Consider the following 66,449-nt stretch of genomic DNA (forward strand, 5'->3'; position numbering starts at 1 on the left):
TCAAGCAAGGGGAAGGAGCAAGTTGCTGAGAATGAAGACAACTCCAGCCAAGATGACTCTGATGGTATTGATGAGCATCTTGCATTTCTGTCCAGAAGATTTGCAAAGATGAAATTTAAGAAAAACACTAGAGCCACTAAACCTCATAAGAACATGGTGGACAAATCCAAGTTCAAGTGTTTCAATTGTGGTATAAGTGGACACTTTGCAAGTGAGTGCAGAAAGCCAACTACTGAAAAGAAGAAATTTGACCAAGTAGATTACAAAAAGAAATATTTTGATCTGCTCAAGCAAAAGGAGAAGGCTTTCATTACTCAAGAAAAAGACTGGGCAGCTGATGGAGAAGAAGAGGATGAAGATGTGGAATATGTCAACTTGGCTCTCATGGCTGATTCTGAGGAAAATGAAGTTAGTTCATCAAGCAACCTGGTAATCACTACTGATTTAACACAGCTAACTAAAGAAGAGTGCAATGATGCTTTTAATGACATGTCTACTGAATTGTATCACTTGCGTGTGTCTCTTAAATCTCTTGCTAAAGAAAATAGTAGGATTAAAGAGAACAATCTGTTTTTAAGTAATAGAAATGTTGTGTTAGAAGATAAGTTGATTGACCTAGAGAAAACTAAGCTACATTGTATATCTGTTGAAAATGAACTAGCTGAATCTGTTAAGAAAGTAGAAATACTTTCTAATCAATTAGAGAGAGAGCAAGAGGTGATTAAAGCCTGGAAGACATCTAGGGATGTTAGTGCTCAAATTGTCAAGGTCCAAGGAATTGAATCATTTTGTGAGACTGCCTGGGATAAAAACAAAAAGAAAATGGAATTAATTGATGGGCTGTCAACGGATGTGGAATCAACGGATGATGAAAGTTATCCGTTGAAGGAAGAAAAGGAGCATCCGTTGAAGGTTCCTCAATTAAAATAGGCAGATGTTTCTAACAGTGAAAATCTAAAGAAACTCAACAAAAAGTTTGGTTTAACTTCCAAGAACTTTGTCAAAGAAGAAGCAAGCACATCCAAAGATTTCAGTAAGGTGAATATAGGACACATGACCTTAGAACAGTTAAAGAATAGGCTCAAAGTGGTTGAGGATAAAAAGGAAACTAAAAGGAAATCTAATAGAAATGGGATGGTAGGGGTTAACAAATATAACAATTACACACCTGATAAGTATGCTCCTAGAAAAAGCTGTGTGCATTGTAATAGTGTTAATCATCTATCTGCTAATTGCAAATCTATTAAGAAATCTCCCATATATGTACCCTCTTCCATGCCTAATATGTCTGCATCACCTCTGCATGCTATGCCTGTTATGTCTCAACAGAATCCTTATGCACATTTTGCAAACATGCCATATTTTAACAATCCTTATCTTGCTGCATTTAGTATGCCTCAAATGCCATACAATATGCCTATGTGGAATAACATGTTTGCACAATCCATGCCTTATCAAATTCCAAATGTGCTAAATGATTCTGTGACTAACCCTACACCTCAACCAACTACATCTAAGATCAAGGTTGACTCAAAGTTACCTAAGTCTAAAGATGCAGAAGGAATGAAGTCTAGGAGAAAGGCTAACATGAATGGACCCAAGGAAACTTGGGTACCAAAATCAACTTGATTGATTTTATGGTGTGCAGGGAAACAAAAGAAATCTATGGTACTTGGACAGTGGCTGTTCAAGACACATGACAGGAGATTTCTCCCTGCTCACAGAGTTTAAGGAGAGAGCTGGCCCTAGCATAACCTTTGGAGATGACAGCAAAGGGTTTACTATGGGATATGGCTTGATTTCAACAAGGAATGTCATCATTGATGAAGTTGCATTAGTTGATGGTCTCAAGCACAACTTACTGAGCATCAGTCAACTATGTGATAGAGGGAATACAATTTCCTTCAATTCTGAAGCCTGTGTTGTCACCAGTAAGAAAGACAACAAAGTGGTTCTAACTGGAGTTAGAAAAGGAAATGTGTACTTAGCTGACTTCAACTCTACTGATGCAGAATCTATTACTTGTCTCTTCAGCAAAGCAAGTCCAGTTGAAAGTTGGCTATGGCACAAGAAGCTATCCCATTTGAATTTCAAGACAATGAATGATCTAGTCAAAAAGGACTTAGTTAGAGGAATTCCTCTTGTTGAATTCTCAAGGGATGGTTTGTGTGATGCTTGTCAGAAAGGCAAACAAAGGAAAGCATCATTCAAAAAGAAGCTTGAAACAACAATTGATGAACCATTACAGCTGCTACATATGGATTTGTTTGGACCAGTCAATGTATTGTCAATTGCAAGAAAAAGATATTGCTTAGTGATTGTAGATGATTTCTCAAAGTTTTCATGGGTCTATTTTCTTGGATCAAAGGATGAAGCAAGTGAAATCATTATCAATCACATCAGGCAAGTCAATAATCATCCTGACTTGAAGGTTAGGAATATCAGGAGTGACAATGGAACTGAGTTCAAGAATTTGACAATGAGGCTGTTCTGTGAAGAAAATGGAATCATGCATGAGTTCTCAGCTCCAAGAACACCTCAGCAAAATGGGGTAGTTGAAAGAAAGAACAGATCTTTAATTGAGGCTGCTAGAACAATGCTTGAAGAATCAAAGTTACCAACATATTTCTGGGCTGAAGCTGTTAATTGTGCCTGCTACACTCAGAATATTTCTTTGATCAATCAAGCTAAAGGCATGACTCCTTATCAGTTGTTCAAGAGAAGAAAACCAACTCTAAACTTTCTTCATGTCTTTGGATGTAAATGCTTTATACTGAGAAATCAATCTGATCATAAAGGGAAGTTTGATGCAAAGGCTGATGAAGGGATATTTGTTGGTTACTCAGCTGGAAAATCTTATAGGGTCTACAATCTAAGAACCAACATTGTTATGGAATCTGTGCATGTTGTGTTTGATGATAAAAAGATTGATGGACTAACAGATGAGCGACACCATGAGAGACTCAAATTTGACAACATTGAGATATATTATGATGATAGTGAAGAGGAGACTGATGGAGATGACACTTCAAAAGGGATTCAAAACATGCCCTTGGATAATGCACAAAATTCTGCATCCGTTGATAGAGGCAATGCAGTATCCGTTGAAAGACATAGTGCATCATCCGTTGAAGTACAAAATGAAGCATCCGTTGATCATAGTTCATCAACGGATAATCGATTTATATCATCAGTTGATAGAACTCCAAGTTCCCTGCAAAGGACCAACAACTCAGGGGGAGTTTCAACTAATCAACACTCTGTCTCACATCATGACAATACTGAGGTCACCTCATCTAGAGTATATCTTCCACCTCAAAGGAAATGGACCAAGAATCATCCCTTTGAACTGATCATTGGTGATGCATCATCTAAAGTACAAACAAGAAAAGCTACTCAAGATGAATGTCTGTATAGTAGTTTTCTATCTCAGGAGGAACCTAAGAAAGTGGAAGAAACTTTATTGGATCCAGATTGGATATTAGCTATGCAGGAAGAGCTGAACCAATTTGAGAGAAACAAAGTTTGGAAGCTGGTACCCAAACCAAAGAACAAGGTCCTATTGACACAAAATGGGTATTCAGAAACAAGATGGATGAAAATGGCATTGTCATAAGGAATAAAGCCAGATTGGTTGCTAAAGGCTATTCTCAACAAGAGGGAATAGATTTTGATGAGACATATGCTCCTGTTGCAAGACTTGAAGCCATCAGATTTTTTCTAGCCTATGCAGCTCATGCCAATTTCAAAGTCTATCAAATGGATGTCAAGAGTGCATTTCTAAATGGGAAATTGGAGGAAGAAGTTTATGTAAGTCAACCCCCAGGGTTTGAAGATCCAAATTTTCCAGACTATGTGTATTATCTGTTGAAAGCACTCTATGGACTGAAGCAAGCACCTAGAGCCTGGTATGAAACCTTATCAAAATTCCTTTTGGAGAATCACTTCACTAGAGGTACTGTTGATAAAACTCTCTTCTTTAGGAATGTTAATGGCTCTAGTATACTTGTTCAAATTTATGTAGATGACATAATATTTGGATCTACAGATGATAAGCTTTGTAAAAAGTTTGCTAAGCTAATGCAAAGTAATTATGAAATGAGCCTAATGGGAGAACTAACCTATTTTCTTGGTTTACAAGTTAAACAAGTTAGTGATGGAATTTTCATTAGTCAAACTAAATATATTTATGATCTTTTAAAGAAGTTTGACTTAATAGAATGTTCATCTGCAAAAACTCCCATGGCCACTGCCACCAAACTTGAATTAAATAAGACTGAAAGGTCTGTGGACATTACAAGTTATAGAGGCATGGTTGGTTCACTTTTATATTTAACTGCCAGTAGACCAGATATAATGTTTTCTACATGTCTCTGTGCTAGATTTCAAGCTGACCCTAAAGAATCTCACTTAGTAGCTATTAAAAGAATTTTCAGATATCTCAAGGGGACTCCAAATCTAGGAATTTGGTACCCTAGAGAGTCTGGTTTTGATCTAATTGGCTACTCAGATGCAAACTATGCAGGTTGCAAAATAGACAGGAAAAGTACAACAGGCTCCTGCCAATTCCTGGGAAACAAGCTTGTATCGTGGTTTAGCAAAAAGCAAAATTCAGTCTCTACTTCTACAGCTGAGGCTGAATACATTGCTGCTGGAAGTTGCTGCTCTCAAGTGTTATGGATGAGGAATCAACTCCTTGATTATGGACTACATGTTGATAGAATTCCTATTTTTTGTGACAACACAAGTGCCATAGCCATAACAGAGAATCCTGTGCAGCACTCAAGGACCAAGCACATTGATATCAAGTACCACTTCATTAGGGAACATGTGATGAAAGGTACAGTGGAACTTCATTTTGTTCCAAGTGAACAACAAATTGCAGACATATTTACCAAGCCACTTGATGAATCAACATTCACAAGATTGGTAAGTGAGCTAGGTATGCTTAATTACTCTTAAAATTCATGTCCTTATTGCAATTTGAATTGAAGCCTGAAATGTATTAGCTGCAAGAACAAGTTTGATTTTTAACATAGATTATTCCATCAACGGATATTCCCTATCCGTTGAAAGTCAAAATTGTTCTATCAACGGATTTTCATTATCCGTTGAAAGTCATATACATTTCTGGAATTTTTATCCGTCAACGGATAAAACTGAAGTGCTCTTCAACGGATGACAGTTTACCTTATCCGTTGAAATATCACATCAGTCGATTCAAGTATTTCACAGCCGTTGATTCTATTGTCTTAACCGTTGATACTCATACATACAGCTGTATGTATTTGTTTTAAAGGTAGTTTTTAGAATACTTACAGTTTATTCTTAAACGGCTGAAATTCACTTACACATATTTATTGTTTAATCTCTTATTTATGTTTTTTTTTTAATTTGAGAAAGTATATAAGCCCTTCTGATTTTTCATTTTTACTTTACGCTTTCTTGAAATTTCAAAGCTTTTACCATTTTCTCTCTGCAAAACCTTCAAGTTATTCTCTGCAATTTCTACTCACAACAATGGCACCAGTAGTAAAGATTATGTCTCAATCTGGGTTCATCTATGAGAAGAACAATTTCATAGCTTTGGTAGAAAAGAATGAAGCCCACTCAGATTATCACAAAATGATGGACTTCATCAAAAACTATAAACTTAGCTATGCAATGCTGGAAGCCCCAACGATTTACTGTGAAGTAGTTGAGGAGATTTGGACAACTGCTGAGTTCAACTCCATAGATATGACTATCTCCTTCACTCTCAAAGGTAAAAATCACTGTGTTAACTGTGATGACTTACTAGCATGTTTTAAATTACCTGAGAACAATGCCATGACACCACACACTGATAATGATGTATCCAGCATGTTAGATTCCATAGGTTATTCTCTTAACTCTGCTAGTTTAGGGAGTATTAAAAGAAAAGGCCTTAGGAAAGAATGGAGTTTTCTTGGGGATGCCTTTATCAAGGTTTTCTCTGGGAAAATTAGCAATTTTGATGCCATAACTTCATCTCTTGTTAATATGCTCTATATGCTTGTTTCTGATAGGTATTTTAATTTTAGCAACTATGTTATGCTAGAATTGGGTACTAGATTAGGTAACAAAGCTAATAGACCTAATAACATCTATTATGCTAGATTCTTTATGTTATTGGCTAACCATGTTGCTGAAGGTTTGGTCATTACGAATGAGAATAATAAACTCAAGTGTTGGGCACAAGAGAAAAGAGTTCTTGCAGATTTATTGAGAATGGATCTCAACAGCAGTGTACCATTGGTATATTTACCAATCATGAATGCACCTCAGGTAGGTGAGGTAATTGCTTCTACAACTCCTACTTCTTCCAACCCCTCTATTTCTTTATCTTCTAGTGTGGCCATGGAATCTGTGACAATGCCCCAACAGATTCCTACCAAGGTCACCAAAACTAAACTTTCAAAATCAAAGACAAAGAAAACTACCTCTGTTGTCTCTCAAAAGACAACAGTTGTAACACCTACCATTAACCCTGAGGGGAGTGAACAAGGTGTGAGTGGTGAGGGGAGGGGTGAACATCAAAGAAACCCCCAGGATAAGGAAGGAGAGAAAAGTGCTTCCCAAGCTAGCCAAGCCACAGTTTCTCAAAAAGCTGTGGTGGTTGAAAAGGTTACTAGCATATCCCTAGCTGCATCCTCCCAAAAGGATGTAACTATTGAAAATAGTTCCCAACCAGGAACACACAAACGAGGGAGGGACACTAAAGCCAAACACTCACCAACAAAAGCCTTTATTAGAAGAAAGAGAGCTAGAACCCAATCTTCTACACAGGGTGCACACACTGCACAGATACATCCATCTGTATCTATGCCTTCTCAAACTCAGTTTGATGTGGCTCCAACAAATGTGGAGTCACAGCCCCATTCTCTCACAATTAACACACATCAATCACCACACACTTCTTCACCATCTCTAGATGTGGATATGTTATTCCCATCAATTCCTGATTCTCCCTCTTTACAACTCAGGGAGGAGCCCCACTCAAATACAGGTGATCATCATCTTTTAGATGATTTGTTGGATCACCCGCAAATTCTTTCAGATATAATTGAAGGATCTGTGTCACCAAAACTCATATCAATCTACACAGATTCAACAGTTATATCACTTTCAATTTCTACTTCTTTTTCTTCTTCAACGGATATCACTCATCCGTTGACAAGTGGTTGTTCTTCAACGGATAAGCTTAACAGCAGTTATCCGTTGATACCATCAGTTTCACCTTCAACGGCTATTCCTCATCCGTTGATAGTCTCTACACACACAACTGAAACAATTCCAAGTGTAGAAGACTTGATTACTGTACAATCACTTCTAGGACTGAGGGAAGGGAGTGACAATTTGAGTGAGAGGCTGGGTTGCTCCCAGGCAAAAGGAGAGATTGAGAGCTCAAATATGCATGCTATTTCTTCCAGCATGGCAAAAGTAAGTGAGAGGAGTACCACCTTAGTAGGTGAAGGTGAGGGAGTGAGTTGTGTGAGCCAGGGGGAGCCCCTGATGCAAGAACATAGAGAAAATGAGAGAAAGGCAGGTACAGCAGATATAAGGATGGATCCAGCCATTGCTAGTGAGTCAATGATTGTGAATGATGCTGAAAAGGAAAGACAATTTCAGCAACATTACAAAGCTGTAATTGATAACATTTCCTTGGATGCTGACACTTTTACTCATCCTGTTTCAGCCTATCAAGTATTGGCTGCACAGGGCAATGTGGAGGCAGAAAAGACACTACATCTAGTACATACAACAGCATCTCTTCAAAGGGACAAAACTGCTATTAACAAGATGCCTTCAACAGCTGGTGAGTCATTTGAAGAATTTGGAGTAAATTCTGATGATGATGACTTTGTTTCTTCTGATGGAAGCATGAACTTAGAGGGAGATGAAGGCCCTAGTTCTATTCCAAATCTACCTGAATGGGCCTTCACAAAGGAGTCTACAACAGGGCAATTCAATGTCTCCTTAGTCAAACAAATCAGTACTATCAAACAGGCCATTCAGAAAACTTCTCATGCTGGTACAAAGGCTATCCTTACAGCTCACTTGGACTCACTGCATCTCATGAAGTTGCAGCAAGTAAGACAGAATCTGAGTGTGGATGAACTCAGAAAGGATATTGCTGACTTGAAATCATACAATTCTGAAAAATTGGATTCAGTCATGCCCTTTGGTACAATGCAGGACATTTTGTTGAGATTGAAAAAGGAATCACATACTGAAAAGAGGCTGGCCAAATTGGAAGACAGAGTTCAAGTTATTGAAGATTCTGTGGCCACCATTCTTCACAACCAACAATCTCAAACAAATCTACTTTTGCAGCTGGCAAAAGCACAGGGCTTGACCCCTCTCCTTGATGATAACAAAAAGGGGGAGAGTAAAAGGGAAGGGGAAGGAGAGCCATCTACAAAAATCCAAATATCTAAAGTGCTAGTTCCTGCCATCACTACTTCTCCAATCATTCAAATCAAAGGAAAGCCTGATGGAATTGATTTAATCCAGCTAGCAGCAGCTGAAATTCAAGTGAAAGATCAAAGGAGGAGAATTGATGAAAGAATGCAACAGTTGTTTGGCTCAACACAAGATAAATCAATATTTGTGAAACATAGCACAAAGGTTGAACCAATCAATATGGAGCACAAGCCAAAAAGGAGAAATAAGGTTGGAGAGACTTCTTTCAAGAATCTAAAACCTATGGTTCTCAAGCCCAACACCAGATCCAGCAAGGACTCCACAAAGAACCCTCTAGACTTTGCTCAGATGAAAGAAGTGGATTTTCCTCTTCCAAAGCCTGATGAAGACAAAGTTTTGGGTACAAGCATCATAAAACACAAGGAGACCATGGATGAGGTAGTAAGGAGAAACATGGCTATTATCTTTAGAGAGGGAAAGAGCATATGTATGATGCAAGGACATCCCAAATTCTCAATAGCCAAGAGGGAAGAAACCAAAAGGTTAAAGAAAGAAGCTGAAAAACTCAAGGCTGACAAAAGAGCACAAGCAAAGCTTGAACAAAAGCTAAAGTCAAGTCTAGTTGAAAATGAGAAAGGAATTGAAGTCAGGGGTGAAGACAAGATTGCAAACTTAGATGAGGTTTTTGGGAGTATATTTGGTGAAAGCATGGAGGAAAAAGAGGAATGGCAGAAGGGAAACAGAAGAAAGGCCAAGGCACATAGAAGGAGTGAAGGCAACACTGAAGAAACTAAATCTCTACCTTCCATACCTGAACCCTTTGTTGCTGATCCCACTATAAACATCCATGGTGAACCAATCATCCCAAAAGAGGAACCTATTGATTGGGACACCATCAATTTGCCTACCTTTTTAACCACTCTTCCACTACCAAAGAAACAGAAAAGAAAATCCAAATCTACACCTCCCCTAAACTCTAAGAAATTCACTCAAAAACATAAACCTAACCCTAAGCCACCCATTTCTAAAGATGATTATGTTCACATATGTGACATAAAAGAAATTTCAGACATTGAACTCTATCTGGATGAGCTGGAGGATGTAAGGGGAATTGCTGCTTACAGACAGCTACCAGAGAGATTGGTGTTCAGATACAAAGGAGCTGGGGAAAGAACATGGCCTCTCTACAGGATTCTGAATGAAGGCTACTCTACCTTGATCAGAGTCTTTTCAGCCATACAAAAGGATTCTGGCTTTACCAGGACTGCCAAGACTGAAATTCTCAACAAGATTGTCAACATAAGGAAAACTTGGAGGGAGCCCAATGCTTTGCCCAGAACCTTACTCATTCAAGAAAGGGGAACTCTCAAAGAAATGCAATCTAAGTTGGATATCAGTGATGAAGATGAAGCTGAATTCTTCAGACAACTCCAACTCCAAATTGAGGAAAATGACAAAGGGCTAGGAAAGAAAACCAGGGATCAAAGAAGAAAAAGATGATTTGCTCAGGCTAGAGGGGCACCCTTGGAAACACTGTAAATCTTCAATTACCTTCTAGTACATACACTTTTGCAGCACTTTTAAATTTCTACTTAGTTTTAGTTCATATATTTGTTAAGTGTTTTGTTATCATCAAGTTAACCTTGAATTTATGTCTACAATTCTTATAGACATAAATAGGGGGAGATTGTTAGGAATATATGTGCATTTGTTTGATGATATGTTTAACAAAACACTTAAGTAGAAATCGTGTTTGTAGCCTCAACGGATAAGACCACTTTGGCTATCCGTTGATGGTGTAGCTTTACTTAGAAATAAGTCTAGTGTTATAGCACATTTCAGTCTCTGAATTTGAGATATAATTCTTAAATGTTGAGGGAAATTATAAGTCATGTTGACTACTAAAGGATATGCAGATAGGAAGGCCAATTGTAAATATTTCATGCCTTGTAATTTTGTATAAATGAAATGGTGTCAACGGATAACTTAAAGACCTTCAACGGATGAGAAACAAAGCTTCAACGGATGTCTCTAAAGCTTCAACGAATAACATCCTTCAACGGATGAGTGCATCAACGGATAGAGCTTTAACTGCTAACACATCAACGGATAAAGCCATCAACGGATGAAGGCTTCAACGGATGTTCTGTTAAATAGCAGTTGACAAGTGGTAGTTGTACCTACAAACAGAGGCACATGGGTTGACAGAGACAACTGAGATGTGGTAGCCTATTTCAGGAACATCTATAAAAGCAGCCGTTCTACTCTAGTATAAAGAGGCAATAGTCAACAATGCACTGGAGTAAAATGGAGAAGAAACAAGTGGAGAACTTATTTTATTATTGTACTTTTTATCTTTGTCTTCACTTGTAAACTTGGTGTTATATAAACCAAGTAGCAGCTAGTAATTAGAATAGAATTTTTCCAGAGCTGTTTAGAAAAATCTTGAGAAAAATTATCTAGTTTGTACTAGGATGCAGCTGTGATCAACTTTTTGAATCACAGATTTTCTGAAATACCATCTCTGGTGGAACAACAAATCCACCAGAAAAGTTTTTAAGGTCTGTTGTGTTCTGTACTTTTGTGCTTGAATATATATCTGTCTGTATTAGCTTAAAGCAATTCACACACTTGTTTATCTTAAACACACAGCCTTTGAAACTGCTCAAAACTTGAAAAAGTTTTGAGATTTACATTCAACCCCCATTCTGTAAATCTCATTGTTAGTTCACTAGGAATAACAACACTTATATCTATATTCGAGTTGAACATTTTTATTTCGAGAAAAAGGTTCAAGAATTCCATTCAACCCCCCTTCTGTAATTCTTGCTATATTTTTAAGGGACTAACAATTGGTATCAGAGCAAGCTCTTAATCTACAAAGAGTTTAAAGATCAAAACAATTCAGCAAGATGAACAAGAAAGACGTTGGAGTCAAAATTCATTTTCTAGATAAAGATAATTACCATAATTGGAAGGTAAAGATGCATCTTCATATGCTTTCTCAAGATGAGGCCTATGTGGACTGCATAGAAAGAGGCCCTCATGTTCCAATGAGAGCTGCAACAGGAAACGAGCCATCAGTTCCCAAGCCAAGGCACGAATGGTCTGATCCTGACATTGAACAAGTCAGGAAGGATAAAAAGGCCATGAACATTATGTTCAATGGAGTTGATGTAGACATGTTTGACAACATTATCAACTACAAAACTGCCAAGGAAGTCTGGGATACTATACAAATAATCCGTGATGGCACTGAGCAAGTTAGAGAAAATAAGATGCAGCTCTTGATTCAACAATATGAGCATTTTCACAATGAGGAAAGTGAGTCACTCACTGACATTTTTAGTAGATTTCAAAAACTACTAAATGCTCTTAAGTTGCATGGAAGAGTCTATCAGACCAAATACTCTAATCTGAAATTCCTTAGATCTCTTTCAAAGGAATGGAAATCAATGACAGTCTCATTAAGAAACTCACAAGATTATAAAGAGTTTACTTTGGAGAGACTGTATGGCATCCTGAAGACCTATGAGCTTGAGATAGAGCAGGATGAAATGATGGAGAGAGGAAAGAAGAAAGGAGGATCCATTGCACTAGTTGCTGATTTGGAAAAGGAGAAGGAAGTGAAGATGGAAGCTGTTGAGTCAACTTCTAAGGTCTGTGAGAACAAGGGCAAGGGGCTTGCAGTAGAAAGTGAAGATTCATTGAGCCAAGATGACATGGAGGACATTGATGAGCACCTAGCATTTCTATCCAGGAGATTTGCCAAGCTCAAGTTTAAGAAGAACTTTGGAGCAGTCAAGCCAAATAGAAACATGGTGGATAAGTCAAAATTCAAATGTTTCAAATGTGGCTTGGAGGGCATTTTGCAAATGAGTGTAGAAAGTCAGATTCTAGTAAGAAAAGGTTTGAGTCTGTGGATTATAAGCAAAAATAATTTGATCTAACCAAACAAAAGGAAAGGGCTTTTATTATACAAGAGAATGACTGGGCAGCAGATGGTTTGGATGAAGATGAAGATGTCAGCTATGTCAATCTAGCCCTAATGGCCAAGTTTGATGAAAGAGAGACAAGTTCCTCAAGCAATCAGGTAATTACTACAAACCTTGCACATTTATCTAAAGCTGAGTGTAATGATGTCATAAATGACATGTCTACAGAATTATATCATTTGCGTGTTACACTTAAGTCTCTTACTAAAGAAAATGCTAAAATAAAAGAAAACAACTTATTTTTAAGTGAGAGGAATAATGTGCTTGAGTCTCAGTTTGTTGATTTTGAGAAACTAAGATTTGAGTGTAAGATTGCCAAGGAGGAATTAACTGAGTCCTTGAAAAAGGAAGAGATTTTAAAGAAGCAGCTCGAGCGTGAACAAGAGGTGATTAAAGCATGGAAAACATCCAGGGATATTCATGCTCAAATTACCAAAGTTAAAGGAATTGAGTCTTTTTGTGATGAAGCCTGGAAGAAGAGTAAAGAGAAACTAGAACCTAATTTGGTAGATGGTTTGCTGACAGATGTAGACTCGACGGATGATGAGAACTATTTGTCGGATAACAAGAAGTGTTATCCGTCGAAAGATGAAAATCCTCATCCGTCGGCTGTGAGCAAGCCCGTTAGCAAAGCCAAACTAATCGAGCTGAATGAGAAGTATGGGTCTATTTCCAAGAACTTTGTTTCAGGAGAGTCAAGTCAAGTTAAGAAAGGAAAAATGGCTAATGTTGGTCACATGACTGTCAAACAGTTAAGTGACAGACTTGAATAAATTGAGATAAAAACAGAGACTAAAAGGAAAAACAACAGGAATGGTAAAGTAGGGATTAACAAACACAATAACTACACACCTGATAAATATGCTCCTAGAAAAATCTGTGTCAAGTATGGTAGTATAAATTATTTGTCTGTTAATTGCAAATTTGCCATGCCTACTCCCATGTCTGTTCAGTCTCAATTTCCTAACATGAATGCCATGCCTCCCATGCCTGTTAATGCTATGCCTACACAGAACATGAATGCACAATTTGCTAATATGCCATTTGCACCTAATCCATATTATGTTGCATACAGTATGCCTCAAATGCCATTTAGCATGCCTTACTGGAATAACATGTTTACACCAAGCATGCCATTTCCTGTTAGCCATAATATGCATGATAATTCTGTTGCGTTAAATGGTTTCAAAGGTCCAACCCAAATGACTAAGGAAGAATCTGAAATTCCTAAGTTAGATGAATTAAGACCTAAGAAACAGAAGAAGAAAGCTAACAAGGCAGGACCCAAGGAAACTTGGGTACCAAAATCAACTTGATTTGATTTTGATGTGTGCAGGGAAACAGAAGGAATCTTTGGTACTTGGACAGTGGTTGTTCAAGACACATGACTGGTGATTCTACCCTGCTCACAGAGTTTAAGGAGAGAGCTGGCCCAAGTATTACTTTTGGAGATGACAACAAGGGTTATACTGTGGGATATGCCTTGATTTCAAAGGACAATGTCATCATCGAGGAGGTTGCCTTAGTGGATGGTCTCAAACACAATCTGTTGAGTATCAGCCAGCTTTGTGACAAAGGCAATTCAGTTACCTTCAACAAAGAAGCCTGTGTTGTGACTAATAATCAAAGCAACAAAGTGGTTCTCACTGGTGTGAGAAGAGGAAATGTGTTAGGTCCCAATGCGTTTGTAGAAGGGGGGTTGAATACAAACGGTACCGAATAATCGAATTAAATACGGAATAAAAATATGAAACAAAATTCAAGTTAAATAAGAATATTATTAAACTTGAAATGTGTTACAACAACTGTATCAATTACAAGGAATTAATCTTAAATTAATTATCACAAATTTAGAATAAATTCGACATGAACTTTTTCTATTTTTGCAATAATTAGAATCAAATGCTAAACGCGATTTGAGATTAAGTTCTAGGGATTTTGATCCGCTAGATTGTTACACAAGAACAAGATAAATATTTCTAGTTTATTGGATTTAACTTTACAATCTAGAAATTGATCTTGAAGTTTTGCAGAGAAGATGAAATATTGTTCTGCTTCTTTTTCTTTTGTTCTCGGGTTCTGTATTGTTGATTGAATAATAATTGAATGAACTGCTTCTGCTTCTTTTAATCAATCAACCGAATAGAATTGAACTGACAAGACAATCCTGAGCTCAGCAAGACAATCGGTAGGACTATCCTTAGAACTAGCAAGACAATCAGAATGAACTAGCAAGACTTTCGGTATGACAATCAATTGTCATACCGATTGTCATAGTAGTTCAAACAGATTGTTTTTGCTGAAAATAAATAGATTTAAATCCTATAAAAATTCTGGTAAGACAATCCTTTTGAATTAGCATGACTTTCGGTATGACTATTGATTGTCATACCGATTGTCATACTAATACAATCAGTTGTCTTGTTGAATTAAAACAGATTTTTAAACCAATTTAAATTCTGAAAATTCTTAATATTAATTCAGAATTAATTAATCAATTAATTTAATTAATCAAATAAATTAATCTTTTGCAGATATAATTTAATTTCTTAATTAAATTATATGACTTAATTAATTAATAGATAATTAATACTAATCTTGAGCAGCATCTATTCTTCTATATATCTTCTGAAAATCACTGAAATATATGAATCAATTCCACCACTTCAATGTTGACACTCGATGTACTGTCTGGTTCATGAGTGACTAACTTCCGTGACGTTTCTTCATGTCTTGACTTTGACACTTTGATTTTCTTCAGATTAAATCCTTGTAATTAATCATACTCTGACGAGATCTCTGTCACTTGATTAAATCCACGATCTTGATTTATATCACTGAGGCTTGATCAATTTCTTGAACTTCTTCCAGTGAATTAACTCCTCAAGTCTGTAGATGAACCTTGTTTCTGAATCCTCCGACAGATGTTACTTTGCGAGATCTCTCTAACGGTAGATCCACTATTTACTTATTACATTCTTATTTGAGTTGAGTTGAATCCTCGAATATACAAATAGGCTATGACATATGACTTACAATCTCCCCCTATTTATTTGTTAGACAATAACACACAAATACCTAGAGGATAACTCAACTAACAAATAAGAAAAAGATATAAAAAGAAATGCAAAGTAAATAGTAGAAAAGTTCTGGATGACATTTAACATTTTCCAGATTCCAAGTAGATGTTCCTCTAGACTGAACATATCTTCAAGTAGTTTCATCTTCATTTGTACAACCATATTTCCTGTTGAGAAGCACATATCTCTCTTGCTTCTCCCCCTATGAGAATCAACTAATTAAAGAAGATCACCTTCGTTTACCACCTCTCCCGTATAATAGGATCCGCAGATAAAAACCAATGGTACTCCCCTAACAGCTTCTTCCCTTACTAGAAAATCACCTTGTGTTTACCACCTCTCCCGTACAATAGGATCCGTAGTTACAAACAACAATGGTGTGGTGTAGTGTACATATGCTTCATCTTTTTCTTCCTCCCTGCTATTTCTCCCCCTTAGTTGAGGAATCCTCCAAACTATTACTTAAGCTTTTATCTCCCCCTTAAAGAAGGAATGTATGCCGTCGTCTGAAGGAGTTCTCATATTTCACTTGGTTGGAAAAGAAATAACAAGTAGTTTCTCTTTCTTTCTCACTGTGAGTGTGTGATTCTGTTTTAGTGTACCTCACATGTGTTTCACTCTTCTCTCCACTCGTGTTTACACTCATTCTCACAAATGTATCACTCCTCTCATAGCTCCAACATTCAGCTGTACCTACAAGGCAAATCACCTTAGCCATCCTTAAGGAGGTCACAGGTGGTGCAATGGGAGTTCGCAAATCCCCATCCTTGTTAAACTCGTCAGATGAATTTGAGTCATAATTTACAAGTTGCTAGTTTCCCTTTTAGGGTTCCAGATTTGAATTCTGGGAAGGTAAACAATGATCCAAAGAATTTAGCATAAAGATCAAGGTTCCCTTCTAATGTCTATGAAGACATTTCCTTGTGACTCATCAGGTAATATCTGAATCATTGTCAACAAGTTGTTGATCTGCACCTATGTCAGATCCACTATCCGCAGATGCATCCAGGGGATTTAAGCCTGGGGAGGTAGACACTGACCACTGACATATGGCTTTTGGATCAGTATCATCTCCTAACACCTGTAAAGGCAATTGGTCCATTAACGAACCTTGAACAATCGAATCTGACCTTAAAATGGTCGAAACTCTTGTTTCCGTCAACTCATCCTTTGTGTGTGTAACCTCTCCTTGTGCATCAAATTTTTTTATGTTTGAAGTGGTGACATTACATCGGATACCTTGGCCGACAGGCAAATTTCAATAGACGCACCCTGTTAAGAGAATGAATCTAGTAACTGTTTTTGTGCCTTTTCAGCCATTACATCTTTTTGAGAAGATGTATGGGGGCTAGCAGTTGTCTCGGTTTAAATACTACTCATCTATGTAGGAGACAGAGCTACTGGGTTGACTACAGAACCTTCCTTATGTGGTGCACTAAGGCACTATCTCCCTCACGCTCATTTATACTATATTTAGTGGTAAGAGAGTGTTGGTTAGTTTTGTTTCTGTGTTTGTCTTTACAGTCTGGGATAAATGTTTTGGGTTTTCAACCTCATGACTCTCAATGAAAGAAAGTCATTGGAGACTGACCTTGTATCACAGAACATAGGGCAATATAGAGAGATAAAATATACTTAAGATCTATAATGAATGAAAATTATACATTTAATCTTTTGAGAGTAATGATGTACAATAGTGATTTCAAAAGATTTTACATGAAATAAGAAATAACTAATGTAGAAAGAAGTTTGATTTACTCCTAAAACTTACTGCACATATAAAACAATATGATTGTGCCTAGTGATTAGAGAGTTATAAATATGACGACTCTACTAGTTCATATAAAATTATAACTTCAGTTAGAGTGCCATACCATGTCCTTGACGATTGCTTGAGTAGTACACTAGTTCATACCAACCTGAAGTGAGATTGTGAAGAAGAGATTGCATAGTCCAATAGATCTGCAGCTGCAAAGTTCATGAACTGTGGTGCATTGACTTCCTCTTTTGACTCACCAACCAGGAGTACACTTGTACACATCTTACTAGAGTCCAATTCCAAGTGTAATGTGCAGCAGGTGCCTGATATGTCGTAATATTCTCAAGTCTCGTCACTGGTGCTATATGTTAGATACTGCTTCCTGATAATAACCTAGCACAATATACAAATTTACAATGATAACATTCCCAGCTTGCAAACAGCCATATCCCTCAGATAAACCTTTGCTGTTATCTCCAAAGGTAACCAAGGGGCCAGCTTTCTCAACCACATTTGTTAGCAGGGCTCTATCTCCGGTCATATGTCTTGATGATCCACTGTCAAGAATCCACACTACCGGTTACACCTGTTTAATGCCCTGCAACACAAATGGATTAACCCTTCTTCGGAACCCAAACTTGGTTGGGCCCGGCATTCTTGTAGAACTGTCCTTTGTCAGGCAAAACAATATTTTTAATTTTAATTGTCTCAACTTTCTCAATGACTGAACATTTGACCTTGTAAACAGCCTTAACAAATTTCTGTTTAAGCTTAGGCACAAATGTCTCCTTTCTAGCCTTAGAAGGACTAGCAGTCTTAGACCTATCATACTTCTTGTTATTCACATGCTGACGAGGAGTAGTCTTATCATTAGAAACATGCTTACCATTAAAATAAGCATACATTATATTAAAAGTACAAGACATACAATTAGAAACACCACATGCTTTATGAGAGTGATTAATAGCAGGCAATTTATGCATGGCAGATATGGTATTTTTGTTATCCAACTCATGTGTGTCTGAGTTAGTCTCAGTCGCTTTCACAACTTTGACTGGAACTTTCGACACACTTGACTTGGAAACAACCTTCTCATTAGCATGATCTTCAGCACGTATTTCTTCCTGAATAACAGAAGAGGTCGCATCAAATGGTTCAGCAATTAATGGTTTATAGAGGGGTTCATCAACACCCTTAAGCACATGTGGTACTTCCCTCCCTTTAGCACAGACATGAGGAGGGGAGTTTATGCCTAATTCTCCAATAGCAGCATTGTAATCATAACCTATTCCAGATGTTCGATTAACAGCTTGCTTACTGTAGAACTCTTTAGCCTTCGAACAAGAATTGAAGTAGGCTCTAACCTTAGTCTCAAGACCGGTGATCTTGTCTTTGAGAATAGTTTCGAGTTTTCTGTAACAGTCAACTCTATTCTCTAGAAAAGATACTTGTTCTTTTAATTTGTCTTGATTAATATGCACAAGTCTTAAATCATTGACCTCTTTCTCAAGGTCTTTGATCAGTAAACTTAACAGTTCATTATCACGACGTGCATTATTTAAGTTGCCTCTTAGATGATAAACCATTTCAGCATCAGAAAGTTTTACCTCTATTCTTGACGATGAAGCTTTTCCATCAATAGCCATAAGAGCAAGATTTCCTTCTTCTTCATCTTCACTGTCAGTATCATCCCAGCTTCTTCCCTTTGCCAGATAAGCCCTTTCAGAGTTCTTTCTTACTTGCTTTGGCTTCCTACATTCTGTGGCAAAGTGTCCCAACTCATTGCAGTTATAGCATCTGATGGTGCTCCGATCAACCATCCATGTTTTGTATCCACCACTGCTGGTGTTAGAGGATGAAGATCCACCTTTCTGGAATTTGTTGTAGTTGGACTTGTACTTAAGCTTGGGATTCCTCTTGAATCTGACATGGGAGAATCTCCTGACAATTTGGGCCATTGACTCGTCTTCCAATTGCTCCAGCTCTTCCAAGGAATAAAAATCTTCACTTGATTGATTTGTAGTAGGAGGATCATATTCTGCTACTAACATATTTTCCTCAGCCTTGGAACACTGTACCATTCTCTCCAATTATTGAGATTGTTGTTGTTGACCTTCAGCTACAAGTGCAGTAGATGTGCTGACCATTCTATCCTTCCCGTAGACTTCCTTCTGTTGAATCTGCTCCAACTCATAGGTTTTTGACACTCCATAGAGCCTGTCCAAAGAAATCTCACTCAGATCTCTAGCTTCTCTAATGGCAGTGATTCTATGTTCAAGATGAGTTGGCAGTGTTAAAAGGAGCTTTTTGTTGACCTCCCTGATTGAATAAAATTTTCCATTGATGTTCAAGTTGTTGATCAACGCATTGTACCTCTCAAACACTTTAGTAATTCCTTCTCCTGGATTTGATTTAAAATGTTCATATTCAGAGGTTAGGATCTCCAACTTGTTCTCCCTAACTTCCTCTGTGTCTTCATTGATCACCTCAATAGTTTCCCACATGTGTTTGGAATTTTTACAGTTCATCACATGTCTGTTCATCAAGGGATCAAGGGAATCAATTAAAATTAATTGAAAGCTGGCATCCAAGGAGGCTTCTTCCTTTTCATCAGGAGTAAAATCTTCAGGATCTTTAGGATAGGTTCTGGCTTTGGTGATCACAACATCATCTACTATCACCTCCGGTTCAATAACCATCGGAGTTTTTATCCCCTTCTTTAACAAGTTTGAATATTTGGGATTTGCCACTTGTAAAAACAAGAGCATCTTCTTCTTCCACATAATATAATTCTCTTTATCAAATTGTGGAATTTTAACGGTTCCAACTTTTTGTGAAGTCATTATGAATTTTTGAATGAATAAAAATTCAAGGAGTTGAAAAATCACAAAAGTCTAGGATCTTGATTTGTTCGTTAATTAGAAGGCTCTGATACCAATTGTTAGGTCCCAATGCGTTTGTAGAAGGGGGGGTTGAATACAAACGGTACCGAATAATCGAATTAAATGCGGAATAAAAATATGAAACAAAATTCAAGTTAAATAAGAATATTATTAAACTTGAAAGGTGTTACAACAACTGTATCGATTACAAGGAATTAATCTCAAATTAATTATCACAAATTTAGAATAAATTCGACATGAACTTTTTCTATTTTTGCAATAATTAGAATCAAATGCTAAACGCGATTTGAGATTAAGTTCTAGGGATTTTGATCCGCTAGATTGTTATACAAGAACAAGATAAAGATTTCTAGTTTATTAGATTTAACTTTACAATCTAGAAATTGATCTTGAAGTTTTGCAGAGAAGATGAAATATTGTTCTGCTTCTTTTTCTTTTGTTCTCGGGTTCTGTATTGTTGATTGAATAATAATTGAATGAACTGCTTCTGCTTCTTTTAATCAATCAACCGAATAGAATTGAACTGACAAGACAATCCTGAGCTCAGCAAGACAATCGGTAGGACTATCCTTAGAACTAGCAAGACAATCAGAATGAACTAGCAAGACTTTCGGTATGACAATAAATTGTCATACCGATTGTCATAGTAGTTCAAACAGATTGTTTTTGCTGAAAATAAATAGATTTAAATTCTATAAAAATTCTGGTAAGACAATCCTTTTGAATTAGCATGACTTTCGGTATGACTAATGATTGTCATACCGATTGTCATACTAATACAATCAGTTGTCTTGTTGAATTAAAACAGATTTTTAAACCAATTTAAATTCTGAAAATTCTTAATATTAATTCAGAATTAATTAATCAATTAATTTAATTAATCAAATAAATTAATCTTTTGCAGATATAATTTATTTTCTTAATTAAATTATATGACTTAATTAATTAATAGAGAATTAATACTAATCTTGAGCAGCATCTATTCTTCTGTATATCTTCTGAAAATCACTGAAATATATGAATCAATTCCACCACTTCAATGTTGACATTCGATGTACTGTCTAGTTCATGAGTGACTAACTTCCGTGACGTTTCTTCATGTCTTGACTTTGACACTTTGATTTTCTTCAGATTAAATCCTTGTAATTAATGATACTCTGACGAGATCTCTGTCACTTGATTAAATCCACGATCTTGATTTATATCACTGAGGCTTGATCAATTTCTTGAACTTCTTCTAGTGAATTAACTCCTCAAGTCTGTAGATGAACCTTGTTTCTGAATCCTCTGACAGATGTTACTTTGCGAGATCTCTCTGACGGTAGATCCACTATTTACTTATTACATTCTTATTTGAGTTGAGTTGAATCCTCGAATATACAAATAGGCTATGACATATGACTTACAAAATGTGTACCTAGCTGATTTCAACTCAACTAAAGCAGAATCTATAACTTGTCTTCTCAATAAAGCAAGTCAGGATGAAAGTTGGCTATGGCACAAGAAGCTATCTCATTTAAACTTCAAGACCATGAATGAGCTGATAAAGAAAGAATTGGTAAGAGGTATTACTCTAGTGGAGTTTTCAAAGGATGGACTCTGTGATGCCTGCCAAAAAGCGAAGCAGATCAAAGCATCATTCAGGAAGAAACTTGATTCAACAATTGAAGAGCCTTTACAACTGCTTCACATGGATTTGTTTGGACCAGTCAATGTATTGTCCATCTCAAGGAAAATATTTTGCCTAGTAATTGTAGATGATTTCTCAAAGTTCTCTTGGACATATTTTCTAAAGTCTAAAGATGAGGCTAGTAAAATCATCATCAATCATATAAGGCAAGTCAACAATCATCCTGATTTCAAAGTTAGAAGAATCAGGAGTGACAATGGAACTGAATTCAAGAATTCTGTCATGAGAGCATTTTGTGAAGAAAATGGGATACTGCGTGAGTTTTCAGCAGCAAGGACTCCACAACAGAATGGAATAGTAGAAAAGAAGAACAGATCACTTATTGAAGCTGCAAGGACAATGCTTGAAGAATCTAAACTACCAACATATTTCTGGGCCGCAGCTGTAAATATTGCATGCTACACTCAGAACATTTCTCTGATTAATCAAGCAAGATGCATGACTCCCTATCAATTGTTCAAAAACAAGAAACCAACTCTAAACTTTCTTCATGTCTTTGGCTGCAAATGCTATATCCTGAGAAATCAAACTGATCAAAATGGGAAGTTTGATGCTAAAGCAGATGAAGGAATTTTTGTTGGATATGCTATTGGTAAAGCATATAGAGTCTACAATCTAAGAACCAACATTGTTGTGGAATCTATACATGTTGTGTTTGATGATAAAAAGATTGAAGGACTAAAAGATGGAGATTACCATGAGAGCCTCAAATTCGACAATGTGGAGATGGTTAGTGATGACAGTGATGATGAGAGTGATCAAGAAATAGTGTCTAAAGATAATGCACACAAATCTACCACCAATGAAGCACAAAACTCAACATTCGTCGAGCTGCATAATGCTTCATCCGTCGGAAGGCAATCTGTGTTATCCGTCGAAAGACAACCTGCCTCATCCATCGGTACTCAAAATTTACCATCCATTGGGTTATCAAAAGAAGCAGGAGGTCAAGACAGATCACCTATAGAAAATTCTCCTTTCTCAAATCAAAGATCCACAAACTCAGGGGAAGTTTCTAGCAATCAAAACTCAATTACACTTCAAGACAATCATGAGGTATCTTCATCTAGAGCTAATCTACCTCAACAAAGGAAATGGACAAAAGATTACCCCTTTGAGCTTATCATTGGTGATGTTTCTTCTAGAGTTCAAACAAGAAGAGCAACTCAGGAAGAATGTCTATACAACAGCTTTCTGTCAAAGGAAGAACCAAAAAAGGTAGAAGAAGCTTTGTTGGATCCTGATTGAATTTTAGCTATACAGGAGGAGCTAAACCAATTTGAAAAGAATAATGTATGGAAGCTGGTACCCAAGCCTAAAGGAAAGAATCCAATAGACACCAAGTGGGTATTCAGAAACAAGATGGATGAAAATGGCATAATAATCAGGAATAAAGCTAGATTGGTTGCTAAGGGTTATTGTCAGCAAGAAGGAATAGGTTTTGATGAAACTTTTGCTCATGTTGCAAGACTTGATGCCATCATAATCTTCTTAGCCTATGTTGCTCATGCCAATTTCAAAGTCTATCAAATGGATATCAAAAGTGCCTTTCTAAATGGAGATTTGGAGGAAGAAGTGTATGTTAGTCAACCTCCTAGTTTTGAAGATCCAAATTTTCCAGAATATGTCTATTATCTTCTGAAAGCACTTTATGGACTGAAGCAAGCACCTAGAGCCCGGTATGACACTTTATCAAAGTTCCTTTTGGAAAATCATTTCACAAGAGGTACTATAGATAAAACTTTATTTTTCAGAAATGTTAATGGCTCTAGTATACTTGTTCAAATTTATGTAGATGATATTATTTTTGGCTCTACAGATGAGAAACTTTGCAAAAAGTTTGCCAAATTGATGGAAAGTAAGTATGAAATGAGCATGATGGGAGAACTAACTTACTTTCTTGGTTTGCAAGTTAAGTAAGTTAGTGATGGAATATTCATTAGTCAAACTAAATATATTTTTGATCTTTTAAAAAAGTTTGATCTAATGAATTGTACATCTGCAAAAACTCTCATGGCCACTGCAACTAAGCTTGAACTAAACACTACTGAAAAGTCTGTAGATATTTCAAGTTATAGAGGCATGGTTGACTCACTTCTGTACTTAACAGCTAGTAGACCAGATATAATGTTTGCTACATGTTTATGTGCTAGATTTCAGGATGATCCTAGAGAATCTCACTTGATAGCTATTAAGAGAATTTTCAGATATCTCAAGGGAACACCAAAACTTGGCATTTGGTACCCTAGAGATTCTGGTTTTAATCTAACTGGTTATTCAGATGCAGATTATGCAGGTTGTAGAATTGATAGAAAGAGCACAACAGGAACCTGTCAATTTCTAGGAAACAAACTTGTGTCCTGGTTCAGTAAAAAGCAAAATTCAGTTTCTACTTCTATAGCTGAAGCTAAATATATTGCTGATGGTAGTTGCTGTGCTCATATTTTATGGATGAAGAATCAATTGCTAGACTATGGTTTGCAAGTTGAAAGGATTCCTATTTTTTGTGATAACACAAGTGCAATTGCCATCACTGAAAATCCAGTGCAACATTCAAGGACAAAGCACATAGACATCAAGTACCATTTCATAAGGGAACATGTGATGAATGGTACTGTGGAATTACATTTTGTTCCAAGTGAGAAGCAACTTGCAGATATCTTTACCAAGCCACTGGATGAATCCACCTTTTCAAGGTTGGTAAGTGAGTTAGGTATGCTTAATTACTCTTAAATTTATCTGAGTTATTTTGCAAGTTGTAATGAAGCCAGAAATTTAGTTAATCTTTTAATCTTGGATGAAATTTTGGCTAAGTCAAAATTTGCATCTCGACGGATAACCCTTATCCGTCGAGTTTAGTCATCCGTCGATATACTACTTGCTAATAAAAGTCAATTATTTTTCTGGAATACTTTATGTCTCGACGGATATCAGTTTATCCTCATCCGTCGAATTGTCTAAATCTCAGCCATTAATTCCCTGAACATTATCCATCGAGTATACTTACAGTTTGTAAGCATTACACGACGGATAATGGGTGGAATTTTTACAGATTTATTTTAAAACGGCTATTTTAGGCAATTTCTATTGGTTAATTTACTTTACTTTATTAATTTTTTTTCCAGTTATTTTTGAGATAGTATAAAAGCTTATTTCATAGCAATTGTTTTCTTTTATCATTCTCAAATTCAACTGCTTTTATTTCATTCTCTCTCAAGCAAATATTCTCCTTCTCTTCAAGCTTTCATTCTCTAACAATGGCTCCTGTAGTAAAGATTATGCCTCAAACTGGGTTCATTTATGAGAAGAATAACTTCACTACTTTGGTCAATAAGGGTTTTCAGCAATCAGAGGACTATCACAAGATAATAGACTTTGTGAAGAATTACAAGCTAAATTATGCCATGCTGGAGTCACCCACAATAGTGATGTAATAAAAGCATGTTTCAAAATTCCTGATAATAATGTGACTTCATCACACAATGACACTGATATTATCAATATGCTTAATTCCATTCACTATGCACTTTCCACTTCTAAAATGAGTGATATTAGGAGAATGGCTCTTAGGAAGGAATGGAGTTTCATGTGTGATGTAGTTACTAAGGTCTTCTCTGGAAAAATCAGTAATTTTGATTCAGTGAATATTTCCATGCTTAACATGCTATACATGGTAGTTACAGATAAATTTTACAACTTCAGTGACCTTATCATGTTTGAGTTAGGATACAAATTAGGAGAGCTAAATAAAAGAGGGAAGAATGTTTATTATGCCAGATTTTTTATGTTATTGGCTAACCACCTCTGTGAAGAAATAGTTCTTGAGAACCCTAACAACAAACTGGATTGTTGGGTTCAAAAGAGGAGGATCATTGCAGATCTGAACAGGGCCAACCATCACAGGGATGTGCCAATGTTCTACTTTCCTGTAATGCAGGCACCTCAGGTAAGTGAGGTAAGTTCATCCATCCCAACAACTATTCCAACCTCCACTATTTCTTTGACTTCAGAAGTAGCTATGACAACTGTGCCAATGACCAAACAGTTGCCTACCAAAGCCTCCAAACCCTCTACAATTTCCAAATCTAAATCAGAGAAAACCCCCTCTAGTATCTCTCAAAAGATACCAGTTGTAAAATCCACAAAAGCAAAAGAGGGGAGTGTGAAGGAGGGAAAGTCAGGTGAGGGAAGGGGTGAACATCAAAGAAACCCCAAGAATAAGGATGGAGAGTTGAGTGAATCCCAGCCTAGCCACACTGCAATTTCCCAACAAACTGCAGTGCTTAAAAAGGATAAAAGCTCACTTCTAGCTACATCCTCCCAAAAGGATGCAATTATTGAACAAAGCTCTCAGCCAAGAGCACATGCCAAAAGGGTTAGGGACACAAGCTCACCCCAAACTTATACAAGAAAGAAGAAATCTAAGACCTTTGGGGATGCACAGGGCACACACACAGTGCAAACTGGTGCTAAAGACACAGTCCCTGCACTCTCTCAAATTCAGTTTGATGTGGCTCCAATAAATGTGGAGTCACAGCCAAAATCTCTAACAATAGAAGCATCAGAAACACCATACTCACCAACAAACCCTCTGGAAGTGGATATGATAAACACTTCAATTCCTGATTCCCCTTCTTTAACTCTGTCGGGGAAGCCAAAATCTAGTGCAAGTGAGTATCATCTTTTAGATAATTTGTTGGCTCACTTGCCAATTCTTTCAGATTCTATTGTGACATCTGTGCCCCAAATATCTTCAATCAACACAGAGTCAACAATAGTTTCTCTTCCCACCTCATTCATTTTTACTCTCTCGATGGATATTGCTCATCCGTCGACTAGTGATTGTATCCCGACGGATAAACCTAACAGCAGTTATCCGTCGGATAGCCTTACCACTCATTCGACGGATATCACTAATCCGTCGAGTATCTCTGCACAACTTCAAACTTCAATTGTTTCAAGTGCAGAAGATTTAGTGGTTGTACAGTTACTCTTAGGACTGAGAGAGGAGAGTGTATTGAGTGAGAGGTTGGGTTGCTCCCAGGCAAAAGGAGAGGAAAAGAGTGAAAATCAGCAATCCATTTATTCAGGATTGGCAAAAGTGAGTGAGAGGAGTCCCACCTTAGTAGGTGAAGGTGAGGGTGTGAGGGTGGGGAGCCAGGGTGAGACCCTGATGCAACAAAAGAGAGATTATGAGAGAAAAGCAGGTACCGAAGCTATAAGGGTGGATCCAGCCATTGCTAGTGAGTCAATGATTGTGGATGATGCTGAAAAGGAAAGACAATTTCAGCAACATTATAAAGCTGTAATTGATAACATTTCCTTGGATGCTGACACTTTTACTCACCCTGTGTTAGCCTATCAACTGTTGGCTGCTCAGGGCAATGTGGAGGCAGAACAGACTTTGAACTTAGTACACACTTCAGAATCTCTTCAGAGAGATAAAGCTGCCGTCAATAGGATGCCTTCTCAAGCTGGTGAGTCATCTGAAGAATTTGAAGTAAATTCTAATGATGATGACTCTGTTTCTTTGGATGGAAGCATGAACTTAGGGGGAGATGAAGGCCCAAGTTTTGTTCCAAATTTACCTGAATGGGCATGGACAAAGGAATCTACACCAGGACAATTTGGTGTATCTTTGGTTAAGCAGTTTCTGGCAATTCAAAAGCCCTTCAGGAAACTTCAGATGCTGGTACCAAGGCTATTCTTCAAGCTCACATAGACTCTCTACATCTCATGAAGATACAACAATTAAGACAGAATCTGAGTGTGGATGAACTCAAGAAGGATATAGCTGACTTGAAGACCTACAATTCTGAGAAGCTGGATTCAGTCATGCCATATGGTACCATGCAGGAATCATTACTGAGACTGAAGAGCGAATCAGATTCTGAAAAGAAGCTGGCCAAGCTGGAAGATAGAGTTCAAGTTATTGAGAATTCAGTGGCCACCCTTCTTCAAAATCAACAGTCTCAGACAAATCTTCTCATGCAACTGGCTAATGCACAAGGCCTAACTCCTCAACCTGGTGATAACAAAAAGGGGGAGAGAGAATCAAGTAAAGGGGAGAAAGGACCAAGTGAGGGGGAGAAACTTCAAGTTCAAATCAGCAAAGTAATTGTACCTTCAATTACTGTCTCCAAGCCACCAGTTGTAGATGGTATAGATCTTATTAAAGCAGCAGCAATAAATTTGAAAGTTGTTGAGAAAGTAAAGTTGAGTTTGATCAACTGGGATAAGATTGATGAAGAGATACAGAAAAAGTTTGAACTTGTCAAGGAGCCAGTTAAGTCAGTCATCCATCACTCTCAAGTCAAGCAAATCAGTGTGAATCAGATAAGCATGAATTATCTGGAAAGAGGACAATCTTCCTGCATCAAGTCTACAAAGGCTGAAATAATTCTTAAACCAAGGGCAAACTATCCAAAATCATCATTGAAGAACCCCTTGGACACTGTGTATGAGACACCCAAGCCTGATGAGAAGAAGCTTCTGTCAAGATCAATTGTCTTCTAAAGATCCAGCTGATTCAGCTTCAAAAAGAAGAATTGCTAAGATATTCAGAAATGGAAAGGAAATTTGTGTGGTAGCTGGACATCCACAATTTGCTCAAGCAAAGAGAGAAGAAAAAGCCAGATTAAAGCAGGAAAAGAAGCAAGCTGCTCTAGATGTAAAGAAGACTAAACAAAAGAAAGAGCAGATTGCTATCTTGGCCAAACTACAGGCTGTGAATTCATCTCAAAAATCCCATATCAACCATCTGAAGCTGCTGAATCAAAGAAGAAAATTGAAGAACAGAAGAAATCTCCAAGAAAGAAAGAATTGGCTAGAAGAACAAAAAGGAAACTGGATATTGTTGACAAAGGATTGGAAGATCAATTTCCTAAGGTACCCACACCAGTTACAACTCAAGCATCAAAGCCCTCTGTGGTATTTGAAGATATAAGGGTGGTGGATCCCTACAGGAATATTCATGGTGAACCTATTGTGCCCAAGGATGAGCCAATAGAGTGGGATAAAATACCAATTCCTGACTTCAGTTTACCAATCCTTAGCAAGCCAAAAAGAACAAAGTCAGGGGCAGTCAAGAAAGTGAAGCTGTCACCTCTCAAATCCAAATCAGTAGTTAAAGTTCAACCCAAAATTGACAGGGGAGACTACTTGTACTTGTGTGACATCAAAGAATTTTCTGATCTAAACCTATATCTGGATGAACTAGATGAAGTGAGGGGAATTGATGCATACAGAAACCTACCTGAAAGGTTAGTGTTCAAGTAGAAAGGAGGAAAGGAGATTGTGTGGCCACTTCACAGGATTCTTCAAGAAAGCCAAGCTGTACTGATTAAAGTGTATTCATCCTTCAAGAAAAACTTTGGGTTCAATGTAACTGCAAGAAGACTAGTATTGAAGAAGATTGAAGAACTAAGGAGTATTAGAGCTAAAGATGCACTCCCAAAGACTCTAATCATCCCATACACAGGGAGAAGAGTGCATCTAAGGCCCTACTGGCTGATGGAGTTCATAGATGACAAATGTGTGAGAAGATTCTTCAGGTTAGAAGACCAGTTGAGTATCTCTAGCAATGAGACTCTCTTGGAAATTCAAGAAAAGCTAGATCTCTCAGAATCTGATGAACTGGAATTCCACAGGCAGCTCCAAAATCAGATTGATGAAAATAACAGGAAGCTTGGAAGAAGATCCAGACCTTCAAGAAACTAGAAAAATCTGCTCAGACTAGAGGAGCATCTTGAAATGACTGTGAGCCAAACTTTGTACATTTTGATTAATTGAAGCTCTTTCAGTATTATCTGCTTATCTTTAAAGCTGTATGATTAGGATGTTTTGTTATCATCAAGTATCTCTTAATTTATGGCTACAATTCCAGTAGACATAAATTGGGGGAGATTGTTGTGCATATGTTGTGTACATGATGATTTCATAAACAAAATATCTAAGTAGATTTTACTTAGTGAAATAATGTAGCACTCGACGGATAAGAATTATAGTCCCGACGGATAACTCATTATAGTCCCGACGGATGTTAACTTATTATCCATCGAGTGAGTAGCTTATGTAATAATAAGTCTGTAGCACAATTCTGTATACATCTTTGTATAGATTCTGTAGTAGCCTATAAGTCATGTTGACTTTAACTAGATATGCAGAATAGGTTGATTAATTGTATATAAATGATGTCTTGTAATATTGCATAAGTGAAATGAAGTCAAGTGCCAAAATAGCTACCGACTAATGATTAACAAAGCCATCGACGGATGATCAAATGACTATCAAAAGATGTTTAATATAGTAGTCGACGGATGATCAACTAAGTCATCAACGGATGTTCAGAAAGTCGACGGATGATCATATATCCAACGGATATTCATAAAGTCCAACGGATGATCATATAAAGAATTCAAACAACAGTTGAACAATGAAAACTGAGCACAACCGTCGAGATGTATACAAATCTACTATGGAAGCCTATTAACTGGGTAAAAGAGGACGAAAAGCAGCAAAGCTTAAGACTGATAGTTTTTATATGTATTTAGTCTTTTTGACTTTGTAATCTTGGTAATATATAAACCAAGAACGTATCAAATAAAATGATATAGCTGAGATACGAAAAACAGAGAAATCTTTGAAAGCAGAATCTTTAGCATTTCCTTGTATTCTCAGTAGTTCGATTTGTAAGCAGCTGTGAGCATTCTTGCACACAGAGTCTTCTCGATATATAATATATATCTCTGGTGGAATTGTTTAAATCCACCAAAAAGTTTTGAAAGACTCTTGTTTTTAATTACTTATATTTTGATTCAATTAAGTTTCTATTCCGCATTGTGTTAATTAAAACACTTATATCTATATTCGAGTTGAACATTTTTATTTCGAAAAAAAGGTTCAAGAATTCCATTCAGCCCCCCTTCTGTAATTCTTGTTATATTATTAAGGGACTAACAACCACCACCACCAAACACTGTTCATATTTTCCGACGAACATTGTTCATCAAATCCACCGATTACTGTTCACGTTTCCGACGAAGAACCACCATCACAGATCTTATTTCCGGCTACGAACCTCAGACTTTGTTACTCCCAAATTCCTCCGTCAACACTCGTTTTGCCATTTGGATTACTAGAATGACTTAATGAGAATAAAATACTCTGTACAGTAAAAAAAATTATTTTTTTATTTATTTAGGAGCCATTTGGCTTATGAGATATTATTTTTATATTCACTTAGAGCATCTTCAATGGTTGACACCTTTGGAGGGATGCCAACTTTGTCACATAATAAAAAATATTATTTTTAATTGTCTCTTTTTTCCACATTAATTTTGGCACTCTTTTTCACAAAACTCTCCAATAGTTGGTAGTCATAGATATCAACTTCACTAAAATTACAAAAAAATGTATAATACAAACAAATTAAAAATATAATAAATTATTCATTATTGTGACCACAAACGAAATTGTCATAATAATTTATTCACCATTAGGATCACAAATGAAGTTGACACGTTATGGGATGCCAATTTTTGGCACCCCAAATTGGCAGCCTATATCACCTCACTTAGCATTCCACAACATCTCAATAATTTTCAATGAAGTGCTAACAAGGTGCCCACATGGCGTTGACAGCACGACACCCCCCATTGGAGTTGTGGTTGATAACCTTTGCATCATAAGTTTTCGATCATGTTAACAGGAAACGAGAATGAGATATTTTTTATCATAAAAAAACCATTTGAGCTGCAATTGATTACCTTTGCATCATAAGTTTTCAATCATGTTAACAGGGAATGAGAGTGAGATATTTTTTATCAAAAAAAAGGAGAACTAGGAAGCTGGATGTAAAAGAAATACGGTAAATGGCAGTAATCATTTTCATTAGTGGGACCAAATTTTTTTGCAATGTGCGCCTTCCAATTTTCTTTTAATATCTAAATGTATATTGTTCAAAGGAATTAAACTTAGGGGTTTTTTTTCACAAATACCCAAGTTTTACAAAAATTTTGTAAAAATACTGTCATTTTTTAAAACAAATTGCAAAAATACTATTTTTCAAAAAAAAATTGCAAAAATACGGAGGTTGCATTTGCAACTATATCTGCAACTGCTAGCAACCATATATGCAACCACAAATTTGAAAAAATCTGTTGAAAATTACATTTAGTTGTAAAATAAGTTGCCCAAGTGGTTGCAAACAGTGTTACAGATTTCGAAAATCGGACTTATTCGGTTGAGACACCGATTTGCGATTTATCGGACGATTTTTAAAAAAAAATCAGATGATTTATCGGCGATTTATCAGAAATCGGTCAAATCGGACAAATATTTTTGACCGATTTTTGAGCGATTTATCGGCGATTTTTGAAAAATCGGCCGATTTCTATAACAGAGGTTGCAAATAGCGAAAAATGAGTGTCCCTGCGGGACCAAAAGTAATATAAAGAACAATTAAAATTTGTAAGTAGTGACATCCAGATTCAAAGACCTTCCACATAATTCCAAATACACCTTCTCAGCATCATCGACCATATCATGTAGGGGAGAGTATGGGTCGGTTCGGCTCGGCTCGGTTTCCGGATAAAACCAGAACCGTAACCATATATCTTCGGTTTTTAAAATTGAAAATGGTAACCGTCGGTTCAGATTCGGTTTCAGTTCAAAAATCTCTGGTTCGGTTATAATCGGTTCGGTTTCGGTTATAAAATCGGATGAAATTAAAATTAGAAAATGAAAATACAATTATAAATAGAAAAATATATTTAATTCAAAATTTATTTCAACATTTTTAGTTTTACACAATGTACCAAATTTACACAGACTTGGTTGAGAGATAAGAAACATGAACTCCAAATATATTAGCAAATGTAGTAGTAATACTAATAGTTCAACACAATATAATTTTTTTACAAAAAAAGTGACAAACAAGGCCTCCGGATTGACATTTCAATGCATTTATGCTTGGTTAACAGGGAAAACTAATATATCCAGGTAAACAAAACAAAGTTCTAGTTTTAGATCTTAGGCCAAATGAATTAATTCTGGTTCGAATGATAAAATCTTAGATATTTAAAATTGTTTAAGAATTCATAAAATTTATATAAATTATATATAAATAATATATTTATTTAATTATTTAAATATTCGGTTCGGTTCGGTTTTTTCAGTTCGGTTTTAACCAATAACCGGAACCATGGAGTCGGTTCGGTTTTCAATTTTTCAGATTCGGCTCAGTTTTTTCCGGATCGGTTTTTACCGATTTTTAGCGGTTTCAGTTCGGTTTCGGTTTTTTGCTCAGCCCTAATGTCATGTTCAAAATATCTCAGAATTATATTATTATTATTGGACACAGTCATGAAGGGAAGGACGGGAACCAACGAGAGCAGAAGTGGAGTATATTTGCAAATAAATATCCAAAAGTTAGTATATTTTTCAAATTCCCTTAAACTTATTATTTTGGAAAATCCGATATATTCAGATTTATATATCTAAAAAGGCAGTACTAAATAAAAGAGTAATGGAAAATTTTTAAAAAACATTAAGGCCCGTTGACTAATCTAACTAGATTTCAAGCCTGCACAAATTTTCACCTACACCTAAATTGTATTATAAATAAATTTTCTTTACATTATGGATATTAAATCTATATTAATCATACACAAGCATAGAGCATGCAATTCATGTCGTTCGTATACTTTCGTATCGTGTACTTTCGTGTTTCGTGTAGTGAAGGGTTACATATCTGACTCATTTATCATTCGTGTACTTAAGGGTAAACACATATCCGTAACTCATCGTTTCGTGTACATTTCTTGTATAAAATAAATAAATAAATAAATAAATATATAAAATATTACATAGTTGGATATAATTTTACATATATAATTTTACATATATATTAAAAATATATATTTACATATAATGGTATATTTTTGGATATATTTTTATAAATATACATGAATTTTATGTATATATACATATAATATTAGAGTAATATGTATATTTATATAAATGAATATATAAATATTAAAAAAATTATTAATAAATTTATTATTTCGTATACTTTAGTGTCGTTTCGTGTATTCAAGGGTAAACACATATCCGTACCCGTTTAGATTTCGTGTTCTTTCGTGTTGTGTACTTTCGTGTTCGTGTACCAAAAAGTTGAACACATATTCATTTATATCGTATCGCTCTCATATCGTTTTATCGTGTCATATACTAAATTGTCAGCTCTACACAAATATATGCTCATGCAAATATTTCTTACCACTCACTGAAATGTTTTTAGGTATAAAATACACAAAAAAGCCCAGGCCCATTAAGTAGCACTAACCATTTGGGCCGACCCAAAAAACCCTAAACTCTGGTTTTCTAGGGTTTTATAAAAGCTCATGAGTCGCCTCACAATACTAGCCCTTGCACAAACACTACGAGGCTCAGCTCTCACCGGAAATTCACCGCCGCCGTCACATCCCTCAGGTATCTATTACATATATACACTTATAGCTTAACAAATTGTATCTATTTGTTTTAAATAGCTTGATTTTATTTACATTTATTCATTGTTTATTTGAAATGCGTATGTAATTTGTGTTGAAGAGATAAGAGGTTGTTGTGTATCGAATTGAAGCTTATGAGTGATTTCAATTGTTTTGTATGTATATTGTGTGTATGTCATTTTTTTATCGTGTTGTTATTGTTTTGATATATTTGGTTAACTGATTCGGAACTTTGATTTGTTTCGTGTCGATTATTTTACGGAAAGTGTAGATTTAGGCTTATGAATTGTTAAAATGTATTATATAGTGGTGAGATTTTGGTTATTTAGTTTCGGAATGTTAATTTGTTTAGTGTCGATGTTTTTACGGAGAGTGTAGAATTAGGCTTATGAATAGTTAAAATGTATTCTATAGTCGTGAGATGTTAGTTTTATTTTGTTGTTTTGATGGAAAATGTGGATTTAGGATTAAGAAGGTGAATGAGATGTATCGTGTATGGTTATTAGATGTTGATTTGTTGTTTGTTGTATTTAGGTGTCGATGAATTTGTTATAGAATTTGGTTGTGTTGTGTAGTTGAAGGAGTTTAAGTTTAAGTTATTAATGTTTTTATCTTGTAGGTAAGAGATGAAGCATAACAATGTTATTCCCAATGGTCACTTTAAGAAGCACTGGCAGAACTATATCAAGACCTGGTTTAACCAGCCTGCTCGCAAGACCAGGAGAAGAAATGGTAAACTACTCGCTTCTGTTGAATACATTTTGAGGATTGTGATCTTATTGTTTTGTAGTTTGTAAGCTTGTGATGAAAATGTGAGTAACTTAAACAATTATAGTTGGGTTTTGAGGTTGTATTTTTTAATTGATAAATGCAGCTAGGCAAAAGAAGGCAGTGAAGACCTTTCCTCGTCCTACAGCTGGTCCACTTCGTCCTATTGTTCACGGGCAGACACTTAAGTATAACATGAAAGTTAGGGCTGGCAGGGGCTTCTCTCTTGAGGAGCTTAAGGTGTGCCAACTATTAACTTTCTTAGTATTTGAACTTCTCCCCATTGTTGTTTTTTCTTTGCTTTACTTTAAAACAACCTTATTCTTTACCTTTATATTTCTTTATGGAGTAAATTAGGCTTTTTTGTTTTCTTTTATGTGGCTTTAGGCAACTTTTAGCTAGTCAAAACTTAGTTTAATGCTATAATATGCAATAAAGATACTGATCTGGTGTTGATATATTAAAATTTGTACCCGAGCTTGCTACCCATGAATAAGAAGTTATTCTATATAGACTACTTGCACTGCTACTATATGTTAACTGTAGAGAACTCCTGTTGTAATTCATTATGCTTGCATGTGCTTGCAAACCTATGTATTTCCAATATTAGTGGTCTAGTCATTTAGTATTCAGGCTACGTAACCTATTTTTTTTAGACTAGCTGCCCAATACTGGGATGAACGAAAGTATGATAATTTTCCGTGTGGCTCTCTAGCAGGCTATTGTATCATTCATGTTGAAACAAGTATGTTTTAAATGATAGTAATTTTTCTGGAATCCCCAAGTACATTCTGTTTATCAGATGTTAGTTGTGTTATGATGCAATAATCTATATTAATACCCTTGATATATGCGGCTTCTCTATTTCTCTGTAACCAAGTATTTGTTTTACTACAGGCTGCAGCTATCCCAAAGAAACTTGCCCCAACCATTGGCATTGCCGTTGATCATCGCCGTCGCAATCGATCTCTGGAAGGTCTCCAGACTAATGTGCAAAGGCTTAAGACTTACAAAGCTAAGCTTGTTGTCTTCCCAAGGCGTGCTCGCAAAGTCAAGGTATTGTTGATGATCTCAATTCAACAAGTATTACAAATAAATGAATGTTGACTGTTCTTTTGCAAATTATCTGAACAAATTTTCTGTTTTAGGGTGGTGATTCTGCCCCTGAAGAGTTGGCAAATGCAACTCAAGTACAAGGCGATTACATGCCTATTGTTCGTGAAAAGCCAACTGTCGAGCTTGTTAAGGTTACAGCTGAAATGAAATCATTCAATGCCTATTCCAAGCTTCGGGCAGAAAGGACACACGAGCGTCATCTTGGTGCTAGGTTGAAGAGAGCTGCCGAAGCCGAGAAGGAAGAAAAGAAGTAGAGTGTTCTGCTATTCTAGTCACTTGTGTCATTCCTCAGTGGATTTGTCATCCCCTATTTTGAATTTGAATATGCTATTAGAACATAATTTTACATCATCAGTAATGAAGTTTGTGAGGATTTGTTTTTTCATGCAATTAAAGATTTTTATTGCTAGAATGATAATTTTCGTTGTCGATATTTAGCTACAGTTTCTGTACTAGTTTGCGACTTGTCTTGCTACTAATTTTAAAATTTGTTTTTTGCCATACTGTCAAAATAGCAGAGTAGAAAAACATGGGACTTTTTTCTGTGTTAACATTCCTACATTGCTTGTATTATTTCTAATATCATAAGAAATCGTTAAATTATGATTTATAGAAAGTTTTCTGAACATTTTATTTATTTCCTAAATTTAAAATCATACTTATTTACTATGTGATTTTAATAAAGCTAGTTTGATAGTCAAGGCTTTAATAAGATAAAATCACAAGTTTAGCATGAGAGTTGTGTTAACTCTGTGATGTGTAAAAGATTTCTGGTTTCTACGTCCACTGTCAACCATAATATTACCCAAATTTCCAGGAGGATTTAGTCCCATTCTGATCCCTGTTCTTCTCTCTTTTGTACATGTAACATACATATCTCTCTGTGTTCAGAACATTATATTATTACATAGTAGCTTAACAGAAAAATGTCAGGTAATATTGGATCATTTAGTTTTGCAAGAACGCCTCGAGAAAAATTGCTTGTATCAAGAAAGAACTATTCTGAATTAGGGTATGTGGAAGATGACTGTGATGAAGATGAAAGTTCTTGGTCAAGGTTTCAGAAAAAATTCGTTAAATTTAAATTCGATGTTGAAGGTTGCCTCTCTAAAGCATATAAAATGGGTCGATCCGATCCTAGGAAAGTTGTTTTTGCAGCTAAAATGGGATTGGCTCTGGTGATTGTATCACTTCTAATATTCTTTAGAGAGCCATTGTCTTATATTGGGCAACAGTCAATCTGGGCAATCCTTACTGTCGTCGTCGTGTTTGAGTTTAGTATAGGTATAGAAATATTCGTGTTAAATTCTATTGTTATCTTTGTCTCCTCTGGATTCACTTGATTTGTTTGTGTCTGTAGGAGCTACACTTAGTAAGGGATTTAATCGTGCTGTGGGAACGCTTTTAGCTGGAGCATTGGCTCTCTGTAATGCGCAGCTATCTCAGATGGCTGGAAAGTTTCAAGAAGTTGTGATTGTAACTAGCATATTCATTGCAGGTCTGGCTTTCTTCTAGTACAATACAGTGTTTGTTTTAAAGGCGTAAGATTAGGATAGAGCTACCTGCTCTAGCTTTAGAGCATCCACAGCGCTCATGGTCACTTTCTTATTTTTTTAGACCCCACCCACATTCCATCTAAGGAAAAGTGGGATTAGAAAACAAACTGGCCAAATCGCTACAGTCATGCGACCATTTCACAGTTCTCGATATTTTTCATTATACTAAACTTAAGTTGTGTAGATTTTGATAACATAAAATTTTAACGTTGCTTTGTCAAACTTTAACATTTAAGTAAATAAAATACTAAAGTGGGACAGAACCTCCAAACTGGGACTGCCCACTTTGTTTGAGTTTGCTCCAACGGTTGAGAGTCTCTTTTTTTCATTTGGAAACCATTTCACGTGGCCCTATGCATGAATTGGGTCCGCGCCGTGGATGCTCTTATCCAATGGCCTATTCAACAAGATCCTTTAGATAACCCCGTTCACTATTTTCATCACATTACAGTACATTTGCGAGACTACTGGGATTACTAAACCTTCATGAAATGAACTTTACAAGTCGATAACATAAAATTATAAAGTAACTTGAAAGAATAGAGTTTGAGACTACATAGCCCCTTGTAGTGTGAAAAAAGTGCAGGTGATCGTATCCTAAGCTAAATCATTTCAAACAAACATATCAACAAAATAGCCAAAAGTAATCAAATTCGAATCACAATGTCCTTTTGAATAACCGTGTCTTTTGCATGTTGGTTTTTCAGGTTTCTCTGCAAGCTATTTGAAACAGCATCCTGCAATGAAGCAATATGAATATGGATTTCGTTGTTTCTTGTTGACGTATTGCATTGTTCTGGTATCCGGGATGTCACATTTTGTTAAAACAGCGTTTTCAAGATTGTTGTTAATTTCCGTTGGAGCAGGTGTCTGTATGCTAGTAAATATATGCATTTACCCCATTTGGTCAGGCGAGGATTTGCACAAACTGGTTGTGAAAAACTTTAGAGGAGTTGCCCACTCCTTGGAAGGTCAGAATCCTTTCTATTCTAGATTTCCTTAGCATGTACTCAAATACTTAGCATGTACTCAAATACTCTTTTCTACAGGCTGCGTTAGTAAGTACCTGGAATGTGTCGAATATGAAAGAATTCCTTCAAAAATTCTTGTATATCAAGCTTCTGATGATCCATTGTACAGCGGATATAGAACTGCTGTACAGTCTACTAGCCAAGAGGAAACTTTGGTATACTCCATGCTTCATTGTATAGCTTGAATCCTAGACCTGACTAAGGAATGATATGACCGTGTAAGATTTATTTCATCGCTTCTGCAGTTAGGTTTTGCTGAATGGGAACCTCCTCATGGCCGTTACAAAATATTTAACTATCCTTGGAGTACTTATGTCAAAGTTAGCGGTGCATTAAGGCATTGCGCGTTTACTATCATGGCTATGCATGGATGTATACTTGGCGAGATCCAGGTAAACTAACTTATCAGTAACTCCCAAATAATATCTAAGTTTCTAAGTCTGTTCTTGATTAAACTTTGCTGCAATAATTTCTTGTGTAAACAATCAATCTTTCAAAATTTCATGCCCTTCTAATATACGAGTGATTTGCATAGAATTATTGCTGGGATTGAACTTGTACCAGTTGTTATTCTTGCTCTTCATCTCCGTTATGAACTCCTGGCAACTAAGAGCAACATCATTGACATTGTTATACAACCACTCTTCTACTGGCTTTAGCAAGTACAGGCACAGATGCTCCATTCTGATTATAAATTTATAATTTAACACTTATAGGCAACAGCTGAGTTGCGCCAGGTTTTTAGCAGCGAGATTCAGAAAGTTGGCACAGCAGGTGCAAAAGTTTTACTTGAGGTTGGAGCGAAGGTTGAAAGGATGGAAAAATTAAGCCCAGGAGATTTGCTGGCAGAAGTGCACGATGCTGCTGAAGAGTTGCAACTGGCAATTGACAAAAAATCATACCTTCTAATTAATGCTGACAGTTGGGCAAGTACCAGAATGCCACAGGAATCTGAGGACCCTAACAATATACAAGAATTGAAGGATTCTGAAAACAAGAATTTGCTTATACGCTCCCTCAGTCAAGTAGCGGGTCATTTAAGATCAATGCACACACCAAGGAACCCAAACAACATGAGCCAAGCTCTTTCTTTTGGACTAGGTTCATCTGAAGATATGTCCAGGCAGCAACAATGGCCTTCACGGCTATCTATGCTTGGAGACACCGTTCTTAATGAACGTGAGGTACATACATATGAAAGTGCAAGCGCACTTTCATTAGCTACCTTTACCTCATTGTTGATGGAGTTTGTTGCAAGGCTTCAAAACCTAGTTATTTCATTCGAGGAGCTCAGCGAGAAGGCAAAATTTACAGATCCTTCATTAAACACAGATGTATTTGTTGAGTAGGTCACTGGAGCAGGCAACAGGATTCATGCTCTTTCTTAATCATCACTCAACTCTGCGTGATCCTTCTGGCCAAGTTGCATAAAAAAGATGGCTACACTGGATTTAAATTGGTTCAATGGTTCATCTTGTGCTTGGAGTTTCACAACGGAACCAATTACATTTCCAGCACACATGGTTTCAATGGTTGTAATCATCAGCTTGCCTGATTCTTCTGGTCTGTCGAGAGCACGGATGCTGTGGAAAGGGAGAAGAGGCAGGATGAAGTAAATAAGTTACAAATACAGATTTCTGTTTGTTGTGGAAATGTTTGTGATAAATCTTTCTCTTTCCAATGGCGTAGGATACTAAGACATTTAAAGGATTGCTTTATAAACACTCAGAGTACAGATTTTTAGTGTAACTTAAAAACTTATCCCTCTTATGTTAATTTCACTTTACCTTCTCCATATGCATGTTATGTTATTCAACTGCAGTGACTAAAGAATGTCCAGTGGCAGATTGATTGCTAACTTCGATACATTTATGTACCTGAAAACACCTGCGATCTATGTTATACGGTCTCGGCTAGAAGTATCTCTCAGGAATGAGCGTCCAAGTCTGAATAATGTTTGATTTGTATTTTGCATAACCTAAAAGATTATGAATGAACAATTTCCTATCTAAATTTGTATGAAAATTTAGAGATAGCATTCTTCAGATTTCATAGTATTTTATACTACACTTTAAAAATCTGAGCATTGCTGTCTACTCATACCATGCAATGCATCCAAATTAGTTAGTTACCATTTTTTTTGATAATTTGTTTTCAGCTGTGTAATCCAAGTCGCCTTCTTGTAATGTAATCGTATTCTTTATAATGAAACAGTACAGAAAAGGGAATCTATATATGTAATTGTTACCGGAGTGCATTCAATCAGTAATCAATAAAGAAGGGGGTTGATTTAGGAGAAATCAAAATCAGGAAACAGTCTTTGATATCAACAAGAAAAGTACAAGACATACAGGTCAAAATGAAAACAGATGGGTCACATTTAATCTAAAACTTGAGGAGCTTACCTTGAACTTCAAGAACAAGCAACTGAGAGGAGCTCTACCAACTTCAAAGAAATATATAATTTACCCTATACTCTAAGAATAACCCTTCAACCCTTCCGCAAACAAGGCTACAAACTTTATGAAGGAAAAAGGAGATCAGGGTCTCAGGAATGCTTGCTGTTTCCTTGAAAACTATCAAGGGCGAAATCAAGCCAGTTACTGCTTCACTGAGGACAAGATGCGATGAAACAGATGATACCAGCCATTTTCAATTTACTGTTCTAGCAGTCTCACATCGATACTAATACAATATATAAGTAACTTGAATGTCCCAGACCAAACAATCAAAATATATTTCAGGAGTACAAATAACATGAAACTGAAAACAAATCAGCAACATATTTGAGACTGGCAAAACTTCTTTACCAGGAAGCAAAGCGCAAGAACTGCATGAAGGAAGATAACACAGTTTATGATTAAGAAAAAGAACCTCAGCAAATATATGCAAGGAGTGATCACCAATACATTTGAGGATACTCTATAAAGAAAGAATACAAAAATGCCTCATACTATTGCTACCCTTTCTCAACTTCATTAACAAAAGTTACGATATTTTACTGATTGACAAAACCACATAGATGCTAAAACTCCTATAGCCAGTAACAACACGAGCAAATATTACATGCTACCTCCCAACAAAAGTATATATGTCATGGTATACTATAGTAGAACTTTTTGTTCTCTCATTTTCCTAAACACTCTTTTTTCCATCTTGCATCTATGCAATTCAGGAAATATATTCTTAAATCAGCGGTCACTTCTCTTCAAATTCAACATCAATGATCTCCGGTTTCGAGCTTGAGGAACTTGATTTGCCCCCTTTCGGCTGCCACACAGTGTTACGACAGCCTAAACAGCGGACTACTCGGGCTTTGAGTCCCACAAACGGCCTCTGGCAGGCAGGACAAGACCCCTATGATAAAATTGACAAAACCAATCAGTACAGAGCTATATATATATATATCTGGAAAATATCTATATTAATCACATTTAAACTGACTAGGATACTTTAACATCTATATTAATCACATTTAAACATGAGGAATAATTCTAAAAAGCATATATGAACCATCTAACAGTGAAAAAGAATAAGCTTGCTACTAAACCAAACCCAGAAAGGTAGTTCCCATTATACCCTCGATTGTGCAGCAGATGATAAAATTTTCAAATGTGAAAAAAATCTTGTAGAACTTTTTTCAAACTATAAGATGAAATTTCAAATCTGGCATTTTCTTGGTTCTACTCTTTTTCGCTAGCTGACTGAATCTTGTGTGCTGAGCTATATCGCACTTTCGTTTTGGGTTCGGGTAAACAAGGACCCAAGCCGGTTGGTTCGTGTATATTATTTCAACCCGTTTTGAGTTCGGTCCGGGTTAAAAATAGGAAACGGGCACAGCCAACCCAACATGAACCCAACCTATTACCTGAAACTGCCACCCGCACTCAAATGAATTCAAGAACAAGTGATTATCTTTTTAGGAAAATTTGAAATAGTGTAGTGCAGCTCAATTTAACATAAATCTTTCTTTCTAACTTGGACCCCGTCACAATCTAGCATACTGCTCACAGAGAATCAAATCTTTCGACTTAAAACTAGAAAGTAGTCTATTCATTTCAATACGCCTCTACACTTTTGAAGGAAGACAATCAATGAAAAGTGGCAAACTTTTGGAGAAGTATAATTTGACTCAGTGTTGCATGGTTCGTGGGTCGGCCTATGGATCCGTGAACTGGTTCGTTCGCACCGGAACATGGGTCAACTTCAATCCAGATCACCATAGTTCACGCACCAGTTCGCCATCTTCGGCGAACCCCGCCTGATCTATTCCGGGTACTGTAAATAAACGAAAAAGGACGATAAGGGATGATGGGTTGTATATATAGGGTATATATCGATGACGACCTGGTGCTGCTTTTTGGGATAAGATGGACTACAGCTGTCTTATACAAATTTATTGTTATATATGTATTTTGTCCTCTGTTTGACTATCTCACTAAGTTGTCTTTATCATAATATAAATTGATTAATTATACTTATATTATTACTTGAAAAGAAAAATATTGTCTTTCCTATAACTAGTATAAAAATAAATTAAATTACATAAATAAAAAAGGATCCTTATATCGACCCGACCCAATTCACAATTTATCGTACCGATCCAAACAAACTAAAGTTTCACGTGACTATTGACCTGTTGTCTAAAGCAAACTGGTAAAATTCTACATGATAGATATTAGTAGTTTCTGGAAAAAATCAAATATTAGAGGCAAATAATACTAATGACACAACTGTTTTTAAGTCATCATGTTGTAATAATAATCTGATTTTATGTGACATGCGTATGAAATAGGATCAATATCATGCAATGATAAGATCAGTCTACTGCCCCAATAATAGCCATATGCAAGCACTTTATTATCAATTATCGCAATAGTAATCGTACAATAAATTTTAACATCAACTGCAACCAGATTTTACCTTCACAATGAAAAAATTACCAAAAGCCGCCATGAGGATAGGACTAACAACAGGTACGAACCATACGAAGATAACTATACACCGAATTAACCATCCAGATAGAAAGAACCACAAGAAGAAGATCATCTACATGTACCAACATAAACTAATTAGGCATAATGGCATACATTAGTTTTCATATAGTTGTGTACCTACAGTAAGAGGATGCTTAACAGAAAAAGCAACGGGGCTACTGTTTCTTATATTCGATAACTAACAAAACACCTGATGTATCATACTAACAATAACATTCCCTGTATTTAAGATTTTAAATTTGTGAAGGAACATCTAGAAAAGTATCCCACTCTCCTTATATCTATAGAAGTGGGAGTGCGTATTAGTATTAAAGATTCTATATTTTCCACAATACAACCATAAAATAAAGGGATAAACTGACAGTGACATCATAGTTGGTAAGCTGTAATCTTAATTTTTATTGTATTCATCAGACAGGAAGATAAACTTTGTATTTGTACAGCATTAAAGCCATGACAAAATTTAGCCCAACAAGGTAATTTACTTGAATGTTATACTACACATTTGATGGACCAACTAATGAGAAGTCACCGACATTCTGTTGCCAGAACAATTTAGAAATTTAAATAGTTGCATCTAAAAACAGTTAACAGGGGTGTTCGGTTGTCTTATTTACAAGATGAAAATTTATAAATTAAAAATATAAATTTTTTGCATGTTTAATAATACTAAAATGCTAAGGAAAAGAATATGCACTACACAAATTTATGGAGACTAGCCGGATCATTACTATTGTTGGTATCATTCCTTGTTTTTTCTGTATCTTCATAAATATATATAACAAGAGATAAGCTGTTTAACATTTTTCCACGATTCAAAAATAGACGACAATACATACCATGATTGTTTGTCCCAGAGTTGAATTGAAAAAGTCAGTAATCCGCTCCCTGTACTGCAACAATAACGAACAAATATGAATATCTATCTAATACGTCACCATAACCAATCACTTGCTTAAATAAGCATGAAATCAAACACAACACTAATCGACAACTCCCACCATTGGTTATCATATACATAATTATAACCAATCATTTCACATAACGTAACCTAAAATCAAACACACTCAAATTTATAGATACATATGTCAGCTGATCTTATCAATACACAATATATTTCAATAAGAAACCTAGAATCATTTCACATATATATACACGTCTATCAATCAAATCTATCAATACCCAATCATTTCACAAAACTTAACCTAAAATACACGCAACATTAATTAAACTGAATCGCACTGATAACTCACACCGAAGGCCAATTTCTACTTAAATCAATTCATGTATAAATACACTTATTAACACGAAATAATTTCTCATAAATTAACCTAAAATCAAACACAACATTACTCAAACCTAACCGATAAGTGATAACTGAAACCGAAGGCCAATATCTACTAAAGTCATTTCACATATAAACACACTAATTTCAAATAAACTTATCAATACACAATCATTTCATGCAAATTCACCTAAAATCAAACACAACATAAACTGAACCGAACAGAACCAATAGCTCTCCAGTTTCTACTAAAATCATTTCACAGATATAAATACAATAATTTTCAAATTCACTTATCAATGCACAATCATTTCGCGCAAATTCAGCTATATTCAAACACAGCATTAATTGAACCGAACCGATAGCTCTCCAATTTCAGCTAAAATTATTTCACATATAAATACAGTTATATCAATTAAACCAATCAAAACACAATCATTTCATATAAACTAATCAAACACTTAAACATTAATCGAACCGAAAAAACTCTCACCAAAGGAAAGTAAATATTAAAATCAAAGCAAAAGATCCTCCACTTCTCCGAAATCCTCAAATCACGATCAATCTCCTTAGCGCGATACTTCGCCGACTCAGCCACGTCACCAAACCGCCGCGAAACATTGAATTTCCGGTCGATTTTCTCGGAAATTTTCTGAGTTTCGTAAACGAACTGTTCGAAGCCTTCGTTCGCAGTTCGCCAGAAGTCACGCCAGAGCTGGCCGGAGTGGAAACGGCTGGAGAAGTCGTCGAAGTTGCTGCGGCGAGACGCGTGGAGAGAAGTGGAGTGGCGCGTGGAGAGAAGATGAGAGTGGTGGAAATGGAGGTGTTGTGACCTGGAAGGGAGAGAGGTGCGCCATGGAAGGCTTGTCGCCATGGATATTTTGTGAGGTGCTTGTGTGTAGAGGTTTGGGGAAGTTTCACGTACTTTATGTTCGGTGCTCGGGTGTATGTGTTAATTTTTTATGTTTTTGTTTCGTAAAATATTTGAATTTTGATTTTTTTTCATGAATAAGTTATTATTTCACCATAAAGTATTTGAAATGAGATTTATCCGTATTTTAAAATAGGTACTATAGAATATTTTAATTAAATTTCGTACTAATTATGTACTTAGGTAACGTAAAAAAATATAAAATATATTTGTATATAAATGTATGTTGGATATTTTCATAAGATGATGATTGTGAATGTGTCGATTTTCATAAATATTGCGAGTAGTTGAATATATATATACTATCATCAACTATAGTTTTCGAGATTGGATGTTCTTTTTTATCCATAATGGTTTTAGATTTATACTGGGAAAAAAATAAGAATAGTGTTTATCATTAATTGCCCAACAATCAGATAATTTCTCCAAATTCAAGGATCAGGCTTTTATGAAGAGTTAGTTTCTAGGGTTTAAAATTTTTATCGACTCTGTTTTGGTGAGGAGGATCATCGATGATCGTTCTAGGTATTGTATAAATTTTTATTTATTCTATTTATATATTTTGTTATATTTGATTAGTCTCAGATACATTAATATTTTTGTACTCGGTCGATTCATTTGTGCGAGAAAGACCTTCAACGATCGTTCATGGATAAGTTTTGTGTGAAAAAAATATTGAGTTCAGATTTTTCACATATACACATGTATTTTATTTATAAGTCGAAGATATTAACAAGAATAACCTATTTATTTTTTGAAATACATATTAACCTTAATACAGGAAGTATGTTTGATTTGATTTGGTTAAATCAGAATCCATAACCTGGACGAAGGAATGGAGGTAGCGTCGACATATATTTGAGTGTGATGCGAAAGTATTGCTAGATGCTGTTAATGGAGATCGGTGAAATACATATTTTTATATCAATGGAGATCGAGGAAATACATATTTTTATATGATTGCAGAAGATTGTAAGCAAATTTGATGAAGTGGTAGTATGTCATGTTTATAGACATGCGAATAGCGTGGCTCACAATTTAGTACAAACAATATATTTTATATCAGGTGTTACGGAGTGGACTGTTTCTGTTCCGAATTTTATTAGTTATATGATTGATTCTAAAATTTTTTAATGCAAGTGCGTTTTTGTCAAAATAAACAAAATAAATATGTATTGTTAAGCGGCATTTTTCTTCTTTTTTTTGACAAATATGGCTTATATTTGTCAAAAAAAAAAGAAGAAAAAAAAGGAGAAGTTTTAAAGAAGGAATTGTCCAGTGAAGAAATATTTTTTAGGCCCAGTGAAGAATTTTAAGAAAAGCAGGTGGAGTGCAAGTAAAAGGTTTTCCTGAAAAACAAATGTAACTATTTTCTAAAGTGGAACCAATTTGGTGACCCTGATATTTTCCTTTTCGAAAATATAATTATAGTAGCCCAACAGACCAACATTTGGGCCTAGCCTTTGCACAACCAATTAACAAGTCACGTCTAAAAACATATGTATATTACAGGCCAACTCTGGAGAAGTTGCAAATTGCAAACTTAACAAATTTATTTGCTACAAGTGTACAAGTTCACTAGTGTTGTGTTTGGTTGGGGAGAATGGAATGAGTAAAAAATACTTGAAACTTATAAAGATAAGAAGAAAGTTTTGAAAAAAATTAAGGAGTGCAAAATTGTACATATATGGGCCGAAAATTAAGGAGTTCTAGTAGAGAACTCTCTTAATATGTTCTCTTAACAAATTAAGTTTAGAGAACATATTACGAGACCGATACAGGATAACAAAACACAAAAGAAACATAAATTTATTTAAAAACCACTAATCTATCCCGAAAGATATTTGCTAATCTACGAAATATGGGTCAGGAAACTATGTACAAGAGCTTATTTAACAATGTATCTGCTGGTTTCTGGGAGAGTATAATTTACCGGCCAACAGATGGCTATAAGTGCCAGTCTGGAAAACTTAAATTTCACAGCAAATTATTTGATCTTCTCAGCAATCTTGAGAGTCATCTACACTTGTAGTTTTAGAAAGATCAGGGAAGTACATAAAGAGACTGAGAGTACGATTACAAGTTCAACAAAAACAAGTAATAGAAATTTATCAGAAAAAGGTTCACATCTCTCACAAGAAGACTTGCTAGTCTGTAAAATATGAGCCAAGGAGCTAGTCATGTATCAGAAGGATGTCCATCCTGGTTCCGTTCCTAGAGTCTCTGGCAGAGTGACAACTGAACTTGATTGGAAGACGCCAAACTTCTCCAGGAACATATTGATCAGGTCACCAGCAGCATAAGAAGCGCCTGAGGTCATCAGCGCAGTAACAACATAGTACGCTACAGTTTTTACATACGATCTTGGTGCCCTTTGAACATATGCCTTTCCAGCGGCTAGAATAATGATGCCCAGCAGTGAAACTGTTGCAGCAGCTAAAAGCTTGAGGTCCCGGTTGTCGCTCTTTTGGAAAGAGAAGCCGTAGACAACAGGAGGTAATAAGCCGAATATAAGGTATGATAAAATAGCCAAGACTGCATGAAGCAGAAAGTTCCTTCTTTGGCCCAGTAGTTCATGGTACTTGTCTATTTGCTTATCTGATTGATCGGATGCCTCAGTCTTCTGATCATTTTTCAGATCCAAAAGCTGTAAAGGATTACATTTTCGTTAAAAATGCAGAAACTCTGACTACATGCATAACAAGACCGTGACGCTGAATGATTCCCTAAAAGGTTATCTATGTATAAAAAAAAATACTATAAGAATATCCTGAAAATTGTTTTTCTGCTGACAAGTTCACGTCTAACTTTAATAGCTACTGAACATTCTCTTCTTTTTCTAATAGTCTTTAATAAAAAAAATGCAATTTCTCAAATCCTGTATGGACTTGTAGGTATTGCAGAACATAGATAATGTTCTGAATCGTATAGTATTACTTGTATATCAAATTATTAGTCTACTGAAATCGAATAACAACATGAACGATTAGGATTATCAAATTGACAATCTATATCTACTAGCATTCATTTTGCATTTATTTATTCTTCAATGGAAACATATACTAACGTTGTGCCCGATGATGAATAGTCCTCCGATAAGATTAGCCAGTCCCAAAGCGAAAACATTCACTGCAACAAAAGACATATTAGTACCTCTCTGATTATGACACCAGATTTAGCATATTCGACTCTAAAAATTCAGAATTATGAAGTACTAAATGTGCAAAAACCTTGACGTAATTCATATATGTAAGGTGGCCGTTTTCACATTGCATGATACTGATCTATTTCTGACTGAAACAGCATAACATTTAGCGGAACATTAATGACAGTGTTACTGTTAGCCATTGAATCAACCTAGAAACCACTCATGGAGTGAGATCCATGTTTTTTACATATCTCTGTGTGTATTTACTTAAAGGTCTTTACCAAATATTTTGCCTTTTTTACTAGAATTAATCAAACTTTGATCCACTGTACGTACACGAGACTACAAAGAAATGGAATGCAAGACATCAGAAATACAATTACAGTTCACATTCTAAAAAACTTACGTGTAGTGACTTTAGAGCTAGCCGCAGATGACACAACACCAAGGCTTGTTACTGATTCTACTAGCCCTCCATATACAATGCTTTTAATTATCTCCACTCCTTGAATTCCTTCTGTAGATGTGCCTCTTTGTTCATTTATTTGGATTCGAGTCTCAAGATTTTGCAAATTTCCAGATTCTGCTGGTTCTGTTAAATCCTGTACTCTTTGAGCAGCAAGCTGTTCAACTTGACAGGTTTCAACAGTTATCTCATCACCGACTGCATTACATTAAAAGAAAATATGTAAACCAATGCATTTTCAAGTTAAACAACTTATAAGATGTAAACAATGCATTTGCTATAACTTTTATTTGGCAGTTTCACATTGCCCTTGCGGTCTGCTGAAGTCCTTGATGATTAAAGTTATCATATGTTCGAATGTGATCTCTCTGTCGGTATAAAATTATATTATGATATCTCAGATAAAAAGAAACGGGAAATTGAGGAAAAGTAGATAGTATTATCAATCTGCATAGACTCCACAAGTCCGAGTGTCCGTGAAAGGGTAGGGCATTGCAGGAACATGTATTAAAAAGTAATAAACAATCAGGTCACAGAAGTAGAAAGAAATGTAATGGCATCTTTTATTATTTGCTGTTTACGCACCTTTGTCCTTACTTAATGAAGTATTTGATAATTCTCCGCTGCCAGCCAAATGAATATCAATTTCTATGAACCTTTTTGACGAATGAGACAGAACTTTGTCGCAACCTTCCTTGGATCCACTTATTTCAATCTGGACAATCTCTCCATCATCATAAATTGTATGTGAGGGAGCTTCATCCCCCGAGGCATCCCCGTTCTGTTTATTCATATTCATATAAAGTTGATCTTCAAGATTTTCCTTGCCTCCATGTTTCCCGGAACAAACTTTTTGATGAGGTAAGTTATTAGTTCCGCCCTCTGTCAGTCCTTCATGGCGGGTTTTTACAGGATCTCCGTCATAATTGGTCTGAGCATGAGAGGAAGATTCATGCGTTGCCGAAACTTTAGGAACAGGCACTTCAGTATCATCTGTTTCAATATCTGCCACACCACCAACTTCAACATTTCACACAAGAATAGTGGACAACTCTACTGTGAAATATATCTATCCTATTGAATGTACAATTATAGCTAGGGCATGAATGAATTTGCAAGTGTAACAGCTGATTGGTGTATAGAGCTTGTAAATGAATTAAAATAATGTTCGATCTATGTGATCCTGATACAAGTATCAAAAACTTCGTAGCAAGATCAAATGAAAGCATGCAACAAGCATGGAGGAGGCTAATTACTGGAAGGAATTTTTGGTTCAGTACTTCTAAGAAATAAAGATGTTTTGTTATTGGATTGAACTATATAATAGGATAAGACACAAAGACAGTTCCATAAGCTCAACGTTGGTTTCGTTGAGATAATGCACTGAAATTCTTCAAGAATCAAAGTCAATCAACGTCTACATTGCTGATTATTCTTGACATGGGAACCTTGGTTTGATTTTTCAGCAGAGATCAAATTTAGAGGATCAAATATTTAATTTAATGAAAGTAATAGATGGAGTCACAGAATTCTTTGAGCTCACGAGTTACACTATAAATTAGTTAACAGATGGCGGCATATAAACATTGCTACTTTACTCCAGATGGTACTTACTTTTTTGTGACTGAAAAAGAGTGGAAAACCAGCTTTTCTTCACAATTGATGTTTGTGGATGATAATGCAACTTAACATTGTCTCTTCTCCCTCCAGACATTCCTAGCAACTTGAAGCCATTACCTACAGTATAGATAAAAGCATAAGCAAATTACCAGTAGTGTTAGACCAGCTATTCAAGCATTCATATGTGAGAATTTGATCTCTGCCTGTATATAACATTTTCGTGACATCTCAGACCAAAGGGGAAACGAGAAGTTGAGTAAAAATAGATAGTATTAGCAATCTGCATAGACTATCCAAGTCTGTGTGTCCGTGAAATAATAGGGCATTGCAGGAACATGTCTGATAAACTAATAAACTATCAAATACGAAAATTAGAGAAATAGAAAGAAATGTAATGGCATCCTCTATTATTTGCCGTTTACGCACCTTTGTTCTTAATTAATAAAGTATCAGATAATTCTCTGCTGCAAACCGAATCAGTATCGCATCCAGTCATTTCACTCTGGACAATCTCTCCATCATCAAAAATTGTATGTGAGGGAGCTTCATCCCCAGAGGCATCTCCATTCTGTTTATTCATATTTATATAAAATTGATCTTCAAGATTTTCCTTGCCTCCAGGTTTCCCCAAACAATTTTTTTGATGAGATGAGTTGTTAGTTCCGCCCTCTGTCGATCCTTCAGCGCCTGTTTTTACTGGTTCTCCACGATAATTGGTCTGAGCATGAGAGGAATATTCATGTATTTCTGAGACTGTAGGTATAAGCACTTCAGTGTCATCTGTTTCCACATCTGCAATACCATTAACTCCAACATTTCACACAAGCATAGTGGACAACAGTATTATGAAACATATCTATCCGATTGAGTGTACACTTAAAGCCAGGTCATGAATGAATCAAACCGAAAATATATTGAGAGTCTTCTAATGCAATGGATTTTCAAGTGAAATAGCTGATTGGTGTTTAGTGCTAGTAACTAGTAATTGAATTCAAATTGTGTCAATTTCTGTCATCTGGATACTAGTTACTAAAATTTCATAGCAAGATAACATGAAGGATGCAACAAGCTTGAAGGAGGCTAGTTAGCGAGAAGGAATTTTTGTGCAGTTCTTCCTACAAACTAGATGTTTTATAACTGGAATTGAACAATAGAATCGGGCACACAAAAGACATTTCCAGAAGCTTAGATTTGGTTCCAATGAGATATTGCACAAAAATTCAACATAATTTAAGGCCAACTAATGTCTACAGTGCTGATTATTATTGACACGGGAACCTTAGGTTGATTATTCAGCAGAGATAAAATATTTTGGAGGTTCAATATTTAATTTAATGAAAATGCTAGATGAAGTCACAGAACTTTTTGAGCTCACGAGATAGTATCTTTTACTATTAATTAGTTAAGAGATGGCGGCTTACATGCGTTGCTACTTTACTCCATAGTACTTACTTCTGTCTGACTGGAAAAGAGTGAAAAACCAGCCTATCTTCTCAATTGGTGTTTGTGCATTATCTTGCAAATTATCCTCGTGTCTTCTATCTCCAGATATTCCTAGCAACTTGAAGCCATTACCTACAATATTGATAGACGCATAAGCATATTACCGTATGAGGCCATGTATTTTAATAAGACAGTAAGTAAAACAATGTAACATAGATGAGGCACTGAATAGTGAATATATATTCTCAAACTTGGCAAATAATAGAATATTGGTACTTTCACCAGAACAATGTACACTCGTAATGTAAGCTTAAGCATGCTGAAATAAATATGATAAACGGAATTCTCCATTGCACGAACAATATTTACCTGCGGGAATGAAGATGCTAAAACAAGACAAGCATCCGAATACATCCGGCTCTTGATCTTTATCATAATTATTAGATGTAGGTGCGGCACTGCCATCCAAGCAAGAATCAACTGTACCGGGAGACGGATTTCTTGTTGTTGCCACTGATGCAGAAACGGGGTCAGACCCTGTACCTTCCTCTAATTTGTTACGCTTGCTGTCTTCACTTGAATATGGAAGTGTGCGTTTTCTTTTACGGATGATAACCCTCTTGGTGATACAAGATTTGCAGTTAGGACAATACAAGTCATGTGTTTCTTGTTCCCTCAATACTCTTTCAACATCCACATCTGTTGCTTCTTGATCGGTCTCATGTAGTCGGCTAGTATCTCCACTTCCTATTTCTTTGTAGGTAGAGAACTCGAAATTTTTGTTGTCTTCTTCAGGAGAAATTTCAGAAGGAAAGAAATTAGAACTAGACAAACTTTCGTGCTCCAATTGTTTCTCATGTGCAACTTTACTTTCCTGCCTCAAATGCTGTCCAATATCTGAACTCTGTTTTGTCACATCTAATATCCTTTCACCTTGAATTTCATCTTGACCAGTGTGTTTCATGCTACTTTGTCCACTTGAAAGTTGTCCGCCCGTGCATCCTGTACCTGAGAATAAATACACGTTTTTACAATTTTGTTTTCAAATGTAAAGAGGAAATCACATACTTGAAATTGAAACCCCGTGTAAGCCTAAGAACTTAAACGTTACTAAAAACGCAGTTGTTTACTGTTATCCTCCATCTCGGATTTAAAATGTACTCATGAAATTCTCAAGTATGTAATATTAGTGATGGATATAGGTGATTCTATAGTCTCATTAACTGACCGATGAGCAGTATTGTATTCTTTGGGTCCTATGCGACAATATATATAATGTGCTTGATAGGTGACTGTAAAGTGGAGAAGGTGCTAAATACAGATTATTCAGATACTTTACAATAGGTAACTCAATTCCCCTTGATGTTTATTGCCTTACCTTCAAGGTCTTTTGGTTGAGTTTTAGTTTATTAATTCTTAAATCTAATTGAGACAAGGGACTGTACCTATCTGATGTGTAATGATGAGTGGAATAGAGAGTTCATAGTACTTGTGCTAATGATTCAGAGTGCAGGTAGCATAAATAAAAACAAGACAGAAGCTTTTCAGAATATTCAAGCTGCATGCACCATTTTGATGAGTAGAGAGTCCTATGTTCTTGAGAGAAGATAAGAACGTTTGAATGAATTTCACGACTAATTTCTATTATATGATTCTGCTGACCTTCAGTTTCATAAGAGAAACATGACCCTTGTTGATTGACAGTGTGGAAATGTGTTGGCTTTTGCAACGGTTGCTTAGAATTCTGAATATCATCACTAGAAACGCGTTCACCTTGGCAAGTCCAACAGCATTTTCGACATTTCCATAGTCCTTCAGACACAACAAAAAAATGGAACTGGATTAAATTTAGTACTTGTGTCATTTGTAACAACTCTTCGAGGTATGAACAATGGAACCGGGGAAAGTATACAGAAAACACAGTTCTTATGATCCTTGTTTCTACGACTCTGCAAGATATCCCACTTAATTACATAATGATTTGGTTGAGGAAGGTCTAGTGGATGAGTAAGGACATCTACAGTTCTAAACAACACTCTGACTATCTGCATTAAGTCTATCATCACTTAGATCGATTTTGAACATAAAATTTCGATCTTCAGTTCATGCAGACTGCATACTCTCAACACATTTTCCCTTTCGTTTTCTTAACTCATCTAAAACCATAAGGCATTAGAGAAGGACCCAAATGGATCATATACTATATTCTACACTAAGAAACCTTTAATTTGTTTTATAAAATAGTCACTGCAACTAAAACAACTAATGTGAACCCGACAAATGAGGCAAATCTTCCTTGGGTACCTTAATTAAAGCATCAAGTGAAGTAATTACAAATTCAGGACAGATAATCAAGAACTAAGAAGGTTTATATGTTTAGGGGTGAGAGAGAGAGAGGGAGAGAGGGAGAGGGAGAGGGAGAGGGAGAGGGAGGGAGAAAGAGAGAGAGAGAGAGAGAGAGAGAGAGAGAGAGAGAGAGAGAGAGAGAGAGAGAGAGAGAGAGAGGGCCCATATACATGCATGTAAAATTTAGCAATCTTTCAAGTAATGAAGCACCTTCATCATTTTGATAATAAACAAATCTCTCTAAGCTTTTCGAATCAACTTCTTCCTCTTCTTCTTTTTCTTTTAATTCATCTTGTGAGACTTCAAGTCCTCCACAGTCACTAGATTGAACCTCCTCTGGCGGTGCATATACCAAATCATCAACTCCGCCATCATTAACATCCACATTTTTCATATCATCTTCTTCAATATAATCCAAATTATGCCTAGTAGGTGATTTCGAACGCCTCCTTACTAGCAAACCTTCAAGTAATGGTACTTCTTCTTCAAGCTCCCCCTTCATCTCTGCTTTATCCATTAATCAATTCTGATAATATTACTCAACTCCTCTTGTAAAAGTCTGTAAAATACAGAAATGGTTAAGTACAAATATTAGTGATGTGCTAACAGCTAGCATATTAACCCACATAAATACATAAAGACAGAATAATCATGTCATTGTGCATGTTTTTGTGCAATTACAATATGTAAAGACAACCGGGACCTCGCAAAATATTCCGGGGCCTACATCAATTTAAAAATGGGGCCCTATACCAAATATAATTTCTTGTTAACCAATACCAAACACATATTTAATAAATAGAAAAGAAAATTAATGTCCATTTCTTTATTAAAACTATAATTCCTCAAAAATTTACTTGTATATTTAGTTAAGATAGATATCGGAGAAGAAAAACTCATGTTAAGAATTTCAAAATGAATCTCAATATATGTTTTAATAAAATTTAATTTGGGGTCCATTTTATTTAATTGTACCATGACTAGTTGGAATATAAGATTCATTTTTAGGTATGTAGCATTTTTTTGCATATTAATACACATGGTTAATTACATTCATGAAGCATATACCAATAAAAGAACGAAAAAATGTAAATAGTTGATCTCAACATGAAATTGACAACATATATTTAATCTCAGTTAATTGATAATCTCGGTAAATTAATAAAATTTACAAAAACCAATATAAATTAATTTATACAAATTTTACTGTACTAAAATTATTCATTTGAGAATGAGAACCAGAGAAGACAAGAACTTGCTTGAGTTCTCTTGTATATATTGAAATTTTAAAAAATATTTAATTTATAACTAAGTAATAACTTACAATATTAAGAAAATAGAAAAGAGAACTTATTTCATACTAATACATATAAAATTAGTGATTTCACCTGACACTTTAATGTTTCTCTCATAAAATCAAATGTAATTTTATGTTTTAAGTTTATTTCATAAAGTTCTTAAAAGTTGTAATAATTAGTACAAACTAGTTTGTATTTTTTACAACCAAACAGATACTAGGATCACCTGATTTGTATACAGATACTTAAACAAGGATAAACCAGATGATCCCATCTATCTATTGAAAACTTCAAAGTACAGCTTAACAAGGATTTAAATACACACGCACAGTCGAACTCCTGACCTCCAGCAAAAGGTACAAGAGCTCAATCACTCCACCAACACTTTGTTGGCCGCTATTCAATGTTTAGTACTATATACAACCTTGATTTTCGCTAGATAAATTTTATCTTTCTTTTAACTCCTAAGTACAGAAGGAGACTCTAAGCCTACATGCTAACACCAAAGTCATTCCAGAAAACCCCCACCCCTATGGTTTATTTATTTAGTAAAAAGAAGGTTTCCTCGCAAAATAACAGGACTAAGCCTCTTCATTCGCAGACACTATAGCGATTTTAGTAAGAAGAAGGTCTTTCATATCTCTGTAAGCTACGAGCTCCTCTAGTGCATCTGATGTCTTTCTAGGCAAAGAAAATGCAGATGAAGATCCGGCCTCGTGTTTAAGTTCATGCTTGAAGGAAATTGATGAATAGCAACTAGAATCTTGGCGCAGAGGAGGTGCTGTTCTAAACATGTGAACAAGTTCCCCGACAGCGGCATCATGTGATTTTTTAGCTATTGAAGTTACTTGAGAGCTAACTTCTGTAGTTTTTGATCCATCAAGATTTTGACTAATGCAACAGGTTAATAGTATATTAGTGGCAGCTATATATTAAGTCATCACCATTTCTCAGTTTCTCTCATTGCCAGAAAGATATATAGTCTATCAAGTATAATACCGGAGATTTAATATTTGGTGTCAGCTACATGACATAAATACATTTCAGTTTGTAAGTGTAAATACAACCACAACACTTGTAACTAAGACTTGGTTTCTTATACATGTCAACTTGTAGGATCAGGACCAATTAGAGTTAATAAATTCCAATACAAATTGTGTTAAGGCAATTGTGCAAATTTCAATGACAGCCAAATTAAGAAACAATTTGAATCAAGAACTGAAACGCGAACATTAGATGCCACGGATTCAAATTTCTTGATTATACAAATGACTATAGGCCTTTGGAAGTAATGTTGCAGACCAGTGACATTTCAGCTCTGATAAGAGGATCCATGATGAACCTCCAAATATAACAAAATGTCATGGACCACAAAACCACACTCGTGACATAAAACCATATGACTTTATAATAAATTGAGAACATCTAGTAGAACAAAGGAATTTCAGTCAGCACATTATTCTATTACCAAGTAGCAGAACTGAAATGTCAACTGAGGGAAAATAGCAACCTAACTTGCTGATTTTCACAACATTTTGTGGTTCTATCATTTAAAGATAGGTTAACAAGAGCTTAGCGTAGAATGTAGTTCAAGGAATCAGTTGTCCAATGAAAGATTTCCTAGGCTGAAACTAAATAGTCATTATTTATCATTGGTAGCTAGAATAACTTTCATGAACTAAACACAGGGAAAACGCTTAGTAATGAACACAATGGTTTGATCTAACATGCATTTCCCATTTATATTTTATTGCTACTCATTTTTCCCTCTAGTTTTGAGACTAGTTCGCAGATTGCTGCTCCATATTTCCAATAAGTTTAGATATTACTGAAGGAAGTTCTTTCAAAAGAGTAAAGACAAAAGTTAAAAATTGTGAACCAGTGAACAAACATATAGCAATTTCTTACTTCAACATTATAGCACACTTGTAAAGCGAACTCAGAAAACAGTAAACACAACAAGTACCTGGCTGGAAGATCAGGTGTATAAAAATCATCCACAATGAAAGGACATGAAAAATCACAATCATCCAAATCATCCTGGAAAGACAGTCTACTAGAGCTTCGTGAAAATCCGATTCTTGGCGAACCACTAGAAGATAGCAGACAGGAGAACCTCCCCGATTCATCTTTATTATCTCTTGACAACTGCAATTGAAAAAAAAAACATCATATGTATAATCAGAAAAACATCGATTTGACCTAGGACAAAGTTTTAACCGAATCCAGCATACCTTTTGACAAGTATATGGAACTGGTAACACAGAATCCAACTCTCCGGTCCTTATTAAGTCTAACTTTCTCAATGACCTCATACCAGAAGATGACTCTTGTGATGAAGAGCCATGCTTAGTGTTTCTAGGGGATGGAGGAGGAAGTGATTGTCGACTTGTGTCTGACATATTGGGATAGAGGTATCTTGGACTCCTTTCCAACATTGGATGTGGAATACTTACAGGGGAAGTTTCTGATAGTAGACGACTTTGCATTAGATTCCCACCAGTAAGGTGTTTCGGAGGAGATGGAGAGGTGGATGGTGAAAATGGAGGTGAAAGCTGGTAAGCATCAAAACTATTATATTTATAGTGATTCGGCAATCTATGGCGTGGAACAGGATGGCCATATATATGAGTTGGCCAAGAAGATAAATCATTTCGACCAACAATCTTGAATACTTCATTCATTGTTCTTCTTGAACATATAAATGAACTCCTAAATGAACTTCTGTCAGTGAGTATAACAGTTGTCTTCTTCAACCTTTGTCTGTACTCTGTCTTCAATTCTTCAGATTCCTATGATTTGAACACTGTCTATTTTCAATCAATGACAATACACTGAAATCTTCTGGTAGCACTTATACACTGAATCTTCATCATTTCTGAAATTCTGAAAGTCTTTAACCTTTATTCTTCACTGAGCCATGATCATATTAATGAACTTCTTTTAGTGACCTGTAAGCAGACTTCAAGGCTTCTTCTAATCTTTTGATTTTTTGTATTTGTCTGGTCTTCATTTCTTCTGATTTCTTGTGTAGTCATAGTATTATTAACATATCATGTTCTAGTGTTATTCTCGTGTTGAGTTATCACGTATACTGTTCATACAGTTACGCAGTCTCACCAACAACGTTAACAGAGGATGATGCATGTATAATATAAGACTAAAGGGATTATATTACATTATACATTATTCACGAAAGGTTTAATTGAATCACCAATTATTATTATTACTTGGGTATCAATGATGTATTATTAGATGCCAATCATTGTTTATAATTTTATTACTAAAAAATAAAATTATTACCGAAGTAATAATAACCTAAAGGGTCATACAAAAAGAACGTTTAAAACGGAGTGTTATTTAAATTATAAATTTAAATATTTTATTATTATTAATTCAAGTTTAATTATTAAATTATTTAAGTGAAACATGATTAATTGTATATATATTAGAATTCAAATTTAATAGTATTATAAACCCGAAATCAAATTGGGTCATTTTTCAGAAGCCCGGGTTAGGCCTTAATCCTCTCTCCCCTATATATACATTAAGATGTATATTTTTAGGGTTACTTGTCACATCACGTTTTTGAGAAAAACCCTAATAGCTCTACATCTTAGAGAGGCTAGAGAGAAAGAGAGAAAGAAAGAGGCAACCAAATCGGCTAGTACCGGCTCCGGTGATCGTTGGACGATCGGACGTTTGTGTGGATACCTTGGAGAGCAGATCTTTGCAAGGAGGGCTGCTGTGGTTCATCAAGATCAGAACTTCCATTATAATCTAGCTTTATTAAGGTATATGATCATATTCTCCATACATAATTATCCAGTCATTATACATAGATCCTACGGTATGGATTCGATTTTTTTGTTTTTCGTTGCGTTTTGTGCCTCGAATCCCTAACAATGGCGTCAAAGCTATGTGTATAATGGGATGATTTGGTTACGTGTTTGACAGTTTTCAATATATTAAGCATGAATTAGATCTGCCATGTATGTATATTGATACAGTTTATGTGTGATATTTTATATGCATGTTATTCTGTTGATTAATGATCAAACTGTTATATAGAGTTTTTTGTATATTCATGTGATGTATATGCATATAATGATACTAGCACGTTATATTTTTCCATGACTGATGAGTATGCGATTTATATGTTATGCTTGATGTTTGGTTTATATATAGTGATATAAATTATTGGACAAATGGTGTATTGACATGATCTCTTAAACGGGAAATAATTAGTATGTATATGATACATGCTTCTGAAACTGCATAAGATGCAGTAGTGGCAAAGATATGATCTATAGCTCTGAACTTGAGATTTCTGTATAAGACTGGTCTTCCAAAAAAAATTATTTTTTTTCGAGATGGCCTGACAGCTCGACCCCAGCTCGGGGCTGCCGCCCCTGGACCCTGCCCGGGGCCGGGGGCCCGAACCCCCACCCCCGGATCCCGCTATATTTTGGTTTTAAGTTCTTTATTTGTTTACTTGAGCATGGTGCTGGTTATGGCCTTAAGACCTTTAGATTAAAGTTTATGGTTTTGGTTTTATAAATATGACTTGCATGTCGTTTTCATTATTCTTATAACTATTTAACCTCGAATGTAACTCGAGTTTTCTTATGTAAGTACATTAGTATAGGTTATTTCAATGTAATGTACTTCTAGAAGGGGTGATCTAAGAGAAGGAGCAACTATGAAGACAAGAAGAATGAAGACTTGTAATTGTATTTATATTTTTCACCATAAATTGACCTTGATCCCTTCATTAGCTTGAAAGGATCACATAGGATAAAGGCCATAACTTAGCACGTTTACATATCACACTTTATATATTGATGTATGAATGTATGTGTAGAATAGTTAATGATGCATGCTTTAATAAGATTAATCATGCATAAATGTATGTATTAGATCCGTCACTCATGCCATGCCTGGTTAAACAAGATAAAATCTGTAACGACTCAAGATTTTAAAATTTACAAACGATTATGAGATTCTCGTGTTTATGAAACACGGAATAAAATACGAATCTTCTTTATTTTCTACATGGGGTGATTTTGTTAAAAAACGGGTTCATTGAACTTGTAAGGTTGTGGGTTTAAGCGAGACCGATGTGACTCCCTCACTACCTGAAAATCAAACCATTAAAGAGTATTGATTTGATTTATTTTATTCAAGGAAAAACTGGGAATCTCTTTATGATGGGATCATGATCGTTTTAATACTAACAAAACCCTAATGTTTATATTAAGTTGTTTAGATGCCTTCCAATATGTCCAATGCATTAACCTTCAGATCGATAAGGAGTGGGTTCGCTAGAGCGAAGTACTCCCATCTATCGTGGGACGACGTGTTAAAGTATATGATACTTTTTAGACCTTTGGGTTTGACTTAACTAAGTTACCACAATAGGATTGTGAACTTAGAGGCATAGAGTTTAGTGAGATTTATTGGATAAATACGAATAAATGTTGTTCCACTAAACTATCCAAGAGTAATATATTTTATATAATTGACATATATTGTCTATCTAAATAATCTTATTTTGGGAGAAAAATCAAAGCTGACCTAATATATGATGAAATATGGATTTTGGCTCACTAGAAAGTATATAGAAGATATTATTTCCGAATTAATAGTTAAGGCTAATAATTTGATAAAAATAGCGGGAGATATATATTTTGAATATATATGAATAATCCCTTGAACATAATTTAATAATCATCTGTAGACTAATTTATCTTATGCATTTTTAAACATTGTAGATATCAAATGGCAAACAATTCAAACAACTTCTCTGTGCGATCAGTCCTTGAGAAGGACAAGCTGACAGGAACAAACTTCCTTGACTGACAGAGGAACTTGATGTAAGTCCTCAAATAAGAGCGCAAACTCTATGTAATAGTTATTTCTCACCATGCACCTCTCCCTGAAGGAGCATCTCGTGCTCAACATACTGTTTATCAGAAATATATCGATGATGACACGGATGTTCAATGTCTCATGTTAGCGACCCTGAGTGCTGAACTTCAGAAACAACATGAGAATATGGATTCTTGTGATATGATTGAGCACCTTAAACCTTTGTTTGAAGGATAGGCTCGTCAGGAGAGGTTTGATACTTTCAAGTCATTGAACGCATGTAAGCAGGGAGAACGTGATCCGGTTGGACCGCATGTTCTAAGGGTGATAGGGTATATTGAGTACCTTACCAAAATTGAGTGCCCCGATTGCTATGGAGCACTGGATTGATCTGATTTTGCAATCTTTAAGCAACAGCTATTCTCAATTTGTGATGAATTACAATATGAATGAGATATATAAGGACCCCACTGAATTATTGGCAATATTAAAAAATGCTGAGACCAACATTCAGAAGGCGTCCCCTGTTCCAATGTTGATGGTGAATAAGGGGAAGGCCAAATGAAAGGGTAAATGGAAAGGCAAAAGGAAGATGGGATATAAATCTAATGCCAATCTGAAACCTGATCCGACCAAGCTTTGAAGCCTAAAGGTGGTGTTCCAAAGGTTGGTGATTGTCACTATTACAAGAAACCAGGTCATTGGAAGAGGAACTGGCATGCTTATTTGGAGGATCTGAAGAAGAAGAAGAAGAAGAAGAAGAAGGTTGCTGTTGCCGCTTCTGATTCAGGTATTTATGTTATAGAAGTCAATTTATCTACTTCTACATCTTGGGTATTAGATACTGGATGTGGTTCTCATATTTGTATAAATGTGCAGAAACTGTAGGGAAGTAGGACACTGGCGAAGGGAGAAGTCAACCTACGAGTTGGCATTGGAGCAAAGGTTGCTTCTTTAGCTGTAGGGACTTATCATTTATCGTTGCCCACTGGGCTTATTTTAGAACTAGATAACTGTTTTTACGTGCCTGCGATTTGCAGAAACATTATCTCGGTTTCTTGTTTGGACAACAAAGGTTTTTCGTTTTTAATTCAGAACAATAGTTGTTCCTTTTCATTGAATAATTTTACCTATGGGGTTGTACATTTATTTAATGGTTTATATGTTCTTGATTTAGATACTCCTATATATAACATTAATAATGATAATAAACGTATTAAAATGAAAGACTCAAATCAAACATACCTTTGGCATTGTCGTTTAGGTCACATAAATGAGAAACGCATTTCCAAATTACATCAAGATGGTTACTTGGATAATTTTAATTTTGAATCATACGAAGAATACAAATCTTGTTTCATTGGAAAAATGGATAAATCTCCTTTTACCGGACAAGATGAAAAGGCCATCGAACGATTAGGACTTATACATAGTGATGTATGTGGTCCCATGCGTACGATGGAAAGAGATGGCTTTTACTACTTCATTATATTTACTTACGATTTCAGTAAATATGGATATGTGTATCTTTTGAAGAACAAATCCGAGTCTTTTGAAAATTTCAAAGAATACAAGGACGAAGTGGAAAAAAATAAGGGAAAAGTATAAAAGTTATACGATCAGATCGTGGAGGAGAATACTTAAGGCTCGAGTTTAAAGGTTTCTTGAAGGAGTGTGGTATCGTATCACAGCTTACTCCTCCTCGAACGCCTCAATGGAATGGAGTTTCTGAGAAGAGAAATATTACCTTGTTGGACATGGTGCGATCGATGATGAGTCTAGCAGATCTTCCAATAAGTTTCCGGGGTTATGCTCTAGAAACGGCTGCATATACACTAAACCGAGTTCCAACTAAATTGGTTCAAAAGACTTCATATGAGATATGTGTTAGTGTAGGTGCCCTAGAGGCAATACATTATTCTTTTAAATCTTTATGTCAGTTGATCATTCAATAAATGTATTTATTATGACCTTAATTACTGCGATATTTTGTTAGCATAATAAATGTCCTTAGAATCATGATACACATTGTATAGTTTAAGTACATGACTTGAACTTGAGATTATATAATATATCATATTCTTAAAGGTCCCTAGTCGAGTATTATTATATAGGACAATAATAATACATAGATAGACTAGTATGTTATTTGACAAGATAACCACATCTCATTGGTTATAAGTATGGGGATACTAAAGTCAATACATAGGTACATGTGAGAGTACATGGTATTGGACAGATCCACAGTGAGATTCTTCATGTTTAATAAAGTCATAAAAAAGACTCACAGTGATAATGGTGTAACGATCCTTTGACTTGAAATTATTATATTTATATACGAGGATTAATATACTTTGACTACATTAAAAGTTACTTTTGATCGGGTGATGATAAAAGTGGACATCGGGTATATCATGAGTCGTATGAGAAATATGAATGATAGATAAAGGCTTTAACCCTCCTATAATTAGGAGAGATATTATTGGTCTCTTGATTGAGTGAAATTATAAAAGCATGGCCATGCTCAAATAATGATTTGTCTTGATAGTCTACTCATGGATCAAGTAAACCCGGATTAAATGTTGAAGAGGATGACTAAATACATGCCTCGAGTTTAATCTATAATATGTATGGTTAAAGGGATTATATTACACGAAAAACATTAATCACGAAAGGTTTTATCTAATCACGATTTAATTATTGTTTAATTGGGTAACAATGATGTATTACTAGATACCGCTCATTGTTTATAATTTTATTAGAGAATAAAATTATTGCCAATTAAATAATAGCCTATAGGGTCGCACAAATAGAGCACTTAATGGAATAGTTAATTTAAATTATGGATTTAAATTAATTGATGATTATTCGAATTTTATTATAATTAAGTAAGACTTAATTGAGATAATATAAATTCTAATTAAAAGGAATGTTTTTGCCCATAATAATTAAGTATGACTTAGTTATTAATTAAATAATAGAAATTCATTTTTATTATTTAATCCAATACCTACTAGGGTTGGGTTTTGCTGTTATGGGCCTTTTTAATCAGCCATTATAAATACATAATGATAGGTTAAAAGAGGTTTGTACATTTTTGAGAAAACCCTAGCAGCAAAGAGAGGCAGAGGCAATTCGGATCGTCAAGAAGGAGGCTAGTACATCCATTCCGTAGTCAAGTTCGTGAGACGTTCTTGAAGGTGCTCGTGTGGATACCATAGAGGTGTTTCTCCGAGAGGTAGACACAAAGCGTGATAGCTAGGATCTCCGTTGAGTTCGTGAAAGTTAAGCTCTTGAAAGGTATGATTCGTTGTCTCCATAATCTGCCCAAAATTATACATGGATCCTGTTTTGGGTTTCGAAATTTTTGTTTTATTTGCGTTTATCCGTTGCGTTTTATGCCTTCGGAACCCAACAATATGGACTGAGAAACGTCACAACATGTCGTTTATGAAAGTATGGGGATGCGAAGCATTTGTGAAATGCTTGATGTCTGATAAGCTAGGACCAAAATCAGATAAATGTTATTTTGTGGGATATCCTGAAGAAACTAAAGGGTATAGTTTCTATAATCCTACCGAGAATAAAGTGTTTGTTGCTCGAACCGCTGTATTTCTTGAAAGAGAGTTACTTTCCAAGAAAAGTAGTGGGAGGAATATAGATCTCGATGAAGATCGAGTTGTACAAAATAACATTGAACCAGAGTTGGAAAGTGGGCAGGAATGTTCCTGCTCCGGAAACACAGGTTGTTCGTAGATCTAGTAAGGCTCGTCATGAGCCAGAGAGATATTATGGATTTCTCTTGACTCAAGATGATGATGTAATTCTCATTGAAAATGATGAGCCTCTTACCTACCAAGAAGCTATGAACAGTCCAGGCTCTGAGAGATGGCTAGAGGCCATAAAATCCGAGATGGAATCCATGTATCAAAATAAAGTATGAACTTTAGTTGATTCACCTAAAGGGGTAAAACCTATAGGGTGTAAGTGGGTTTTCAAGAAGAAAACTGACATGGATGGTAAAGTACAGACCTATAAAGCGCGACTAGTGGCAAAAGGTTTCAAACAAATTCATGGTATAGACTATGATTAGACTTTTTCACCAGTTGCTATGGTCAAGTCCATCAGAATTTTGCTAGCAATAGCTGTTTACTACGACTATGAGATTTGACAAATGGATGTCAAAACC

The 66,449-nt window shown here is 35.7% G+C and overlaps 5 protein-coding genes across 7 annotated transcripts; 2 read left to right on the top strand and 3 right to left on the bottom strand.

Moving 5' to 3' along the window:
- The first annotated feature begins 34,213 nt into the window (after positions 1-34,213).
- On the top strand, positions 34,214-36,699 carry LOC141721481 (large ribosomal subunit protein eL13z). The gene is made up of 5 exons (XM_074524423.1): positions 34,214-34,364; positions 35,004-35,116; positions 35,259-35,392; positions 36,050-36,208; positions 36,301-36,699. The coding sequence occupies exons 2-5, from the start codon at positions 35,011-35,013 to the stop codon at positions 36,520-36,522; spliced, it is 621 nt and encodes a 206-aa protein (XP_074380524.1). The 5' UTR covers positions 34,214-34,364; positions 35,004-35,010; the 3' UTR covers positions 36,523-36,699.
- A 416-nt stretch (positions 36,700-37,115) lies between these two features.
- Positions 37,116-40,631, top strand: LOC141717282 (aluminum-activated malate transporter 4-like). Its single transcript, XM_074519370.1, has 6 exons — positions 37,116-37,552; positions 37,629-37,766; positions 38,532-38,795; positions 38,874-39,010; positions 39,101-39,247; positions 39,572-40,631. Exons 1-6 carry the CDS (start codon positions 37,195-37,197, stop codon positions 40,202-40,204), a joined length of 1,677 nt encoding a protein of 558 aa, XP_074375471.1. The 5' UTR covers positions 37,116-37,194; the 3' UTR covers positions 40,205-40,631.
- Positions 40,632-41,686: 1,055 nt separating this feature from the next.
- Positions 41,687-46,085, bottom strand: LOC141721482 (uncharacterized). Of its 3 annotated transcripts, XR_012574741.1 has the most exons (5): positions 45,631-46,085; positions 44,692-44,745; positions 43,779-43,904; positions 42,966-43,133; positions 41,687-42,212 (listed from the first exon to the last, which is right to left on the bottom strand). XR_012574741.1 is itself a non-coding variant. In XM_074524424.1 (4 exons), the coding sequence occupies exons 1-4, from the start codon at positions 46,009-46,011 to the stop codon at positions 42,054-42,056; spliced, it is 720 nt and encodes a 239-aa protein (XP_074380525.1). In that variant the 5' UTR covers positions 46,012-46,083; the 3' UTR covers positions 41,687-42,053. The 3 variants fall into 3 exon arrangements, 2 of the variants coding, with proteins under 2 accessions (XP_074380525.1, XP_074380526.1); XM_074524424.1 differs by lacking the exon at positions 42,966-43,133 and having other exon boundaries at positions 45,631-46,083; XM_074524425.1 differs by lacking the exons at positions 42,966-43,133; positions 43,779-43,904.
- A 1,843-nt stretch (positions 46,086-47,928) lies between these two features.
- Positions 47,929-58,492, bottom strand: LOC141721486 (membrane protein of ER body-like protein). The gene is made up of 11 exons (XM_074524431.1): positions 58,356-58,492; positions 55,302-55,650; positions 54,408-54,557; positions 53,115-53,753; positions 52,755-52,877; positions 51,729-52,094; positions 51,297-51,419; positions 50,268-50,687; positions 49,623-49,880; positions 49,136-49,197; positions 47,929-48,715 (listed from the first exon to the last, which is right to left on the bottom strand). Exons 2-11 carry the CDS (start codon positions 55,606-55,608, stop codon positions 48,254-48,256), a joined length of 2,910 nt encoding a protein of 969 aa, XP_074380532.1. The 5' UTR covers positions 55,609-55,650; positions 58,356-58,492; the 3' UTR covers positions 47,929-48,253.
- LOC141719991 (autophagy-related protein 13a-like) lies at positions 56,971-59,073 on the bottom strand. Its single transcript, XM_074522352.1, has 3 exons — positions 58,624-59,073; positions 58,356-58,537; positions 56,971-57,280 (listed from the first exon to the last, which is right to left on the bottom strand). Exons 1-3 carry the CDS (start codon positions 59,071-59,073, stop codon positions 56,971-56,973), a joined length of 942 nt encoding a protein of 313 aa, XP_074378453.1.
- Positions 59,074-66,449: the final 7,376 nt, after the last annotated feature.

This window comes from Apium graveolens, chromosome 4, assembly GCF_009905375.1.
Source record: "Apium graveolens cultivar Ventura chromosome 4, ASM990537v1, whole genome shotgun sequence".
In the NCBI taxonomy this organism is placed as follows: Eukaryota; Viridiplantae; Streptophyta; class Magnoliopsida; order Apiales; family Apiaceae; genus Apium; species Apium graveolens.

Coding starts and splice junctions, on each gene's coding strand:
- LOC141719991 (XM_074522352.1), bottom strand. CDS start 59,073: ATGAATGAAGTATTCAAGATTGTTGGTCGAAATGATTTATCTTCTTGG. Junction 58,538..58,623: donor TTCCATATACTTGTCAAAAG/GTATGCTGGATT, acceptor TTTCAATTGCAG/TTGTCAAGAGATAATAAAGA. Junction 57,281..58,355: donor ACACCTGATCTTCCAGCCAG/GTACTTGTTGTG, acceptor CTGTTGCATTAG/TCAAAATCTTGATGGATCAA.
- LOC141717282 (XM_074519370.1), top strand. CDS start 37,195: ATGTCAGGTAATATTGGATCATTTAGTTTTGCAAGAACGCCTCGAGAA. Junction 37,767..38,531: donor AACTAGCATATTCATTGCAG/GTCTGGCTTTCT, acceptor TTGGTTTTTCAG/GTTTCTCTGCAAGCTATTTG. Junction 39,248..39,571: donor GTATACTTGGCGAGATCCAG/GTAAACTAACTT, acceptor TAACACTTATAG/GCAACAGCTGAGTTGCGCCA.
- LOC141721481 (XM_074524423.1), top strand. CDS start 35,011: ATGAAGCATAACAATGTTATTCCCAATGGTCACTTTAAGAAGCACTGG. Junction 35,117..35,258: donor CAAGACCAGGAGAAGAAATG/GTAAACTACTCG, acceptor TGATAAATGCAG/CTAGGCAAAAGAAGGCAGTG. Junction 35,393..36,049: donor TCTCTCTTGAGGAGCTTAAG/GTGTGCCAACTA, acceptor GTTTTACTACAG/GCTGCAGCTATCCCAAAGAA.
- LOC141721486 (XM_074524431.1), bottom strand. CDS start 55,608: ATGGATAAAGCAGAGATGAAGGGGGAGCTTGAAGAAGAAGTACCATTA. Junction 54,558..55,301: donor TTATTATCAAAATGATGAAG/GTGCTTCATTAC, acceptor TTGTGTCTGAAG/GACTATGGAAATGTCGAAAA. Junction 48,716..49,135: donor TATTCATCATCGGGCACAAC/GTTAGTATATGT, acceptor AATCCTTTACAG/CTTTTGGATCTGAAAAATGA.
- LOC141721482 (XM_074524424.1), bottom strand. CDS start 46,011: ATGGCGACAAGCCTTCCATGGCGCACCTCTCTCCCTTCCAGGTCACAA. Junction 44,746..45,630: donor TTAATATTTACTTTCCTTTG/GTGAGAGTTTTT, acceptor TTATTGTTGCAG/TACAGGGAGCGGATTACTGA. Junction 42,213..43,778: donor GTAATTTTTTCATTGTGAAG/GTAAAATCTGGT, acceptor ATTTTATCATAG/GGGTCTTGTCCTGCCTGCCA.